Source organism: Pyrus communis, chromosome 2, assembly GCF_963583255.1.
Source record: "Pyrus communis chromosome 2, drPyrComm1.1, whole genome shotgun sequence".
Lineage (NCBI taxonomy): Eukaryota > Viridiplantae > Streptophyta > Magnoliopsida > Rosales > Rosaceae > Pyrus > Pyrus communis.
The window spans coordinates 31,808,457-31,869,404 of NC_084804.1; the positions used below are offsets into that span (position 1 = coordinate 31,808,457).

The 60,948-nt window shown below is 37.3% G+C and overlaps 5 protein-coding genes and 1 pseudogene across 5 annotated transcripts; all 6 read right to left on the bottom strand.

Moving 5' to 3' along the window:
- Nucleotides 1–1,146: 1,146 nt before the first annotated feature.
- Nucleotides 1,147–5,034, bottom strand: LOC137726991 (protein DETOXIFICATION 54). Its single transcript, XM_068465944.1, has 4 exons — nucleotides 4,852–5,034; nucleotides 4,607–4,669; nucleotides 3,646–4,521; nucleotides 1,147–2,017 (listed from the first exon to the last, which is right to left on the bottom strand). The coding sequence occupies exons 2-4, from the start codon at nucleotides 4,658–4,660 to the stop codon at nucleotides 1,430–1,432; spliced, it is 1,518 nt and encodes a 505-aa protein (XP_068322045.1). The 5' UTR covers nucleotides 4,661–4,669; nucleotides 4,852–5,034; the 3' UTR covers nucleotides 1,147–1,429.
- An 8,024-nt stretch (nucleotides 5,035–13,058) lies between these two features.
- Nucleotides 13,059–18,176, bottom strand: LOC137725556 (G-type lectin S-receptor-like serine/threonine-protein kinase At1g34300). The gene is made up of 2 exons (XM_068464281.1): nucleotides 14,217–18,176; nucleotides 13,059–13,652 (listed from the first exon to the last, which is right to left on the bottom strand). Exon 1 carries the CDS (start codon nucleotides 17,971–17,973, stop codon nucleotides 15,436–15,438), a length of 2,538 nt encoding a protein of 845 aa, XP_068320382.1. The 5' UTR covers nucleotides 17,974–18,176; the 3' UTR covers nucleotides 13,059–13,652; nucleotides 14,217–15,435.
- An 18,844-nt stretch (nucleotides 18,177–37,020) lies between these two features.
- LOC137727018 (G-type lectin S-receptor-like serine/threonine-protein kinase At1g34300) lies at nucleotides 37,021–40,589 on the bottom strand. The gene has a single exon (XM_068465969.1). The coding sequence runs from the start codon at nucleotides 40,385–40,387 to the stop codon at nucleotides 37,859–37,861; it is 2,529 nt and encodes an 842-aa protein (XP_068322070.1). The 5' UTR covers nucleotides 40,388–40,589; the 3' UTR covers nucleotides 37,021–37,858.
- Nucleotides 40,590–43,244: 2,655 nt separating this feature from the next.
- Nucleotides 43,245–46,191, bottom strand: LOC137727020 (GDSL esterase/lipase At1g29670-like). Its single transcript, XM_068465970.1, has 5 exons — nucleotides 45,775–46,191; nucleotides 44,830–45,066; nucleotides 44,221–44,467; nucleotides 43,521–43,571; nucleotides 43,245–43,432 (listed from the first exon to the last, which is right to left on the bottom strand). The coding sequence occupies exons 1-5, from the start codon at nucleotides 46,189–46,191 to the stop codon at nucleotides 43,245–43,247; spliced, it is 1,140 nt and encodes a 379-aa protein (XP_068322071.1).
- Nucleotides 46,192–49,388: 3,197 nt separating this feature from the next.
- Nucleotides 49,389–50,631, bottom strand: LOC137725056 (receptor-like protein kinase 7). Its single transcript, XM_068463662.1, has 3 exons — nucleotides 50,573–50,631; nucleotides 49,853–50,183; nucleotides 49,389–49,676 (listed from the first exon to the last, which is right to left on the bottom strand). Exons 1-3 carry the CDS (start codon nucleotides 50,629–50,631, stop codon nucleotides 49,389–49,391), a joined length of 678 nt encoding a protein of 225 aa, XP_068319763.1.
- LOC137727019 (MDIS1-interacting receptor like kinase 1-like) lies at nucleotides 50,514–53,067 on the bottom strand (annotated as a pseudogene).
- Nucleotides 53,068–60,948: the final 7,881 nt, after the last annotated feature.

Sequence of the window (60,948 nt, forward strand, 5' to 3'; positions counted from 1 at the left end):
GTTTTTTTTCTTTTCTTTCTGTGCAAATCATATTTTAGAGAGACATGTGACAGTTCTCTTTCCGCTTTCCAACCGTGTCTTTGATTTGGAAGTCCAAGGTACTTGAGGTATGAATTCTAGCTCAGTATATATGTCATGGTAGGGGTCGAAAATGCAGATTGTTTCTCGTCACCGCCTTAAGTTGTGGTTGAGGCCTGTTAGACAAGTCCAACTGAGTTGGGCAAACTCCAGCTTCACAGCTTATCGTGTGTCCCTTTCTTCCGAGAAGCAACAAGTCTTTTGGTGCACTGGATAACTCGGAGTTTGTAACCCCAAAAAATGCACAATAGTCGGACCTAATTTTTGACAGACAACGGAACTTTCCTGATTTGTAGTCAATGTTACCCAAGTGCTTGTTGTCAATAGTATTTTTCATTGAAGTGAAATGCAGTTAATAAACAGTATTTGATTTGCTCTTTCTTTTCTTCTTAGTTGGTCCACTGAATAACGAAATTGTATTTCGGAATAAAACCGGAGTTCCCGCATGTTAACGTGTTTTCAGGTGCGTTTACCGATCACTCTTCCAGCGTGCGAAGTACAGCAAGCTATAAGGACTTTGCAGGTTGTTTTTTACAGGTCTCAAATTCTCCTTCCCTTCATAAATCCTCTGCTGTTGTTTCCATGCTTCAAGGCCATTTAAGAAGCCGATGACTTGGGGCAAAAAAATCATTTCGTTATGAAAATGCGACTCATCTACTGTTACCGAAAAAAAAGAAGAAAATACGGCTCGTCTACTGGAGGTAGAAGGAACCGAACTTAGAACTTAGAATCACGGATGCAAGAGTAAATGCTCTTAATTATTTTACGTAACATAAAATGTTAATGCTATTATTTCTTGACCATCTGGGCGAGAAGTCCTTTGCACACCTCATCTACTTATAAATTCATATATTAATTAAACTCTCTAGTACTACGGTCCAGTGGCAATGTCTTTATTTTTGGCTAGGGCTTTTCAAAATCCGCCCATTGTATGCAATAACGCACAACTAAGTAGGATTGGTGTGGAATTGGTTGGGAAAGAAAGAAAAAATAAGAAGCCCTGTTTTCGTGTCTATAATCGTATGTGAGATCTTGTTTTAACCGCCGGACTTAAGAATTTCTCCTCTTCCAAATAAGCATAACACAAAAAATATGTTTAAAACTAGAGTCTTTATTGTGCGGCATTAGATTGTCAAAACCAAAAATACGCCTTCTTAAAGTGGGACGAAAATGCAGGGCATACTGAATATTCCTCTTGACAATCTAATGCAGCACACTTGGCTGGACCCTGGCCAGCGATCCTGTCCCTTTCCTATCGGGACAAAAGCACGCCCCTCAAAACTATACAACCCACCAAACCAACTTGTCCAAACAAAAACTATAAAAGTCAACACAAATCCCACATAAAAAGTCAAATAAATTCATCTATACTATTACTGTTACCATCTCCACCGTTGATCAGCAACCCTTTGCTTTCTTCTTCATCTTTCTCATGCCCTTGCCTTTTATCTCTGCACTCACCCATTTCTAACCCCGTCAGCATCCTGGCGTTCAAAGACTCAGCCTCCCAATCCGTCCTCGCCACCACAACATACAGAATGGACACAGCGCATCCCACCTGAGCAGATAAGAGCCCGAACCAAAGCCCTGGAAACCCTACCTTGAGCCAGAAGGCAAGCCCGACCGCCACAGGGGTGCCCACAAAGTAGAACGACCCTAAATTGATGCGGGCACCCACGGCGGGGCGTGCCGTGCCGCGTAGGATGCCACAGCCAGTAGTTTGGGGGCAGTTGCCTAACTCGCAAATTCCCATGATTGGCATGACTGATGCAACCAAGGCTTTGACGAGCTCGTCCTTGGTGAAGAGGCCTGCCCACCTCTCTCTCAGAATCACCGTCCACGTCACGTTGATGATGCCGATCACAAATGCACATCCCAATGCCACCATCGCTGCTAGCTTCGCTTTGTATGGCTTCCCACACCCAAGCTCATTCCCAACCTGCGAAAAAGATACATGTACACATCTCAAACATCCATACAAGTAGCGAAACGCTCACATATAAGTGACTGTCAACCGTTGACAGAAGTAGAACCCGTTTATCAACGGATGACAGTCACCGACTCGCCCATGCCCTAGCACGGCTCATATAAGAATCTCATTGTGAATATAACTACTGTGGCTTGCCATACCCAAGCTCATTCCCAACGTGCAAAACATACATGCACATCACATTCAAACACGTATAAAATAAGAAGCGAAAACACTACTGACAATCGTCCATGCGCACATAAGCGATTGTTCAACTATTAACGAAATTACAAAGGCTCGTATATGGATGTCATTGTGAATATAAGATTGTGGTGACTACTATACCACTAATAAAATCTACATTTTACAGATATTTGATGGGACCCAGGAACTCAGATATTGTAATGGGATAGTGTGAAGAGTATACATCTAAAGGGATAAATGGGGTTGCTGGTGGCGATGGCTGGTTTCACTTTCTTTTGTTGGTCGAATGGAATCGTCACAGAAAGTGGAGGGAATCTTTAACAAAAGTAAGGCAATCGAATTGGGCAGTAGAACACAAGTACTTGCGCATCTTGTACAAATTTTGTCCTATCACCTTGCATGTGTGACCTATCTGGTTCCATATAAGTGATGCAATCCCCCTCACAGATAATGAAAGCACATCTTTCCATAAATAATTTCCACTTCAAATAGTTGGAATATCTCTACTCGACTGTTAGGAAATATCTTATACTCTAAAACTCTTAAAAGGGGTAAATTTTGATCATTGTATCTTTGACTAAGAGTCGAATAACTAAAATTTTAAAATATATAATATTCAGAAGCACCGACAGCGCGAAAGAACTTATTCTGCAAACAGAGGATTCTACTTGTCTTAGCATTTGGCAATGTTGCAAATATTATAATAAAAGCATTGAATTGGATGGTGCTTTAAGGGGGACCAGTGACCCTGTTGACCCTTAAAAAAAAAAAGACTACAACAAGGTACTAGATATACACGTTCACACAAATCTTCATCGCATATAAATTTCAACCAACTGTAGAGACCATAACTAATTTCATGTATGAACTAGAATAATTGTTGTCTTATATTTTTATGTAAAGGAAGGGAAGGAGATTCGAACTTGTGTTTGTCGAGAGAAATGGAGGGTTTTGGACATATTTCGACGTTGGGGAGGGTAATTTCGTTGGATTTAAAGCTAGCTCGTTCGATGAGTAGAGAAATTTGATTGGATTGAACACTCTAATGCTAGAGTCGTTATCGGGAGTGCCAATAACAACTCACTTAGTTTACTTCGATCTATGATTAATTTTGTCCCTTTTGTTGCTTCTCGTACCAAGTTGCCTAAAAAGCAAGGAAAGAACAGTATAGACACGTGTGCAACAGAAATGGTAAACAAACTAACCTGCAAGAAAAACAATAAACTATCGAGCGCATATGTGAGTTAGACCAATCAATTGATTACCTAGTGCCCACCACATTGCATTGGAGTTTAATTTTCCGTCCGTAAACTAGGGCAGTTTAAAATATCGCTACGTCCAAAGTAAAGAGACAAAAATTGATAAAGGGAATAAAAAGGAAGTTGCGAACTTACCCTGGCAGAAACACAACCACAAAGGGCCAAAGGGACAGTGTACATCATGCTAGTGGTCTGAATAAGAATCCCGGTGGCGGCCACCGCGAGTGTAGGATTCGGCAGATATCCAGCCATGACAGTCACAATCTCATACCACCACCACTCCAAACATATCGCCAAGCAGCTCGGCACCGCCAGCTTCAACAGCGGCCCAATACCACTGCACAAATCCCCAATCCCAAACGTCCATCTCATCTCCCCCTTCTTCCAACCCCACCACACGTACCCCGCCATCAGCACCGCCATGTTCAGGTTCGTCAGCACCGATGCCACGGCCACCCCCGGCACTCCCAGCCCCATCACCACCACCAAAACCACGTTCAACGGCACGTGAAACGCCACGGCTATCAGAGAGCAATACATCATGGGCTTGGTCACTTTCTGAGACCTCAGAAAAACCCTCAAAGGCTGCAAGACCGTGTTTGTCAACAAGTCCGGGAGAGAATACAAACAGTAGGTGGCGGCCATTGCAGTGATGGCCTTGTCCTGTCCCATGAAAACCATGATGGACTGGAGATTAATCCAGAGGAGGCTGATGGGGATTACGGCCAGGAGTAGGATTAAAACCATGCGCTGGAGGGAGAGGGAGAGAAGGTCATAGTTCTTGTTGCCGAATGCTTGGCTGCAAACAGGTTCGAGGCCGGATGCTAGTCCCATCAGGACAGAGTAACCGGTGATGTTGGTGAAGCCGATGGACAGTGCACCACCGGCTAGCTCTAGGCTTCCAAGCCTGCCCAGGAATAGAACTGAAACGGCGGCTCGGACAAACACCAAACAGTTCATGGCCGTTATGGGAAACGCCATCCCCCATAGCTCTCTCAGCTCTTCCCACACCTGTAAAAAATAAACAAAAGTACATGTTTGAAGACAGAGAGACAAGTAATGGAAATTTGACGATATGGGTTGGTTAAATTAGTACCTGAGAAGCAGAAGGGAACTTGTGGGAGCAAATATCCGGGTCCTTTTCTGCCATTTGTGTTTACTGCGCAAGAAAATGGTGTTTTTATTCTTTCGGAAAGAAGCGTTTAATCAAACAGTTGTTAAACTTAAACCAAATGGAACCCAATAGAGATTTGGAGTTGTACCCCTTACTAGGCGGATCAATTGGAGAAATAAACAGAAAAGAAAGCCAAAGATTGAAGAGAAATCAAGGGAAAAACTCACTTTTTTGTTAGCTTTTATAACCAGTGATTGCAGAGGGCAGAAAAAGGATGTCAGGAGTGATGGAGGAGAAAAGGTAAATGCTTAAAATGCAGAGAGAGAGGGAGAGAGAGAGTTGGGAACGGGGTTTGCTTTTTTGGGTTGATATGAAAGTTGAGGAGGCAGAAGAAGACGCAGGGCTATTGGGGGCTATAGAGTGAGAGTAGACTGTCTGGGCGTGGGTGGGGGTTTTAATTTAAAGGCGTACAAGGGAGGAGAGAGAGACCGTATAAAGTATCGTTTTTCTTTTGTTTAGAGGGAGTGAGTGGGAGAGACAGAGGCGGATGGTGAGATTATCTTAAATATTTTTATTTAAACTTAAATATAAATAATATTTGATAAAAATTGATCACATGATATACGATAAATAGACACAATTTACGAATTTTTAAGATCCTCACCAAAAAAGTCCGGAGAAGATCCTGTTGGTGTAAAAAAGATGGACATGCAGAAGAATTATGAATTGTTCGTCATTCGAATTTGTAGGGTGTTATTTATAGACTTACAAACCATGAGTATTTAGCACTCATTTATATTCATTACCTTAAATAAATGTACGTTATAAAACAAATTTATGGTATTAACTTATGAATTTACAATATTTCAGCTTGAATGTCACATTATGTCAATAAATTCAGTGGAACAAAGGAAAAAGAATATGTTAATGCAAAGTACTTTTAGGCCTAGTGCAGGTCGTGAAAGAAGCCATGAAAAGCCTAAAGAAGTTCAAGACACACAATGTCCAAGGAGCTTAGAAAAGAATGCTCCCAAATGCTATAGCCGACTACCTACAAGCTAAGCCCAACTAGGATATTGAAAGAGCTTTCCGACCGCCAAGCACATGTGGTCTGCTGACAGTTTTATGGCACAAGTCTTCCGGAACAGATCTACTTAGATGTTAATTAGGCCACATAGAAAAGACCTAGGATTGGATGTAAATGTGGTCGGAGCAATGCTCGGAGTAGTAGGGTTAGATAACCAAGGTCGATTTGGACGCTCAGTCCGCATCACTCTTATAGAAAGCGTCATTTTCGATTAAACACATGTCACCTCACCGACCAAGTGTTCATAATCTTGGGCTTTTTGGCCATCGTTCGCAGAATCTGAAGTGGTTGCAAAGTCCTAAATGTTAGTGGTAGGAAGTGCACCCTCGGGTATGTCGTGAACCTAGTCAGTCTAGAGGGGCAATCTGTCTTGATTCAATTATTAAAGAACTCAACAATTGTGATCCTCGCCAGCATCAATCCACGCTGATGACAGTAGCAACTAAAGATTAAGAGAAAAAATTTTAAAATAGTGATTAAGTTGCACTCTATCATGACCAAGAAAAGTACCAATGTGTATGACAAACTTAAGAGAAGCCAATGGAGAATCCTAAAGATCTTTTGTATGTTCTTGGTTACTGAAGAAGAAGGTAGAAAGAATTTGGCAGATCTTCACTTTAAAAAAAAAAAAGAAGAGACAGTCTCGAGCAACGGATCATAGCCATTGGAAAAGAGGCACCAAAATAACAAGATTGTGACATGTGGCATCTTGGTCGATTTAGTTTTCGAAATAGAAGAGACGTGAAAAGCCATTGTTGTGTGCGAGGCCATGCTTGCCTACAATGCATTTAATATGGAGGCTCATCAATCACTCTGCCAATCTGCCACTAACATTGGCCTCGGGCACCCAATTGTCTCATGGCCATTGTTTAGAAAGGGGACTGATAAGACAAGGCCGAGCAACTAACAATGATGAGCCAGGAACACTCGAGACGCTTACTCTGGCTGAGCACCACTTGAAGTGCTGACCGACCATTGCAACTCCATGCCCAAGAAGAAACCCTTGGCCAATGAGTTGGGGGTGCTTGTTAATGCAGGGCGGTTTTAAGCCCATATAGTGGTACAGGTCGGGAAAGAAGCCATGAAAAGCGCCAAGAAGTTCAAGAAGCTCAAGGTCCAAGGGATTTAGAAAAGAATACTCATTGTGCTATTTAGCCAATCGCCTACAAGCTGAGCCCGACTATTTTATGAAAAAGCTTTTCGACTGTCAGGAGCATATGAGATGGCTAACATATTTATGGCACAAGTCTCTAGGAATATGTCTACCCAGATGTTAAATTAGGCCATATGGTAGCCCCCACTCAAGGGCAGAGACCCAGTATCAGACCTAAAAATGGTCGGAGTGGCACTCGGAGACGTAAGGTTGGATAACCAAGACTAAGTGGGACACTCGGCCCGCTTTACTCTAACTGAACGTGCCATTTTGACTGAATACATGTCACCTCACCGCCGAATGTTTGGTTGATAGGTGGAAATGTGTCAAAATGCTAGTCTACATAGGTTGCGCATTAAATGCCAAGTTGGGAACCCCCAAGGCTGGTGGGTTCATTGAGGGCCTATATAAAGGGTTGGGAACCTCCTGTATTAAGGTCAGACAACTAAAAAGAGAGAGAGTTCATATAATAGCCGAACACTATTTTTAGTCTTGAAATCAATATAATCCGAGTAACATAGTGGATATAACTCAATTTTGAAGGGTAGACCACTTAAACATTTGAGTCCATTTCATTTTAGTTCATATCCCAACCCCACCAAGAGTTTGGTATTTTTTTGTTAACTTGCAAATTATGAGCGTTAACAGAGTAGAAATCTATCATTTATGTGAAACTTAAAACAAGGAAATCATGCGTCAGTGCCTTATTAAATTTTTGACCAAAAAATCTAGTGAGATAAAAATTTAGATGAAAGATAAAAGAGTACAATGGGAAGATATTACGAACGATGTGCTACCTCTGATACGAGGTTGGCATATTGTTGCATGATTGCTAATGCTCCCCCTAATGCTAGGTTGACACATTTCAATGTTATAAACCATCTTCCTGAAGAGATTTTTCAATATGACCGGAACACGGGATGATACACCACGTGTTATTATACAAATGGTGAGATGTGTGTGTTAAAAAATTAATAACTTAAAAAATAAAATTTCTCACCACTTATATAAAAACACACGGCGTACCACTCATGTTCCGGTCACAATAAAAAATTCATGGATGTGGTAGTTGCGTTGGAAGTGTTTTAGTGAAGCTCATGTGTGTTAATTATATCTCTACAAATTAATAAAACATTCATTGTCAACCAAAATCTTATGAAATTTTCAGTTTAACCCTCTAATTAAAACAGAACATGAATAAGAAATATGGGGCAGAAATGTAATTTCACAAAACCAAAATTTTCCTTTTTTTTTTCAAAAGCCTCACCTACATGTAATCCTAACATATCTCTAATTAAAAAAAAAAAAAAATTCTCACTCCCACATTCTCTATCACTCTTTTCCTCTCTCTTTCTATTTCAAAAACAAAAATAAAAAATGTTCTCATACACTTTGTGTATGCCCATATGCTAGTACATATTAAGTGTGGCATCTAGATTACGTCGATCTGAAAGATTACCAGCATCATAGCCAATAATTTGAAAATTTTGATTCTTTTGAATAAAATTAGCTCGTGTAAATTGTTTCATGAAAATAACATAATGCATACATAATACCGTTCAAATGTCTTCAAGTTGGTTGGTGCATAGATATATCTTGCTAATAAGGCCGCTAAGAAAGCTCATATTAAATAATTACATCAAGTGATAAAACAAATATAGTAACCACATCAAGTGATGAAAATGATCTTTCACACTAAGTATTCACTTAATCCATATATGAAAAGACATCACCAACAATCAGTTTCTTTCTACCCCAGTTTTCTTTTGTATTCATATAATTCAAATAGATGTATTTATAAGCTTTCTCTTGTACTCATCAACTGTCACATTTTTTTGTTGTATGAAATTTCAGAAAGCAGTAGAAGCAAGGCTATTGGCGGCTATAGAGTATATATATGGACTGCCTGGGTGTAGCCCGTGTGGGTGTGAGTGGTATTTTAATTTCAAGGTAGATGAGCAGAAGAGAAAGAAAGACAAGGTGTTAACATGGATATTTGTTTGACCCGGCCTCATTTTTGTCATGTCATCATTTTTAGGGAAGACTCTTTGAAGGGGAACTAGATCACCATTGGACGGAAGACTCTTTGACCCACGCTTCATCACCCTTAAATGGTAGACCTTTTGGTGCATGTAACACAAACATACATAGTGGTTCACCCATAAACAAGCCACGTCCATTGTAGTATGTGTACACTGTGTGTGTGTATATATAGTGGATCACCCTTCACCAAGGAATATATATTTGTGTTACCACAAGGAAAGAAACTTTTTTTCTTTTTCTTTTGAGGGAGTTAAGTGTGGGGATGAAGGCAAAGAGAGAAGGAATTTTTAAGCTTTTCGTTATAATTATTGTTGCAACAAAAAAAAAAAAAAGACTTTTAGTAAAAGGAAAATACAACAATCTCCAAAATTGAAGATGAAAGAGAGGCGCGAGGGAGGGGAAACATTTGGAACGACCATGTTGGTTTTGGCTCAACCATTGAGTAATTTTCCTTTTTTGGTCTTATTTACTCCTTTATTTTTTATGGTTTAAAGTTTGGCTTTTTACATTATTTACTATTACGGTTTAATAATATTCTTCTCAATCTAAATGGCAAGTTCGATACCAAATTATTATAAAAGACCCACTCGAAGCTTTCTGCCCCCTTAGTAAAAAAAATGCGATGTGGGACCATGATTTTTTCAGGGCCAAAATTACACGAATCGGAATACGAATATCTCAAAGATTTGGTCATGAGCTCAACATCTCTTATCAATTGAGCTGCACAAGTGGACCAGTGATGCCACCGTTATCTTGTGTTCTCGAATGATACGCAAAGTTAACCAACTTCGCTGAGATTGACTATTCTTATTCCGCAAGATATGGAAACCTGATCCGATTGGAGATAGATAAGTTTCTTATATTCTTGGAGATTCCTACAATCTAAGGATTGACGTGGACTGCAAGTAATCACACTCATAAAATGATGCAATACCTACTCCTAATATCCTTTTGGATTCTCCTGGTTTCATACGGATTATGTATCCTAAAATAATTCTCTCTCGACTAGTATAAATATACTCTTCTAGTGTCAATCTCTGGTAACACAATTATTACATACTCTATTCTCTTTCCTACTGTTTGAGTCACATAAATTACTTGCTAACTTGACCGTCAAAGAGCTTTTGGATGGTACCTCACTAGTGCCAAGGTTATCTTACGATTGTTTGCTCTTTTACATGTAATCGAGTTTGTGCATCTTCTTCACATACAATAGTGCGCGAATTTGGTACCAACATCATAGATCTAGGAAGTCCACAATCGCAGGCCCCTTTCTCCGACTTGGGGTCGGTGACATCTCTTCATGCCTCCATCCTAACTTGTTTACTTGTTTAGTGTGAAATGCTAAGGATGGTAAGTTCTTAAACAAGGACTTCCTATACTATATTAAGAGCAGAGTTAGTGGACATAGGACATGTCCCCCTTCTGGCGTTCCCCTAGCATGTAATCGCATATATTATCAAAATAAAAGAATTGAATCTTATGTATAGTTTTATAGAGTGGCAGTAAGAGTGACTTATTTGTCAACTTTTCTTTTTTCCCTCAGTCCCTTTGTCCTCCTTCAACTTCCACATCCCTTATGTTTCTTCACTCCCTTCCCGCCCCTAACCTTCCACGCCTCGTCTTCCCTCCCATCTCATTCTTTTTCTACGAAATCTCCAACAATCCTATGTAGTGTGGTTGAATTTGGTCATTAGTATTCTTAACGAGAATGTACCAATTTTGTTGCTCTTAAACGTAAATGGATGGGGGTGATTATTGGTTGTTCCTGACAATGGTTTGGTGTGCATATATGAAGCGATAACTTTCTTTGGCGAGTTACGATAATGTAGTCCTTGCTAAAGCTATAACTCACACCAACTGGCGAAATTTTTTTGCATCACTGGTGCTATCAAATCTTATGCAGGTCTCAGGCTAGCGATCATAAAAAATAATTTAATATAAAAAATAATTTAAATATAAAATATATTAAAACAAAATAAAAAGGGGCTCACCCCCTCTTCTCCCACCCGAGCAAAGGGTGTCCATCTTCATCTACTCATTCCTTATGGGCTTATAAGTTATCTTATAAACAAATTCCACATATCACACATCATCAATTTAATAGATGTTAGATTTTCAAACAGACAAACAGTATCAATTAACAGATTCAAAATCTCATAATGTAATGTGAGAAAATCGAAACCTTTTTCTGAAAACCAACTCAAACCTAGAGAGTGCAAAATGCAGTTAGCCTTTTAAGTTTAGATGATTTTAACATAAGTTGTAAAGAGTTTGTAACTCAATTGATTTAAAATATTTACCTGTACATCTTGAGTATGATTCCCTCACCTTCTAATATCTATTGTATAAAAAAAAATATTACACCCCAAAACAACCAAACCCCTAGAACAATATTGCCAACACCTAAAGTAAAGTCGTCATCAAACTCATTGCACTTAACCATTAAACATTATGGAACACGGGACAGATTTAAGGATAACATGATTTCCGGTGATCTAAATACACATAATATCAAATAAACCTCTCACTTGTGAAATGAACTTTTACTTCTAGACTGTAATACTAACTTATTGTATCTTATTGTATTTGAGATATTATGTCATGTTGAATTTTAGATTTTTTGTTTACATTCTTCAAATTTTCAAATTTGTGATCGATTGTAAAAAAAAATCAAAAAGAAAAGACACAAAGGTACACTCCACAAGGATGAGCATGCGTGCACTCTGTGATACTTTATTTATGAAGGCAGCAAGTGACATATCCACTATTGCGCTCTAATGTTTATTTCTATTATATATGACAATATCGTACACGATTGGAATTTCAAAATTGACCAAATAATAATAGTAATTATTTAATAATTAATAATAATAGTATTTTAAAATTGAAAAGTTTGTAAGCATTAGTCATAGGGTAATGTTTGGGGGACTAACATTGTAAACTAAATAATATGTAAGTTAACGATTAGATTGTTATTTAAATGTTGATTTACGTGCTTATTTTTTTATTAGTGACACATCATTTATTTTGCAACTTTAATTTATAAATTTCGTCCATCTAAAATAACTCTTCGTCATAATATGATACGCATTTACGAGAGAGAGAGAGAGAGTTAAGAGTTTAGCGAAAAAGATGATGAGCAATGTTAGCTAGTTAGGTAGGGAAAGGAACTTATACTAAAACAACCCAAAAGCGCATCGTTAATAAAGCAAATTAGAAAGATTGTTTAAGTGAGTAGGGCATCAAAAGAACCAAGAGAGACAACCTTTATCCCCTTTGTCCAGATCAAATCCAACTTAAAAGAAGCACAAAATCTTGTTATACACAAATTATTTTTAGTATTTTTCATCCAACCAAGATGAGAACATCGTTATCGAGATAAAATCAAATTATTCTAAGTGAGAATACTTATATTTTTCTTTTTTCATTCCATTTCTCAATCAAACTATATTATAATCTAATTTAAATTAGATGGAGAAGAATTTGGACTTTGGTTTTTGGTTGATTTGACTTTGAAATTGCCTTTTAGTCTCACTTTGTCATTGAAATTGAATTTGTCTCATTTTACTCTTAAAACTGCCAAAGTCGAGCCATTTTGCCTCATTTCCATCCTTTTGTTGTCTCATAAAGGTTAAATGAGAGGGCATCTAGAGAGAGCCATTATGGTTGGCGATGAATGACTCTATTTTGACAGTTTTAGAAGACAAATCAACAAATTAACCTTTGTACATACATGCATAGGGGGATAAGGAGTGGAGGAGAAGAAACATAGTGCTCTAGTTAGCTTGGCTAGACGTACGTATATTTGTTTTTCACTCTGTTGGTCCTTGTATAACTATGTTCAAAATAATGCATCTCTTTTATTTGTGTTTTTTATGTTGCGACTATTTTTTCTTTTTTTCATATTTAAGAACTTTGACGTATAGCCTACTGGTGCAGCGGGTACGATCTCCTTTTGAAAAGGAAATTATTCCAAAGTTGTAGTGGAGCAATTAGATTAAATTTAAGCAAGGTTTATTAGTGGTTTGGTACTGGAAGCTTTGCATTTTAGTAGTAAACAATAGGGTCCCTAATTAATATTTTATTACTGTAATTACAATTGACGGCTTCAGATTTTTGTTCATAAAGTGAGTCTGATATTTTCGGATGCACAAATAAATACTCGTAATCATTTGAAATGAATCACACGTCGCAACGGAGCACTTTCACTCGTCTAATTCTTAAGATTTTAAAACGAAATGACTAATCAGCTAGTGGAAAACACACAGACGCGGACAAAGACCTTGAAACAACAAAAATAACTTGACTTTTAAGAAGAGAAGCTTCCCCCTTCTCTCAAAAGTTCTCGTGCTCCACTGCTCCTTTCCTTGCTGCCTGTTTGAGAGTCGACGGTAGACTTTCTCTAAGGCTTTAGACTTTCGTATAGATTATTAGGCATACAGAATATGCATTCCGATCTCACATGTAAGATTCACCAGGCATTTGCATCTGCAGGAGCAGCAAAAGCGGAAAACTCCGTGGTAGCCTCAGAACGCAAGGCACCTGTATTCGGAGTAACACTTGAGCTGCAGCATCAGAATAGAGTGAGACCGTAGCTTAAAGTCAACATTTGGATCATGTCACTGAAAGACCGAACTTTAGCCTTGACTCTTGAAGCACAGAAAATGAAATACTGATGCGGAAAAGAGTGCCGTTAATGCCATGTCGTCTGTTCAGTGCATTCTTCTGAAATATCAGATTCTCTGCAGAGGCATAAACAACATCAGTGGAGTAGCAAAACATACATGCTATGATGACTTTAATAACATCAACATCCATCAACAATCAAAGAGTGAGTGAAATCCTTTTACAAACATAAGCAATGTTGTACAAAGCATACTCCATTCAGAAAGGCATACCGTACTCACAAACAAGTCACCGTCAAGACTTAGTAGCTATCAACAACGACGACATGCTTGCATTTGCACAGTTCAGACAATATTTTGCTCGCTTTCTAATGTAGGAGAAAATAATCAATCAATCAATGGAAGGCATTCTGTACATCAAAACTATAACTTAATCATATGTATGTGTGAACACTTAAGGCATGGAGACTATCTCGATTATGGCCTACAAAACTCTTGGTAAGAGGCACTCGACCATTCTTACATCAATAATTATTTTACACGCCATGACTCATATGCTGCAAAGAGGGAGACGAAGATCATGCTTATTACAGTATAGAAATGACTGATGCACTGTCTATATAATATTTACATAGCACTGCTTAGCACTGCAAATAGAGAAATTAAACTCTGGTTACTAACCTTGAAATAAACTCTGTTCGCCTTAACGAGACCCACCCCCTCTCCTCTTATCTCTGAAACTGGAGAGTGGAGATCAACTGCCCCTAGCTTGCTAAAATTAGAACTGAGGCTACAGAATCACTTAAACCAAACTCTGGTGATTAGTCTTTAACATATGCTCAATCTTAACTGATGTTAAAAGCCTATATCACCAATACCCACTTGCAAATGTTTATGAGATTGTACGAAGTAAAAGGAGCACAAAATTTGGTCTAAACCGTCATACGTCATAGTAGATGTAGTTTAGACTGCCTCTTTGGTGGACTTTAAATAAATTATCAAACTAATATAAGGTTTTGCACGAAATCATAGCAGAATATAACGCCTTGTAAAACCAAAAGGCCACTTATTTTTCAAAAAAAATTCAAAAGAATGATTCATTTAAGGAGCCTTACCTTCACATAATTTTTCCTCATCCACCTGCATGCTTCCCTCATAGCAAAGCAGCTACATCATGTCACGCACGGTTAGAGATACAGGCTTCTTTTACAAAAGAAAAGCACCAAGTAATCAGCCAGAGTGTTTCACATCAATCTCCTGAAAAGTACAAAATCGATGGATAAAATACTATGAAAGGAAGAAATATGCACATGATGGAACCTTCATGAAAACGAAATCATAACCACCAAGTACCAAGCTTGATTGGGTACAAGGACAACCTAGAAGAACCAATTATATACACATATTATTCAAACACAAGTACAAAGGAAACTAAAGGTTTATTCCGCTCCAGAAATCATAAATAAGAGCTCATATAAGTAAAAGGTTAACTAGGAGATATGCGAATTCAATACGACTGATGAATCCAGAAATACTGACCCTTGTGAAAAGAAAATTTTAATTCAAATAACACCTCACTCCTATGAAAATAAGAATACCGAACTGCTTACCTAATCTGTAAGCGTATTACATTAGCAAAGAAAATAATGCACTAATCAAACCGGAACCTTCAGTACATCAATTATATAACAACTAAACTATGAATCTTCAATGAACTTGATATATTAAACAATTGACCCGAGTCTAATAGCAAGCTCTACTTAAAAGCATCATATAATATCAATATAAACAATTTTTATTGATTTAATTAATGTAAGACTATGACTTCCTAGTTTCACTGTATTGGATTGGATAAATAGAACTAGAATACAAGAAGAAAAGATATGTGTGGAAATGAGATTCAATTTGGGTCTGACTGTATAAGGGATGCAGTTGCCTTCTCCGTATTCCTCCCTGATGTTAGAGGCGATACACCTGAACTTTGGAATGATGAAAATGAGGAAGGAGCTGGGGCTGATTCTGCGGCAGTAGATAAAGGGTTGACATTACTGCTCACAGTCATGCTGGTTCCCCCGGCAGACCCTTCGATGACAGCCCTTGGGTCTGGGGGGTTTTCAATATCCGTAATTCCTTCCAGCATCTGCACAACTTTTCCCATCATCGGCCTGTGAGATGGTTGTTCCTGTATGCACCAGAAGGTTACCTGAATTGCTCTCTTCACTTGATCCATATCAACATCTTGGTCGACTAGCCTTCTATCGACAATTCCCTTGATGTTACCCTTCTCAAATTCCTCAAAAGCCCATAAGGAGAACTTCTTCCTATTTGTTGCCTCAGAAACTTCAAAATTCCTTCTCCCACTCACTATCTCTAGCAAAACCATACCGTAACTGTAAACATCAGATTTGGAAGTTATTGGAAGATTTGCTAGCCATTCTGGTGCCAAATACCCTCTAGTACCCCTAACACTTGTCAAGGTTCGATACCTATGGTCCTTTGGATTAACGAGCTTTGCGAGGCCAAAATCTGACACCTTGGCATTGTAATTCTCATCTAACAGAATGTTCTCTGGTTTTATATCACAATGCACAATGCAGTCTCGGCATTCCTCATGAAGGTATGTGATCCCCCTTGCAGTGCCGAGGGCAACGTGGAACCGAGACTCCCAATTCAACAACTTTCCTGATTGCTCTTCTGTTGCAAAAAGGAAACTATCAAGGGACCCATTTTTCATGAACTCATATACCAGAAGCCTATGGCGCCCCTCGGAGCAAAAACCAATCAGCCTAACCAGATTCAAATGGTGTGTGCTACTAATTGTTGCAACCTCCATCCTGAACTGTTTCTCCCCTTGCTCAATCCCCTCAAGTTGCTTAACTGCAACAACAGTTCTATTAGCAAGAATGCCTTTATAAACAGCCCCAAATCCTCCTGCCCCAAGCTTCTCCTTGAATCCCTTGGTTGAGCGTTGGAGCTCCTTATACGAGAACTGAACCGGTGCACCAGAAGCATACTCAAGAAGCGCATATTGAGCAGACAATCCACCAAAGCTGCGATTGTTTCTGCAAAACCACCACCACAAACCACCTTCAAATGCCATCAAACCAAAGACGGTGGCAAAAACTACAACAACCACTATCCATCTACGCAACTTCCAATTCTTTTTGTTGCCAGCAGTCCCCAGTGATGATGATGGATTTGGAATCACTGGTCCACATACCTTGATATATGAACTACTGGACATAGCTGGACTGTGATACCCACTCAGAAAACCTGGTGTCTTGATGTAACATAGCCCTGTGCCATCAGACAAAGACGTCAAAGCATCACAAGCACTACTTCCAAGACAATTCAACCTGCAAGTCAATATTCCCGCAGAGAAAAAGAATATCGGCGACTCTGTCTCAGGAGGGTAGGACAAGAACCGAGTATGTTCCAAGTCCAACATAATCACACTCTGAGGACAATCCTGAATCTCCATCTTCCTCTTACACCCTTTCCTGCTATCCTTGGGATCAACAAGCTCAAAATTAAGAGACATACATCCGCATACCGGATCAGTATCGTTATAACTACAAACTCCCATGTCCCCACAATACCCGAAAACCTCACACTGATCAGTAACAGCTGCCCATCTCTCTGTTACAGTCCCGCTACCTCTAGTAGAGCTATAAATCCTCAGATTCCCATCACTGCCCAACTTCAAAAACCGCAAAATATCACCCGCTTCGGCATAATCACTACTATAAGCAACAATAGCATCAGTGGACAATTGTGGATCAGAAATTGACAGAATACCAATTGACCGCAATCCTAGAGTAGGCGAACTCAAATTCGTATTAACAGAAGAATTCAATCCCTGATTCCAATACACAGTATTATCATTCCACAAAAGTGTAAGGTTCCCCTTTTTTACAAGCTTAAACGAGTACAACCCAGACCGCAAAACCTTACTCACAGTGAAGTTCTGCCCGGGGACGATCGAATCGGTGGGGTTGTCGAAGCTGGACCAGACCGTAACGGTGCCGTTTCGGAGTACCAAGTTGCCCAAATCGTCAATCTCAGCCGAAGAGACGTCGCGGCTGGTGGTGTTGGAGTCCCAGAGAGTGGCGCCGGAGCCGTTGACGAGGCGAAGGGTGCCGGATGGGAGGAACTGGAGGGTTCCACCGGAGTCAACTGCTTTGCCTGCACCGGCGGACCAGACGGGTACGCCACCGGAGTAGGAGATGGCGGCGATGTAAGAAGGGGGTGAAGTGGGGGGGTCGGAGGGGATGAAGCCGAGGGAGAAGGTGTCGTTTGGGGAGGACCAGGTGGTGGTTGGGTTGGCGGCGGAGAGAGAGGAGCCTGGTGAGATTGTGGTGGCGGCGGAAACGGCGGCGGAGAGGAGAGAGGCGATCAAGAGAAGATGTGAAAGACTGATGCGGGTTTGGAGCACCATTTTTGGGTAAGTCTTGGCTTTTGGGCATCAGTTCATTGGTGGGTGGGCAGAGGAGAAAGTTGGGGGTGTTTTTAAGGAGGAGGAGGAGGAGGAAGGAGGGAGGAGGGAGTGAGTTTCTTTTGAACAAAGGAGGCTTCATTAATGAAAGGGAGACTTTCAAATTTGTTAGGCAGAGTGTTCCTTTCCCTCGTCCGGGGGGAAGACGGAGTTGAGGATGGAAAGAAAGACTCTGACTAACAAATTTGGGGGAAGTACGGTGTTTTGACTCATGCGAGCTTAGAAGTAATAAGGACCGGTTCTTCTTTACTTTAGAAATAAGAGGTTTTATATTTGAATCTTGTGGATGGCAAATTTGATATCAAATTAGGTTGCTCATTATGTGGTTTAGCCGAACTCTTCCTTCTGTTAGTGTAAAAATATCAATGTACTTAAAAAACTAATATAAAAATATGAGGAAAACTCAAATTAGGTATTTAGGTTTTCAAATATTTTTATTGAGCAAAATGATTCAGTTTTGTTAATATGATCTCTCATCAATCCGTAAAGCATTGATTTATTTATCAATAATACTTTGCTAATCAAAGATGAGTAGGGATTTCTACTCAAAATTTCTCAAAATTGTTCGTTGTCAATTTATAAAATTTCTTGTTTATAATCAGAATCGTTCATATTATAAATCACCCTATAAAGATCGCATTTGCTAAAAATCAATTAAAACTAAGGTCGTTTAGTCATCAAACAGTTTAAAAACAAATGAATGAAATTGGTAAAAGTATTACGAACCGTATATGTATTTTGCTACAATAGATTGATTAAACGACCTTAGTTTTAATTTATTTTTTGCAGAGATGATCTTTACAATGTGATGCATAGTATGACCAGTTATGATCATAAGCACAAAGCTCTGTGATTAAAATACTAAGAGTTTTGAGTAGGAATTTCTACTCATCTTTGAGTAGCCAAATATTGTTCTTTATTTATTGGAAGTTCATTATTTTTCTCGAAGATTAACGTAAAACAAATGGGAATGATCGACCATATTACGTATGATATTTGCCATTGGCAACTATGTCAACCAACGGTTGCTAAAGCCTCTTCATGATTGGTTACCGAACTTTGCTTCCAAATTCATTGATATCAAGTGGAATCACATCTTTAACTAGACTGATTTTGTGGCTGATGCGTTAACTCGTCAGAGTAGTCATATTTGGGAGTATTGTATCTCAAACTCTACTTTTTCTGCGCCTATCCTTGCTTATAGTGGAAACAGGTGTATTTGTGGTTTTTTTCTTTGATGAATTTTTCTACATCAAAAAAGATAAAAATATCGGAAATCACTAGTACTATTTTGTGATTTTTTAAATGCACCTCCAACTTTAATTATGAGTTTTTATCACTAATAGTCAAAATTTAACACCAAATTTCATAAATGTCACTTTTTATAAATTCTTTCAAAAATAATAGAAAATACACTTAAATAGACTTAAATACCTTCAATATTAAAACCAAATAAACATAAGGATAACAACAGTTCTTATAAGTCGTGGAACATACCCTTTTGAGACTAGCATCTAATATCTTCCTTAACACAAATTCTTATGCAAAATTATATTATCAAAACCTGTAATATCTCCATTTTATCGTTGTTTTGTAATTTCAGAACAATGTGTCTTTACACTACTGATTAAACACAAAAAGGAGTCCTTCAACCGTTCAACCTTGAACATGAAGATGTAATTAAAGTATCTACATAAGCTACTATATACTTAATTAACAATGAGAAGGATGAATCTCTTCACATTGCAAAGCTCATCTCCTCTATTAGCAATCCAGGATAAGGATCTGAGCCATGAACGGTCTAAATTTTATTTTTTATTTAATAGATAAAGCATTAAGTATAGTTGGCCTCAAGAATGAATGGAAAAAGAAGCATGTTGTATTAATGGATATCCTCAATTCATTTTATCAAATTTTATTTGTTTGAGCTATTAATTATTGCACAAACCCAATTAAATTTCAACACAAACTTGAATTTTGTTTTAATTTTAATAGTTGGAGTTAGTAATATATATTATTGATTTAACTTTGTACAATAATTCTTCCCTGCTACAGCGGTTGAGTTGCTTTCTACAACTCCCTCCATAATTTTATTGACCTCCCAAGTTCAATGATAAACTAATCAGAAACTGATCTGCACAAGTTTGATACTACCAACTCTCCTCGCAGCTTCACACTTTGAACAAAGATGTACAAGAGACCTATTCAAGTGTTTTGGCTTTTATATGTAAATGGATTTTGAATTTTGAGGATATTTAGGTCTATTTACGTGAGTTTTCTGATGTATTTGAAAGTTTATATTAAAAAATGACATTTATGAAATTGAGTATTAAATTTTGACCATTAATAATAAATTAACATTTCTTCAAAATTTATATTCTGTATTTTAAACTTTTTATATTTATAAAAAATAAAACATTGGGAAGGGTGGCTGATGAGATTTTTTAATCAGTAATAACAATTTGCAAAATAAATACCAAATCATTATTAAATAATTTAAATTCCTCAGCTTTTGGTTGCTGTGTTTTCCCGCCATTAATTCTTTTTTATTTAGAGAAACTACTTTCTCAACAATTGAAGATGTGGGTTTGACTCTTTGAGAAGAAAGTTCCAGCGTTTAATATGCGTTGACGGCGTTAAGGCATTTCAAAGTCCAAGGGGGAACCCGTGACCTGACAAGACTCCAACTTCTGACAGACGCCGGATCTCTGTTTTCTCGGACTTGTTTCGTTTTTTTTTTTTTTTGGGGTCCAGTTGACCAACAAATCCCCTTCAAAGTTAACCTGTTCAATTTCTGCGCGTATCATTTCGGTTTGAATAAATAATAGATTATTTTTCTAAAAATTCAATTCAATCTGAAATTATTGAACTTCAACGATTTGAACTGTCTATTTTGTAAGTCATGATTCATAGATCATTCTTGCAAAAATTCAATTTAATCCGAAATCATATGCCTATTTAGTTATCAAGATAAACTTTCATTATTTCTTGTATAATAAAGTATTCGTTAATTTCTTTGAACCCAATTAGATGTCTTAAATATTTCTGATTTGGCGGATCGTTAAAATTCGATGTAATGTGAACCCCACAACTAATCTTTATTTTTATATAAAAATAGAAATCTCTTCCCTTAAAGATTTCCCTAACTAATGTTCTATATATATATATTTTAAATAAACGTGATGCTCATCTATGACTTCTTCTTACTTTACTTGCAACTTACAAATTTATTAAGAAACTTATGTGGAGGAGAAAATAATCTTAAAAATTATGGAGCTGACACGTGGATTATTCTCCAAGAAAGACAAGATTGCCTGACACGCCCCGATCTTGATATTCCTCAAACACTAAGATAGGCACGTTCTGAGTGACACCCGAGGGTGACGAAAGTCATTTATTGAATGCAAATCCTGAGAACAAGAAATAAATAGGACTTAAAAATTTAAATATAATGAATATGCATTTAAGGAACGTGTTCAGAACATACAACTAACTAGAACACTATAAGAAATTAATATAAAATTGAATGAATAAGAGGATGGGTCCTACACCGAGAGGGCTCGAAGATGCCAATGTGGAAGTGCCTTGACGTTGAGATTATACACCTCGATTCTAAATCCTAAGGGGGCGCAAAACAAACATGAGTGGACCAAGTTGATATATATAATACTAAAACAGTTATCAAGATACTAACCCCCAAAATTTTATGAAAACTAATGGCATAATAAGTGATAGGTTTTCCAAAAACCCTAGCATGCCATAAAACATCTCATAAAACATATCTCGTATATACACTACTACAAAAGGGTCTTATAGTGTCAGTAGGTGGTGTCGGTTTAATATAATATAGTGTCGAACTAGACAATTGCGACACTTATTGAACATGACGTCGGATTTACTGTCACTTATAAGTGTCATAAACATTTAATGTCGCTTTTAAACCGACGTAAACATTTAATGTCGCTTAAAACCGACATACATTTTAATAATTTTTAAATACTAGTGTCGCTTTAAATAAAACAGTGTCGCTTTAAATAATACAGTGTCGCTTTTAAGCGACATTAAATAATACAATGTCACTTTAAATAAAACAGTGTCGCTTTTAACAATATTAAATATAACATGAACTTATAATATTTAGTAATATAAGAATTTATTATGTTAAATTAATAATTAGAATTTATCTAAATCAGAGTTAAAATAACCGTTAAATTGTGATTTTTTGTTTATAACCGTCGAAAAGTTTTGTCTCGTTACTTGATCTCTGAATGTTTGTTTTTTTCCATTTTTGGTGTATGCGATCTCGAAGCTTGTATAAACAAGTTTGATGGTTAGATCGTTGAAATTAGTTTCATAGAATGCGTATCCCATCAAAACGATAGATTTATTGACACTTAGAATTTATTTATACTTTTATTAAATATAACATAAGATTTGGTGGTATCCATTAGTGTAAATATTTTAAATTGAAGATCGAATTCATTCATTGTATTCATATAGGGTCAAGGAGTGTAGCAGTAAAAAATCATCTAAATCGGAGTTAAAACAACCGTTAAATTGTGATTTTTTGTTTATAACCGTCGAAAAGTTTTGTCTCGTTACTTGATCTCTGAATGTTTGTTTTTTTCCATTTTTGGTGTATGCGATCTCGAAGCTTGTATAAACAAGTTTGATGGTTGGATTGTCACAACCCGTCCCGGAATTTTAATTCCGAGGACGTGAAGTTATGAAAATGCCCTTAAACGGGACTAAGGGGCGTAAAATATGTTGTAACTTGATGATTTGGGGATTGGGTAGGATCCCACCTCCCTCAAATCTCTCCCCCATTTCTGCATCTTGTCTCTCTCTCTCTCCTCCCTCACAAACCTCTCATTCTCTCTGTCAGTTCTCTCTCTCTCCTTCGAACTCACACGGACCACCCACAAACCACCCTAAAACTATACCAACGAAGGATCTAAGACCACCATCGTACTCCTGAAGACCACACGAACACGATGGTACCAATTTCAGGTGAGTTTCACTTCGGAAAACATGGATTTCAATTTCACTGTGCGTGTGCACTATTCATGCACACGTAAAACTTGATGTTTTCTGGGATTTTGAAGTTTGTAGGAAGCTTGGTGAGGTCCTAAGGAAGCTCGGAGTGCTTCGTTTGAAGGATTTGGACGTCGGGATCACGAACTGTAAGTTCGGCCGAATTTTCGTATTTTTGGAAAAGTTTGATTCCGTTGTTTTTAGGCCCTAAAACTAGTCCAACGTGGTAGATTATGTTTAGGGCTTCATTTTGGTATAGATTACGTGAAAAATGGACGTAAGAACAAGGAGAATGACAAGTTCAAAGTTTGGCCGGAGCTTTCGGGGATTTTTCCGGCGAATCCACGACGAGTTAGGGGTCAAGGCAGGTATGGATCTGTTCGTCTCGTCAATACCTTCATTTTGATATATAGTACGTCGAAAATGGTTAAGAAATGAAGAAGTTATGACACTTTGAAGTTTACCCAGAAATTCCGGCAAAACACCCACCGCCGGCGAAACCAGTCCGGCGACGCGAGGAAGAAGACGCGCGCGTGGGCAGCGCGTGAACAGGGCGCGTGAAAGCTCCAAATTGAGTTCTGAAAATTGTCACGCGTTCGTGACGTCGTGTAGATCACCGTGGTATATTCATACACCCAAATTGAGCAACGTATGAGAAAGTTATGGACGAATGTTTGGTGTATGTGCGTTAAATAACGTCAATTTGGTTACTTTTTGTATAGGTGAAAATTATACAGAGAAAGAATGTAACCAAGCTAGGGGAGGTTCAGGGACCTATGAGACGTCGATGTGATCAGTGAGTGGGCAGTTATTTTTCAGTATATATATATATACGTATGCTTGACGTATTTTAAAAGAAATACGAATTAAATATCCTGTCATATATGCATCATATTTTAATATGTGCATTACCATAATTATGCATACTGTTGCATGGTGCTGAGGAGGCCTAGGTAAGCTACATTTGAAATACTATCATCACATGCATTAGTAGCGGCATACATTTATATATGTGTATTTGGTGCTGTGGACGCACAGGTAAGTGCCAGGTAAGTGGTATTCATGTTTGTATGCAGTAATAGTTTGAGATGCTTAGAGAGCTCATAATCTGCACCCCCGGTGTTAGTGCTCCCGCCTAGAGAGGGGCAGAGTCCTTCACGTGTATGTTCACCAGCACCACACGCTCGCCTTGGATCCAAGTTAAGTGCAAGCCTTGTCGTGCAGACCACATTAGGTGGTTCCGACTCGTAGGTGACCCGCGATTATTCGCACAGTCTTCACGTGATCGTAGCACTAGAGCGTATATATTACACCCAGTCCTGTCGTACAGACCACGTTAGGTGGTTCCAACTTGTGTGCAGATTCAGATGTTGAGTTGAGATTGGAGCTCTATATGCAGCGGTACATGTCACGTTAGGTGACTCCCGGCTGCCAGATTATATGTTATTGATGTGAATTATGCTTGAGCATTTACATTTATTATGAGATTCTAATGTGGCATATTCTCAAGCATGAATGGCATATTCTCAAGCATGAATGGCATATTTTGGAGCATGTTTGGCATATTTGTACATACGTATATATGTTTATTTTTTGGGAAATTATACTTGTTTTACGGCGAGGGGTTACAAAGTTTTGAGAAGTGTAATCATTTGGAAAAGAATTGTTTTGCTGACCCACTCAACCTTGTTTTGCGCCCCTCCAGGTTCAAGAATTGCAAAGGTGTGGTGACTACGAGGAAATTCAACGGTGTTCTGACAGAATGGACCAAATGAGGACTCACCTTCGGGTGTTTCATCTTAGAAGTTGTATTTTTATTTTAAAGCTTCCGAACTGTGCAAATGGTTACGTCACTCTCACGTGACGGCCAGCATGCCCTCCTTCGGGACGGGGTGTGTCATGGATCGTTGAAATTAGTTTCATAGAATGCGTATCCCATCAAAACGATAGATTTATTGACACTTAGAATTTATTTATACTTTTATTAAATATAACATAAGATTTGGTGGTATCCATTAGTGTAAATATTTTAAATTGAAGATCGAATTCATTCATTGTATTCATATAGGGTCAAGGAGTGTAGCTGTAAATAATCATCTAAATCGGAGTTAAAATAACCGTTAAATTGTGATTTTTCGTTTATAACCGTCGAAAGGTTTTGTCTCATTACTTGATCTCTGAATGTTTGTTTTTTGCCATTTTTGGCGTATGCAATCTCGAAGCATGTATAAACAAGTTTGATGGTTGGATCGTTGAAATTAGTTTCGTAGAATGCGTATCCCATCAAAACGATAGATTCACTAACACTTAGAATTTATTTATACTTTCATTAAGTATAACATAAGATTTTGTGGTATCCACTAGTGTAAATATTTTAAATTGAAGATCGATTTCATTCATTGTATTCATATAGGGTCAAGGAGTGTAGCTGTAAAAAATCATCAAAATCGGAGTTCAAATCACCGTTAAATCGTGATTTTTCGTTGATAACCGTCGAAAAATTTTGTTCCATTACTTGATTTCTGAATGTTTGTTATTTGTCATTTTTGGCGTATGCGATCTTGAAGCATATATAAACAAGTTTGATGGTTGGATCGTTGAAATTAGATTCGTAGAATGCGTATCCCTATCAAAACGATAGATTCGCTAACACTTAGAATTTATTCATACTTTTATTAAGTATAACATAAGATTTGTGGTATCCACTAGTGTAAATATATTAAATTGAAGATCGAATTCATTCATTATATTCATATAGGGTCAAGGAGTGTAGCTGTAAAAAATCATCTAAATTGGAGTTACAATAACCGTTAAATTGTGATTTTTCGTTTATAACCGTCGAAAAGTTTTGTCTCGTTACTTGATCTCTGAATGTTTGTTATTTGTCATTTTTGGCGTATGCGATCTTGAAGCATGTATAAACAAATTTGATGGTTGGATCGTTGAAATTAGTTTCGTAGAATGCGTATCCCATCAAAACGATAGATTCACTAACACTTAGAATTTATTTATACTTTTATTAAATATAACATAATATTTGTGGTATCCACTAGTGTAAATGTTTTAAATTGAAGATCAAATTCATTCATTGTATTCGTATAGGGTCAATGAGTGTAGCTATAAAAAAATAATCAAAATTGGAGTTAAAATCACCGTTAAATCGTGATTTTTTGTTTATAACCATTGAAAAGTTGTCCCGTTATTTAATATTTGAATGTTTGTTTTTTGCGCTTTTTTGAAGTATGCGATCTCGAAACATATATAAACAAGTTTGACGGTTGGATCGTTGAAATTAGTTTCGAAGGATGCGTATCCCATCAAAACGATAGATTCACTAACACTTAGAGTTTATTTATACTTCCATTAAGTATAACATAAGATTTTGTGGTATCCACTATTGTAAATATTTTAAATTGAAGATTGAATTCATTCATTGTATTCATATAGGATCAAGGAGTGTAGTTATAAAAAAATAATCAAAATCGGAGTTAAAATAACTGTTAAATCATGGTTTTTTGTTTTGTAACCATCGAAAAGTTTTGTCCCGTTACTTGATTATGTATTTTAATATCAATTAGACTATGTTTCAATTCATGTGTGATGATATTTTATCATAAAATTATATTATTGTTTTTTATTATGTATTAAATATTATTTATTAAAATATTATATGACATAACTTGAAATATTTAGGCGGGAATGAAAATTTGAAATGTTTTAGGCGGGAATGAATGTTTGAAATGTTTGAAATGTTTTAGGCGGGAATGAATGTTTGAAATGTTTGAAATGTTTATGTGTCAGACCTTGCGTCGGTTTTAACCGACACAACCTCTACTTATTTCGACGCAAGCTTTGAAATATTTTAGTGTGTCAGACCTTGCGTCGGTTTTAACCGACGTAACCTTTTCTTAATTCGACGTAACCTTTTCTTATTTTGACGCCAGTTGCACTATCAAGTCTATCACACTCACGTCGCTTTTAACCGACGCAATATGTTATTATTCCGACGCCACTTGCTTTTCAGTCAAGTGTGTCAGATGTGGTGTCGGTTTTAGCCGACGCAAAGTCCAAATATTTCAACCATATTTATACCCCTTTCTTCCCCATTACTTCCATGCTTTCGTTTCCCTCTCTCGGTTACTCCTTTGGTTTTGCCCCGTCTTCTTCTCCCATTTCAGCCTTACTCCTTCTCCTTTCCACTAACTTTTGCTATGGATCAACAAAGTGAAGATAAACGTTCTGAGGAACTTCATTTCGAGGAGGAAAAGTTCAAAGGTGGTTCATTTGTGAATTATTATTAATTTTTTGTTTTGTGTTTAAACTAGTATTAGGCTTAAACTAAAAATTTACTTTTGTTTCTTGGTTCTTAATTGTTTTTTTGTGTTAATAAGGAACATCTCCACGGAGGCGCGGACCCTCGGTTCCCAAATGGACAAAACAACTTTGCTCGTTTGATTCGTCTGGAAAATGTGTTAGTGATAACTCTAGTGCTTTTTCAAGATATGTAGCAGGGGAGGTTAGAGAGTATAGAAATCTCCCGTTGACGACTGATTGCGTAAGATCAAGGAAGAAGAAAATGAAGTTTTCTGGAATAGAATAAAGGAATAAGATTAATCGGCTGTTGAAAGCAATGAACCATACAACTGGTTCAAAATCTTTTGCAAGAGTGTGGCAAGAATTTTGTATGAGTTGTACATTTTTAAGATATTTGTATATTCTGTATGAGTTTTTGTATATTATGTGGAATATTGGATATAAAATATTTGTATATTTTGGCACTATTTTTATTGTTAATAATTTTTGTTAAGGTTTGTTTTGGCCTTTACATGAAATTTATTAATTTGGTTATATAATTTTTTTTAGTACCAATTAATTGAAAACGATGCAGATTCTCGTATTTTTTATTATTATTAACAAAGATGGTGTTGTACTAGTTTGAATATTTTATTTATTTAATTGTTATCTGACGTCGGTTTAGGTATATTTTATTTATTTAATTTTATCACAATGTCGGTTAAAACCGACAGTAGGTGATAGGAGCATATTCATGCGACTTAAATGGCTTGTTCTCGTGCATTTACGTTATGTTTCTCTCGTTATTTTAGTCCTTTATGCTTCTTTTGTGTGTTTTCAGGTTCTAAGGGCCTAGGGAGCAAGAAAGTGCATTTTGAGGCCATTTGAAGCATTTTTGGGCATGGATTGGATAGCTTATCCATGGAGCCAAGAGGATGGACGAATTTGAAGGCCTTGTTTTCACTTTGGACATAAAACAAAGGGCCTAGCCCATTCTCTCTTATTCTCTCCCTTATAGCCATGCAAAGAACCATCCATTCCATAAAAAACAATCCATCAATTCACATGCAAAACCACCATTCACACATACATGCATCCTAAAATTCTTGCCGTGCATTTCATACCCTTTCTAGCCATTTCATTTCATCATTACACCACCATTCACACCCCTTTAATCCACATGCAGCCACATATTCATTCACTTAATCATTAAGCCACACATTCACACACACACACCCAAAACACATTCATGCCGTGCCTTCCCTTCAAACTCCCTTTGCATTTCCCTTTTCATTTCAGCTGCACCTTTGTCCTAACACTAGAGCACTAATCATTCACTTTTCATTATATAATTCATGCTCCAACATGCATATGTTCCCCCCTAGCTGTCTATCCCATGGATTAATCATCCAAGCCATATTCTATCCTTGAACACATGCAATCACATGCATTTCCAACACAAAAACACCTTCAATGCCGTGCCTTTCCCTTTCATTTCCACCACTCATTCTTCATCATTTCAGCCACCTACATGCATTAATTATTAAACTCTTCATCATTGCATCCAGAAAATGAGCAAGTAAGCTTCCCAAACACATGCATACACACACCATTTCCAGCACACACATGCAAATCCAACATCAAAAACTGTCATTGTCGTGGGATCCTTGTGCTTTCCAGCTTTCCTAGCTATTTTCCACCACATTCCAACACATGCATGCTTAAACAAACAGCCATATGTTCCCTCCACTACTCCTATAAATACCCTTGCATTCATTCATTCAAAACACATCTCATTTCATACACAACACACCACAAACACTTCCATTCCTTCTCTTTGCCGTGAGTTCCCTTGTAATCCAAGCACCATTTTTCCATTTCCCTATTAATCCAAACACCACTCCCCAAACTATTCACACCATCAAACTATCCTTAGACCTTGTGCTACAACAACGAGGAAGAGAAGAGTGCCTAAACGTTCATACAATTCAAGTTTGAGTTGTTGGAATGTTTAGGTGTTTCTTTGATTTCAATGTTTAAATTCAATTCTCTTTGTTTGTACGTATGAGGAATGGAAGAGAAGAGTGCCTAAACGTTCATACAATTCAAGTTTGAGTTGTTGGAATGTTTAGGTATTTCTTTAATTTCAAAGTTATAATAAACTAAACCCCCTTTAGCTAGGGGGTGATTCGAAATATATGTTTATGCTTGCATTTTGATTTGATTAATTCTAATTGCGTTTCATAAGTTGTGGTTCAATTTGTTTAACCGTTTGATTGATAACTTATTTATGAATGTTTATTAAGAATGCGCGCTTACTTTTCATGCATCAATATGACGCTAGAATATAAGTGAGTTTCACCTAATAGTTACGAACTTATATTCACAAGTAGTGGAGGTTGCTTATAAACAATCGCGTTAAATGAATTCTTGGCATAAGTTTCATGCGTATTCCATAGTAACGAATGCCTCGTCAACACTTAAAGTTTTCATGATGCTTAATGATCTTTGATTGTATCTTTATTGTGCTTTTCACGTAAAGGACTTTTGGAGAATGTTGTGAATTGCGTTGCGCTAACCCATCCAATTCATTAACTTAAGGAAAACTTGACGGTTAATTTAAGCGGACCTAATTGACCCGGGGCGTTGAGAATTAATAATTTGTTGAAATGCAATTGGAAATCGTTTTATTATGCAAATATAACATATGTGGAGATGAACCCCGTAGCTAACTTTCCATCCATTCAATTCCATCCATTTATTCTTTCTTTTCTTGTTTCTGTTTTCATGTTTAATTTAACTTGTTATTCAATTATGTTAAACATGTGAAACTAATTTCTTTTTAGTTAGAGGTGAATTTGAAGCCATGGACATATGTTGGTTATGATTTGATTTACTCCAGTTATGAATTCATGAACTTTAGATGTGGGTTACTTTTCTGTTTTGATTAAGAACTTGTTTATGTATGTGGGTTGAGGGTCGACACTTAATTTGCATGCCTATGACTTGATGCTAGGATATAAGGGAATTTCACCTAATCGTTATGAACTTATATTCATGAGTAGTAAAAATCGCTAGTCACGATTGTGTTTAGTAAACCCTAGGCTGGATTAACATGCGTATTCCATAGTTATGAATGCCTAGTCGATGTTTATGATTTCCGTTGAACTTAATGATCTTTGTTGAATGTCTCTATCAAGCGTATTCCATGTGAGAGACTTTGATTAGGAATAATTTGGTTGTAATGCGTATCCCATTCAATCCAATGAATCTAGGGAAATCTGAAGGTTAATTTAAGCGTACCTAATTAACTTGGAGCATTGTCATTCATTGTTTGTTGAAGTCATAACTGGGAGTCAAATTATATGCTTATGTTCATGTGTGGATAAGGAACCCTCTAACTAGTTTTTCATCATTCTATTTTATCAATTTCGTTTTTATAATCTGTTTTAATTAGAATCTGTGCATTTAGTTTAAATTCATCCAAAACCAATCCCCCATTTATTTTAAAGTGTTAGATTAGTTAGAAATACATTTAGCTTGTGCTTATAAGTGTTTTGATTCATTTTGTTTCCCAAATTCGTCCAAAGTACTCAAGGTGCTCAAAACTGCCCAGAAAGTGTTTTTTTAGTTTCGAGTGCTTTGGGTACTGTTTGAGTCTTTTGGTTTGTTTTAATGTTTTAAAGTTTAGTTTTGCATCCTTTGAGTCTAGTATAGTGTTTCATATTGTTATTTTACGTTTTTGAGTCAAATCCAAGTGGTTAACAATCCCTCCTAATCCCCGGTCCAGAACGATCCCTACTTATACATATACTACAATTTGACGAAAAGAGGGTTTAATTTGTGTGCGTTTAATTCTCGCATCAGTAGGGTGGATATATTATAATTAAATTACTAATGAGCGTCGCTTTAAACCGACGTAATGTTCAAGTATACGTCACTTTAAATCGACGTTAATGTCAGTGTCGCTTTTAACCGACGCTGCGTAGTGTCGGATTAAGCGAAAAAACCGACACTGAAGGCCTTTCGTGACGCTAGCATTAGTGTCGCTATTCTAATCCGACATTGCATTGTTTTATGTCGGATTTTTGCCAAATTGCCGACAGAAATTGTGTTTTTTGTCGATTTTTGCTTCGCCAGTGATAGCCTATATTGTAGTAGTGATAGTGTGCTAACTAGTGATATCAATATCAATATCAGTATCATACGGCTGAAGCCACCAACCTACACCTGGCATGAAGCCAATATAAGTATCATCGCCTTCAGGCACCAACTTACAACCGCACGAAGCCAATATAAGTATCATCGCTCTCAAACACCAACCTACACCCAGCACGAAGCCAATATAATAGTAACATCGCCCTCAGGCACTAACCTACAACCGGCACGAAGCCAATATAATAGTAACATCTAGATAACACAAAAACCTTGAATATAGACTTTCCAAACATAAGTATATATATTTCAAAAGTATCTTCATAGTATAAAGTCATCCATCATCTATACTATAAAGAAGTGTGTGAAAACATGTTCTAAATAGCATATCGTCATCCATCAGATACCCTATAAGAACATGGGTTTTATAGCGTCTTCACAGATACTTTACTGCCGAAGAGCCACGCAAACTAGCGAAGATGGAAATGTCCCAAATAATTGCCCCTAAGCACATAAAGAGTCTAATTAATAAAACTCTATTATGACAATTGAGTTTGGAAACACAGACATCGGAAACGGATTCAGGACGTCGAATTAGCCTTGGAGGGGTTTTGGACGAAACCCAAAAAAAATCAACCCGAAAAGTCAATGTTGACCGTTGACCGGTCAAAGTCAAAGTCAACGCTGGCCGTTGACCGGGTCGGTCAAAGGGTCAAACCGGGTCACAGGCGTAAAGGGTTTGGGTCCAAAGGTTCCAAAGGGTTGGGCTTTAAGCCCAGCCCATTGTAAAAGGGTTTTGGGGTTTAAAATAAAAATGGATTTGGGTTGGGCTTCACAAGGTTTGGGCCTCTAGACATTTGGGCTCCGAATTTGGGTCAAATGGGCTGGGTAACCCGGCCCAAATGCCTGGGTTGAGGGTGGATTTCAAGCCACCCTTATGATTGCATAGTCCTAAAACATTTTAATGGTAAGCTAATTGATGAACAACATCAAGCCTCCAACTGTGCAGATTAGGGGACAACCTGTGAACCAAAATTCTAGAGGGTAAAATAATTGGTGTGGTGGGGAAATGATGACTATCCGGTGTTTTTAGTGGCATGTAAAACTAGTTTTTTCATCAGAGCGATACATTCATGATTTTTGTAATTCCATAAAGTTTAAAAACAACATAAATCGCCCATAGTAAACATGTGCTTCATCAACTGTAACAAATAAGTTTTAGAAAATTAGGCATATACTAAATACCAAAGTAAGCTCTAGTAAGCTTAGGATTCATGTTTGAATCAATAGATCATAAAAAAAAAAAAATCTTCATAATGCCTAAATTTAAGTCTTATAACAAGTCTTCATAATGCCTAACAAATGGGGTCATTATGAAGACTTGAAATCATAAAGGGGGTCAAACACTTGTTAGTTTTTTTTTTTTTTAATTTTTTAATGTTTACGTGGGTTAGATTGACACGTGGTGTCCAATCATGGTTCACGTGGGCACCACGTCTTTAATTAATGGAGGTTTTGACGTTAAACTTAACGGATGTATGAAAGTGTCCTAGAATTATAACTTTATGTACCAGACTGGGAGATGTATGAAATATTGGAAACCAAGAAACTTTAGAGTAGTAATCTAAGATTAACGCTTAATACTTTTACTCTTTCCTTCTATATTGTTACCGCTTTGTCTCACTTCTCCATCCCTTTATCTTTTTTTCCTTTGGTAGTCATCCATGGATTGTTCTTCTATGTCACTATACTAGATAAAAAATCACATTCCAAACAAGTACCAACCTATTGAAAATGTCACATCCATTATGCCAAGTTAAAAATTTGTTAAATGAACTAGATTACTTTGTCTCCAAAATCAATAGAAAGTCATGAAAGTATAGCCTTCCCAAACCAAGGTTTTAAAACACGCTAGGTGCTAGTCGGGCGGTGGGCTAGCGCCTAAGCGCCTAGGCAGCCTAGGTGGATTTAGGTAAATTTCTTGTATATCTTGTAAATAAGTGCATATTGACACTTACAAAAAATTATACTTGTATAAAATCCATGGATAAGATAATAAAAGAATGATAAAATGCAAAAAGAGTATCCAACAAGTCCAAAATTTAAAAACACATTAAGCATATATGCCATTTAACCATAGTGAGGAGTATTGTAGGATGATGTCACATCCCGGACCAGGGCAGATCACTTCCCGGGCCCGCTCCACCACCATAGCACGATATTGTCCGCTTTGGGCCCTGACCACGCCCTCACAGTTTTGTTTTTGGGAACTCACACGAGAACTTCCCTATGGGTCACCCATCCTGGGAGTGCTCTCGTGCGCTACTCGTTTAACTTCGGAGTTCCAATGGAACCCGAAGCCAGTGAGCTCCTAAAAGGCCTCGTGCTAGGTAGGGATGAGAATATACATATAAGAATCACTCCCCTGGGCAATGTGGGATGTCACAATCCACCCCCCTTAGGGGCCCGACGTCCTCGTCAGCACACACGCGACCAGGGTTAGGCTCTGATACCAAATTGTCACATCCCGGCCCGGGACAGATCACTTCCCCGGCCCGCTCCACCACTGTAGCACGATATTGTCCGCTTTGGGCTTACCATTCCCTCACGGTTTTGTTTTTGGGAACTCACGAGCAACTTCCCAGTGGGTCACCCATCATGGGATTGCTCTAGCCCCTTCTCGCTTAACTTCGGAGTTCCTACGGAACCCGAAGCCAATGAGCTCCCAAAAGGCCTCGTGCTAGGTAGGGATGAGAATATACATATAAGGATCACTCCCCTGGGCGATGTGAGATGTCACAGATGACACATGTACAACAAGTTCACAATTTAAAACAACATAAAATGGAAAATAAGAGGAAAATAAGGAAATTTAGTAATGTAAGATACTTATCTTTAGCATTCCGGAATTTAAGTTGATACACAACACACCTATTCTATAAAATTAACAAAATTTCAAGCTATAATTAGAACTTAGACTTTAAACAAATTTCACAAAAAAACAAAAAAAAAAAACCACCCAGCCGCCTAGCACCGCCTAGCCCACCTAGGGCCGCCTAGAGCCACCCCGATTTTTCCAGCCGTTTTGCACAAAATTGCTTCGGTTCCAAGGCGCCATCTAGGGCGTTTTTTAGAACACTGTCCCAAACTAACGGTCACCACCACCCCCATCATGCCATCACCTCCAAATCAATGCAAAACCACAAACTCCACCATACAACTCAAGCCTCCAACATCGGGAAGAAAGTCATGGAGGTTGCTAAAAATGGTATGGACATCCATGATGTAGCCACTACTATCTTCACCGTCACAAAGAAGTGTTGGAAAATATTAGTATTTTATGTTTATTTGATTATTTGGGTTTGCTTGTTAGTTTAGTAGGGCCTAGGCCATCTGAATTAGGGTTTCTAAGATTTGCTTTCTATAATTAGTCACGATGTAGCCTCTTGGAGTTTTGTAGCCATTTCGGTATTTTTGTTTGTTTAATAAAATTCTTATTATTTTGTAATCTTATTCATTGCGCACTCTGATATTGAACTTGGTATCAGACCAGGTTTGATCCTTTGGGATTTAATCTGCTGTTGATTGGTGTCAATTTGTTGTTATCAGTTTTGTTTGTCAGTTTACTAGGTATCAGTTTCGTCCGTCGTCTTCCGCTGTTTGTTTTTTTTCTGTTGTAGATTCATCTTAAAAATTGTCGTTGTTCATTGTGGTAAAAATGTGTTTGCTTGTTCTTCGTGCATAGCATCCGTGGTCGAAGCTGTTCTTGTCGCCACCACCGCACTGCAATCTGCCCAGACAACCTAACCCGTCCGCTCCTTGAACCATGAACCCGCACCACCTGTGACCCACCCGCACTAGCATCTGCACGAACTATCTGCTGCAATCCCTTCTGCACCAGAGACAAAATCCCATCAAATCCACCTCACTGCATCACTCCCGTCCCTTGCGATCTAACCTGCATCAGCACCTTGATTTGAATTTGCACCCGCTGTCTTGAACCTGAACCCGTATCTGCATTGCACTCGGGGTCACCTCTGCAGTAAGCACTTGCTCTTGTTTTTCGCAAGTTAAAGAGGAGAATGGAAAAAGTAACAAAGGAAAAGAAAATTGAAAGAGAAAAAAAAAAAAAAAAAGAAGAAGAAAAGTTTTGCTTGCAGTGGAGAAGATCCCAGCAAAATGAAAAAAAGGACAAAGAATAGGAAAAGTGAGTTTGTTGCCGAGGCAAGAGTTTTGTTGGACTAACGACCACTTGGGTTACGTTGTAAACATGGCAAATTGGATTTTTGGCTTGTTTGCTCAAGTTGTTTGGAAGCTCACAATTGGCATTGACATGAAATCTTGCATTGGTACTGGCATTGGAATCTTGCACTAGCACTAGCATTAGAATCTTGCATTGGCACTGACATTGGAATCTTACATTGGCATTTGCATTTGGAATCTTGCACACCGATGAAATTTCGTATTGGAATTGGCATCGGAAATTAGCATAATGGAGCTTGCATCCATATCTGCTTGTTGGCAAATTCATGTCGTGTACCGCCATGAGTATGAGGGGGATATTGGAAAATATTAGTATTTTATGTTTATTTGATTATTTGGGTTTGCTTGTTAGTTTAGTATGGTATAGCCCATTCGAATTAGGGTTTCTAGGTTTTGCTATTTATAAATATAGCTTATAGTTTAGTAGAGTATGAATAATTAATAAGTCACGATGTAGCCTTTTGGAGTTTTGTAGCCGTTTCGGTATTCTTGTTTGTTTAATAAAATTCTTATTATTTTGTAATCTTGTTCGTCGCACACTCTAATATTCAAGTTGAAGAATTGAAAATTTTACAAGCTGAGAATCAGCGAATGAAGAGATCGCATGAGAAAAAACATGCTCCTTGAAATCCTATTTGAATTTTTAACCCTATTCTTTGTTAGGAGATTGTCCTCCTAATATAATTTCAGATCATTGATTTTTTTTTTTTTTTTTTTCATATTAAATAATCTATGTTTGAAATTTTAGATATTGAGGCAACTAGTAAAAAAAAGTTAAACTTATGTTGTCATCTAATATATGGTTAAGATGGGTAATATGACAGACACATTTGTGAGAAGTTTCAAAGTAAAATTTCAATTATTTAAGATATAATATGAGGATATATAATCAAAGTTGGGCAAGTTGTTTGACATTAATGGGATAAACATGAAATTCAAGAGTGGAAGCATAAGCCTTGGTTGCTATTTGAACATTCAACGCTTCCGTTGGATGCAACCCATCAAAGAAAACAATTGTCGTCCTGTTTCTGTTCTCACATGTTTCTCCACCTCTCTCGCACAATACTCCTTTTCCACCTGCATTTGTTAATTTGTTATTGCACCAGAGATTATATATATATATCGACAGAGAAGCCTAGAAGAAGGGAATGAAATGAACCTTGAATTTGAGATATCACTTTGCAACAGGGGTTGCTCGTGTCTTCAAAGCCTGTTGTAATAAAGGCACCAAAAAACATTAAGTCATAACATTTCGTTGTCTTTGTTATAAGGCGTTCGACAATGGTTTAGGTGAGTTTGAGTCCTATATATAAGAATTAGACATCTTGAGTTTGATTCGTATGACGTTATTGTTATGTGATCAGGTAAATGTGAGTCTATCTATTAATATTCACCCACATTTGTCTGAGTTTGGTTACTTTTTGGACGGTTTGATGACCATTTTGTTGTCAGTTTTTTAATATATTAACTCAAGAATTGGAATCACTCTCATATAACTTAATTTTTCAGTCATTTTTAAGATCGAGTTTCTAATTTCATCTCTCTCGAGGATGATAGTTTCTAATTCCAAAAAAATTCAAAAGAATGATTCATTTAAGGAGCCTTACCTTCACACAATTTTTCCTTAACCGCCTGCATGCTTCCCTCGTAGCAAAGCAGCTACATCATGTCACGCATGGTTAGAGATACGGGCTTCTTTTACAAAAGAAAAGCACCAAGTAAGAAGTAAAAAATCAACCAAGACATAGTACTTGGGCAAACAAACGATGGATACAATGCTATGAAAATAAGAATACCGAACTGCTTATCCAATCTGTAAGCGTATCACATTAGCAACAATTATATGACAATTAAATTATAAAATCTCTGCAACGAACTTGATATATTAAACAATTGACCCGAGTCTAATAGCAAGCTCTACTTTAAAGCATCATATAATATCATTTATAAACAATTTTTACACGATAACATCTCAAAAATATTGTCTTAATTAATGTAAGACTATGACTTCCTAGTTTCACTGTATTGAATTGGATAAATATAACTAGAATACAAGAAGAAAAGATATGTGTGGAAATGATATTCAGTTTGGGTCTGACTGTATAAGGGATGCAGTTGCCTTCTCCGTATTCCTCCCTGATGTTAGAGGCGATACTCCCGAAATTTGGAATGATGAAAATGAGGAGGGAGTTGGGGCTGAGTCTGCGGTAGTGGATAAAGGGCTGATATTACTGCTCACATTCATGCTGGTTCCACTCGCAGACCCTTCGATGACAGCCCTTGGGTCTGGGGGGTATTCAATATCTGTAATTCCTTCCAGCATCTGCACAACCTTTCCCATCATCGGCCTGTGAGATGGTTGTTCATGTATGCACCAGAAGGTTACCTGAATTGCTCTCTTCACTTGATCCATATCAACATCTTGGTCGACTAACCTTCTATCGACAATTCCCCTGATGTTACCCTTCTCAAATTCCTCAAAAGCCCATAAGGAGAACTTCTTCCTATTTGTTGCCTCAGAAACTTCAAAATTCCTTCTCCCACTCACTATCTCTAGCAAAACCATACCGTAACTGTAAACATCAGATTTGGAAGTTATTGGAAGATTTGCTAGCCATTCAGGTGCCAAATACCCTCTAGTACCTCTAACACTTGTCAAGGTTCGATACCTATGGTCCTTTGGATTAACGAGCTTTGCGAGGCCAAAATCTGACACTTTGGCATTGTAATTCTCATCTAACAGAATGTTCTCCGGTTTTATATCACAATGCACAATGCAGTCTCGGCACTCCTCGTGAAGGTATGTGATCCCCCTTGCAGTGCCAAGGGCAACGTTGAACCGAGACTCCCAGTTCAACAACTTTCCTGATTGCTCTTCTGTTGCAAAAAGGAAACTATCAAGGGACCCATTTTTCATGAACTCATATACCAGAAGCCTATGGCGCCCCTCGGAGCAAAAACCAATCAGCCTCACCAGATTCAAATGGTGGGTGCTACTAATTGTTGCAACCTCCATCCTGAACTGTTTCTCCCCTTGCTCAATCCCCTCAAGTTGCTTAACTGCAACAACAGTTCTATTAGCAAGAATGCCTTTATAAACAGCCCCAAATCCTCCTGCCCCAAGCTTCTCCTTGAATCCCTTGGTTGAGCGTTGGAGATCCTTATACGAGAACTGAACCGGTGCACCAGAAGCATACTCAAGAAGCGCATATTGAGCAGACAATCCACCAAAGCTGCGACTGTTTCTGCAAAACCACCACCACAAACCACCTTCAAATGCCATCAAACCAATGAGGGTGGCAATAACTACAACAACCACTATCCAAGCACGCAACTTCCGATCTTTTTTGTTGCCAGCAGTCCCCAGTGATGATGATGGATTTGGAATCACTGGTCCACATACCTTGATATATGAACTACTGGACATAGCTGGACTGTGATACCCACTCAGAAAACCTGGTGTCTTGGAGTAACAAAGCCCTGTGCCATCAGACAAAGAAGTCGAAGCATCACAAGCACTACTTCCAAGACAATTCAACCTGCAAGCCGATATTCCCGCAAAGAAAATCTGCGACTCTGTCTCAGGAGGGTACGTCAAGAACCGAGTGTGTTCCAAGTCCAACATAGTCACACTCTGAGGACAATCCTTAATCTCCATCTTCCTCTTACATCCTTTCCTGCTATCCTTGGGATCAACAAGCTCAAAATTAAGAGACATACATCCGCATACCGGATCAGTATCGTTATAACTACAAACTCCCATGTCCCCACAATACCCGAAAACCTCACACTGATCAGTAACAGCTGCCCATCTCTCTGTTACAGTCCCACTACCTCTAGAAGAGCTATAAATCCTCAGATTCCCATCACTCCCCAACTTCAAAAACCGCAAAATATCACCCGCTTCGGCATAATCACTACTATAAGCAACAATAGCATCAGTGGACAATTGTGGATCAGAAATTGACAGAATACCAATTGACCGCAATCCTAGAGTAGGCGAACTCAAACTCGTATTAACAGTAGAATTCAATCCCTGATTCCAATACACAATACTATCATTCCACAAAAGTGTAAGGTTCCCGTTTTTCACAAGCTTAAACGAGTACAACCCAGATCGCAAAACCTTACTCACAGTGAAGTTCTGCCAGGGGACGATCGAATCAGTGGGGTTGTCGAAGCTGGACCAGACCGTAACAGTGCCGTTTCGGAGAACCAAGTTGCCTGAATCGTCAATCTCAGCCGAAGAGACGCCGCGGCTGGTGGTGTTGGAGTCCCAGAGAGTGGCGCCGGAGCCGTTGACGAGGCGAAGGGTGCCAGATTGGAGGAACTGGAGGGTTCCACCGGAGTCAACTACTTTTCCTGCACCAGCGGACCAGACGGGGACGCCGCCGGAGTAGGAGATGGCGGCGATGTAAGAAGGCGGTGAAGTGGGGGGGTCGGAGGAGATGAAGCCGAGGGAGAAGGTGTCGGATGGGGAGGACCAGGTGGTATTTGGGTTGGCGGCGGAGAGAGATGAGCCTGGTGAGATTGTGGTGGAGGCGGAAGCGGCGGCGGAGAGGAGAAAGGCGATCAAGAGGTGTGAAAGACTGATGTGCGTTTGGAGCGCCATTTTTAGGTGAGCCTTGGATTTTGGGTATCAGTTCATTGGTGGGTGGGCAGAGGAGAAAGTTCAGTGTATTTAAGGAGGAGGGAGGAGGAAGAAGGAGGAGGGAGGAGCGAATCAGGTGAGGGATGGAAAGGAAGACTCTGACTAACAAATTTGAGGGGAGGACGGCGTTTGACTCGTGCCAGCCTAGATCTGCTGCACCCGGTTTTTCTTCTGAACGCACAGCTAAATATAAACGCCGTTAACATATGTAAAAATATGAGGAAAACTCAAGTTAGAGTTTCAAATATTTTTATTGACCAAAAAGATTTAGTTTTGTTAGTATTATCTCTCATCAATCTATAAAGTATTGATTTATTTATTGGAAGTTCATTATTTTTCTCAAGATTAATCTAAATCAAATGGGAATAACCAACCAACAACACTACACTACGTAAAATAATATTACCGAATTTTGCTTTCAAGTTCATCAATATTAAGTGGAACTATATCTCTAGAGATGTTAACTTTGTAGCTAATGCGTTAGCTCGTCAGTGCTTCACTGTTTCTGCTAGTCATATTTAAGAGTAGGGTATCCTACCTCTTACTGAAAATTTTTGCATAAAAAAATAAATTATCGAAAATCACTAGTACTCTTTTGTGATTTTTTAAATGCAACTCCAACTTTAACCCTAACACTTTAAAATACCTACTGTGCATTTTAAATATTTTATATTTATAAAAAGAAAGATAGTGTAAAGGCCGGGCGATGAGATTAGTAATAACAATATTCAAAATAAATACCAAATCATTATTAAATTCGTGGCTTTTGGTTGTTGTGTTTTCCAGCCATTAATTCTTTTTTATTTAGGGAAGGTACTTTTTCAAGAATTGAACACGTGGGTTTGAGAAGAAAAGTCCAGCCTTTGATGTGCGTTAACGGCGTTAAGGTTTAGTCAAACAACGTGAGGGAAGGAACCGGAAACCTGACAAGATTTCAACATCTGACAACCGCCGGATCTCTTTTTATCGGACTTGTCTCATTTTATTTTTGTCGTTTTTCTTTTTGTTTTGGGGCCCAGTTGACCAACGAATCCTCTGCCTCAAAGTTAAACTGTTCAATTTCAGGCTGCGCGCATCATTTGGGGTTTTGAGAAAAGGACATCATACTAACTAATGTTCAATTTTTCTTTTATTAATGTAACGCTCATCTTTGACTTCTTCTTACTTTAATTACAATTTACAAACTTAATAAAAAAAAACTCGACCACATATTTCATGCTTATGCTCTTACACGTATTGTAGTTTTCACATTATTGCACATTTGTTGAGTTTTGGTTGAAATGAGTGGTTACGTTTTTGCCTTATAATTAGAGTTTTGATTGGACCACATCCGAATACTATATACGGTTTTTAAATTTTAATTTATTTTTTCCTAAACTTGTTTAATTTTTTAACACTTTAGGTATCAGATTGGGACGGAAAAAAAAAGTTATGAAATTTTGAAAACCAAGAAACTTCAGATGATAATATGAGATTAACCCTTAATACTTTTACTCGGTCCTTCTATGTCGTTACCGCTTTGTGTCTCTCCTCCATCCCTTTTCCTCTTTTTCTTTGGTGGTCATCCGTGGATTGTTCTTCTATGTCATACAAACTCACATTCCAAACAAGTATCAACCTATTGAAGACGTCACATCCATTAAGTTCAGCTAAAAATTTGTTACATGAACTAGGTTACTTTGTCTCAATAGAAAGTCATGGAAGTATAGCCTCTACCAACTAATGGTCACCACCACTCTCATCATGCCATCACCTCCAAACCCAACACAAAACCACAAACTCCACCCTACAACTCAAGCTGCCAACATCGAGAAGAAGGTCATGGAGGTTGCCAAAAAATGGTTTGGACAACCATGTTGTAGCCACTACCATCTTCACGGCCACAAAGAAGAACTGAAAATTTTACAAGCCGAGAATTGGTGAATGAGGAAATCACATGAGAAGAAACAAGGTCCTTGAAACCTTATCTTTATTTTTAACCATGTTCTTTGTTTGGAGATTGCCCTCCTAATATTGAGTGTTTTTTTTCTTTTTTCTTTTTCTCTTTTTTTTTTTCCATATTATATAATCTATGTTTCAAATTTTAGATACAGAGGCAACTAGTAAAAAACAGTTAACTTATGTTATCATCTAATATATGGTCTAAGACAGGGCCATCTCTGAGATTTTGAATGCTCTGTGGAAAATTTGAAAGAAGGCCCCTCCTTAAGATAGTTTTTTTTTATTTTTTTTTTTGTTTTTTTTTATTTAAGAAAAAAAACAATGCAGTGATATTAGAAAACAGTCACTTAAATCAAAATAAGTTTTATCACTCACTGAATGCAAGTTTACAAATGTTATTAATTATAAGTAAAAAGAGTTACAAACATAACCTTCACTAAACAATCAAAAGCAATTCATTCTTAAACAACCAAACATGAAAAACATAAAACTTCAAAACTCTAACTTCGAAGTTTCACTTGAACATATAATATTATTATATATATCGTTTTTTAGGTGTTATTACTAGCACACAAAATATCTCATTTTATTCCAAATTTTTATATTTAGAAAGGAAAAAAAAAAACTCTTATAAGCAGTGCACAAAGAGATTTTAAAGTACTAACAAAATCATTTTTTTTTTCATATAGAACATTATTACATAATATTAGATGACAAATTTTGGGGACCCCATCAAATTTGGGGCCCTGTGTGACCGCACATTTCGCTCCCCCTCAACACCCCCTTTGGTCTAAGATGGGTAATATGACAAACACATTTGTGACAAGTTTCAAGTTGAAATTTCAATTATTTAAGATAATAATACGAGGATATATAATCAAAGTTGGGCAAGTTGTTTGACATTAATGGGATAAACATGAAATTCAAGAGTGGAAGCATAAGCCTTTGTTGCTATTTGAACATTCAACGCTTCCGTTGGATGCAACCCATCAAAGAAAACAATTGTCGTCCTGTTTCTGTTCTCACATGTTTCTCCACCTCTTTCGCATAATACTCCATTTCCACCTGCATTTGTTAATTTGTTATTTCACCAGAGATTCTATATCGATAGAGAAGCCTAGAAGAAGATCATCAAAAGATGAATGAAAAAAACCTTCAATTTGAGATTTCACTTTGCAACAGGGGTTGCTCGTGTCTTCAAAGCCTGTTATAATAAAGGCACCAAAAAAATTAAGACATAACATTTTGTTGTTTATGTTATAAGATGTTCAACAATGGTTTAGGTGAGTACGAGTCCTATATATAAGAATTAGACATCTTGAGTTTGATTCATGTGACATTATTGTTATGTGATTTGGTAAATATGAGTTCTATCTATTAATTGTAGGACCATTTATTTTTTCTTTCCTATTTTATGATTGGTTAATTTTTGGACCGTTTGATGACCATTTTGTTTTCAGTTTTTATTTTTTGTTTTCACTTTTTTGAAAGTTGAAAACGGAAATTTTATTTGGTAACTACTTTCAGGTTTCTAAAAAATAAAAATAAAAACTGATAACTACTCTCTATTGAGTTTTCACTTTTTGGTTTTTTTGAAAATTGAAATTACAAGATTTCAGTTTTAGTGAAAACTAAAAACGAAATGATTATTGAACGACCCCGAATATCTGTCTCATAGATAGTTGATCATTTATTGTATAGAAGAAGTGTAATATATTGACTCAAGAATTAGAATCATTCTCATATAACTTAATTTTCCTGTCATTTTTAGGATCGATTTTCTAACTTCATATCTCTCGAGGATGATAGTTGTTGATTAATCAAAACCAAAATTAAATTCAGGATTGAATTACCTGTGGACGTAGGATTCTGGATGATGTTAGTCATAATGTTATATGTATTGACCAAAGCAAAACTGAAGTCAGGCATATCACTTTTGAGAGCATCCAGCAGTGTCCTCAGTTGAGTGTTGTACAGATGAGCTGCTTGGTTCAGAGCTTGAGGACGGCCAATATAATTTGGCCTGTTAACAACAGGACTGTACCCTAGTGGATTTATCGACATTACCACAAATTTTCGACCTCCCAAAATGTACAATTTCTGCAAAACTAAATCGCTTTCATGATTAAAATTGTGTAAACATTACTTGCTCAAACAAAACAGTCACACTATAAGGGATGATGTTTGAACACACGAAACTAACGCACTTGATGACACATACTCTATTATATGTGAGATCTACATATAATGATAGGACTCACTTTTATTAGAAGGTGTGTCAACTAGTGTGTTCCCTTTATTTGTCCAAATGATACTTACTATGGTCTAATGATATTCTTCTTCACTTGCAAGTGAAAAGTCATAGGTTTAAATCTTGTAAATCGCAAGTTCAATACCAATTAATTTCCACCCCTTAAAAAAAATTACGTGTCCAAATGGCTTTATTGATACGGTAAATGCACCTTGAGTTTTTGAGCTAGAGATGCTATGAGAGTTGCTGTGAAGGTTTGGAGATCAATTTGGAAGTAGGATCTCTTGAGGAAATAATTGAACATGTAATCATTCCCACCAACTCCCACAACAAACAAGTATCTTGGAAGAGATTGAGAGCTATTGCACGCCAGCTGAGCTTCTAACTCTGGTAATGTCACCTCCTGAAAGTCCCGGATTTGCTGACTCAAACTTATAACAATATTTCCCTGAAATATTAACTAGCTAGCTTAATGATTGATTATCTTAAATTCTTAATTTAAATTACTAACTATGCATGGTAAATATAACTTTAAATTAAATTTACTCGAATCGGAAATTTCTCGACTTTATATATAGGAAAATTATTTACTATATATATGAAATATAGAATCATTAATTTTGTCATACAGATCAAGCAAGCAGATGCAACTATATATAGGTGACTTGTGAAACACGTGAGTACTACAATTTGTGTATGGTTGTCGATCACATGTTACATATGAATTTAAATCTTTTACTTACATGAATACGTCTCAGGTGGGTTGGCTAGTGTAGCTAATATATGTTCCAATCTAAGTACAAGATGTGTCTTTCCTTAATCTTGTTTCGTCAAATTTAGTGTGTACGATTATACGAATTGACTAACATTTCACAAATCTCTATTGTAGTAAGAAGGAAAAAGTGAATAGAATCAAGACTAATTCAAGGTTTTTATAATGTAATCGTACAATTAATAGACAAATTCTTAGCGTAGAAGTTTACTCCCCTTGAATGATGACCTAAACGAATTAATACACCCTTAAATATGTATATTGTTTATCAAAAACCTTGGATCAATATGTGGGTAAATATTTATATGAGCTGTTTATCGAATTTCTTGTGTTCGACTATATAAAAATAACTAAAAATATTAGTATAGGTTCAGACGTACGTACCCCAACAAAGCCGGTATCATCTAAGATACCCGAAGAGCCAGAGGCATGGTTGACACCATGAACAATGTTAGACCCCTTGGTTGAACGGTCCTTAAATGGTGGGATGAAGGAAGGAAGCATCAGTTGTTCACCAAGAAGGTCAATCACATTTTTACCATTTGTGAATCTCCCAGAAGGTAATCCACTTGGGAAATCTATTCCATAGGGCAAGTAATCGGCCTTCGCCGTGCTTTCGAAGAAGTTATTGTTGCCATTGTCAACCAAAGAGCTTCCAAACACAAAAATGCCTTCGATCGTCACTGCAGCCCCATGATCTTCTGTGAAATCACAAGCGGAACCGATTGGAGATACACAGGCAAACAATGAGAACAAAACCACAAGTGGTTTGTATGGTTTTTCTAGATAGTGGTATTGCATGGTAAGTGGTTTCTGCTATTATTTTTGTTACAAGGAGACAAAGGAAAGGTTTAAATTTGGCTTATTTCCAGGACCAAACTCTTCGTTTTTTCCCAAAGTATGAGTAGAAGAACCTGGTGAACGGGTATTTGTTGACCGTAAAGTCTGTCTTAATTAATATTCACCCACATTTGTTTGAGTTTGGTTGTGCAATAATTTCTTCCAAAAAATGGATTTATGTATATTCACCCACATTTGTTTATGTTTTTGTTTTGATACAAGTAATATTAAAAAGTCGGGGGAATCAAACATAGAATCTCGAATTTCAGAATAAAAGTTCTTAATCAACTGAATTACAAATTATATGCATGTGGCTTAAACTTATGCGCAACACATTCTCAAAAAATAAAATAAAAACGACTATGTGCAAAACCTTATGTATATATAGCTCATTTGAATCTCTTTCTCGTTAATTAAGGGTCTTTTTCATTTATCTTTTTTATTTTATTTTATCAATTCTTGTTCAATTCAGTAATGGACCAAATGGTTTCAGTAACAAAAGATAAAAGAAACAAAAAGTCTTGGTGCTGCAATCTCACTTTTTGTGCTTTTCTAATTTGGTACAATAGTTTAGCCCCCACCCACCCTATCCTGATGAAGGTCAATGCAATTGATTACCGTTCCACATTAACACACCAATGCGACATGCAAGTGGATTGTCTGCCCTTCCATTTTCATATTTTCTTCATGCCCTCCTATGATGTGTGGTTACGGTTAAGCCACGTCAATATTTTATATTCCTATTACTTTTTGTTTTATTATTTTTATAAAAAATTAATGTAAAATGTTGACGTGGCTTAACCATGACCACACATCACATGAGGGCATGGGGAGAGTATGGAAATGGGAGGGCAGACAATCCACCTCCAAAGTTAATATAGCTAATTGTACGAACGTAATTAGTAGATTAAGCCTAATTGTTGGTATCGAAATTCGGACAGAGTTTTGATTGTGTTCAACACGTATTTGTCCTGAGTGTTACTTTCAGTCTCAGTACGACAAGATGGGTCAAGGGAAAGAAAGAATAGACGTGCCACTGTTGAAGGCTGCCAATAGAGAGTATTGTGTATAATGTTATGTTGTGTTTGCATGTAGATCTAACTTCTGAACCAATTGAATGTGCACCAAATAGGACGCTAATTCGATTAAGTTCTATCTTATGTCTTGAATGAAGACCTCAAATCCAATGCGAAATAAATGTATGCCTAAGTAATAACTAAAAATGAAAGTAAAACCAGGAAATTGGATGTAATCATTTCATGATGGAATAAAGATTAAAAACGTTTTATAGAAGTGATTTTGGGTTGATGTAAAGAAAGTTAATAAAACGTTAAGAGAATCCACCGAGGTTACTGTATCGGATTGAACTAAAATTGAAACAATGCCTCAAAGAGGTGATTAGGGTGGTTGGAATTACATGTGAATCGAGTTATACCACGGGGTGGCAGAGCTGTAAAATTTTTTCAAATATCAGGGATCGTAGGCAGTGTATATTTCGAAGGAAGACTTTGAGATTGCAACTAAAGAACTAGAGGTTTTGCTAAAGAGCAATTTAGGTTATGCTGAAAAGCAGTTGGGTTGATTGAAGAATCACTTCAGGTTTGCATAATCGTAGAGATTGAATTTGACAAAGGTCCAGAGCTTGAGCCTTTGGCTCTATTTATAGGCAATGGGGGAAAGAGCAGCCTCAATCTTCTTATTGAGCTGGAGTAAGACTAGATCGGTCATTTGCCGCTAACAATGATTGTAATTCCTGGATGGTGGTCTTTAGCTTTGTCTTGTGGCATTTCCCATCATTATTGCAGTGACATTAGCTCGTCGAATGATGTGTTCATCGATATTTAAAGAGATGAGATATTTCTAGGTCTGGTCGTCTGCATGGAAGATGAGCTTTGATGAGGGTCGAGTCGGAATCGTCGAATGGCTTTGGAGTTATGTGAGTTAGTCGCTTGAGCCCTAGGATAGGATCTTGGTTGGGCCTTGAAGTTAGTGGGCCGTGTTGCGTGGCTTTGAGTGAATAAAAATATATTGCCCCCCTAATAGACCTTATTTTTATTTATGGCCCAAACACAAACAATGTTTGGTTTTTTGACAAACGATAGCGTATTAGTGGGTTAAATTGTTAGGAGAGGGGGAGACTGGTGCGGATTGAACCTGCACCAAAGTGCATAAGCATGATTGATTTATGTGTTTGGTATAACTAACCAAACTTTTGTAGGTTGCTTTGGTACATTGATGCGAAAAGGTAAGCAAACTTACATTGTTATAGGTAAACTGATACAATCATACAGAAAAGTGGGGGATTGGGTAAATATATGGAGGCTAGATGGTAAATTTTTTAGCACAATAAATTCTCATTCACTGAATCTCATAGGGTCAACAGCTCTAATGATCCATCAATGGTGAATATCAAGGAATTAGCTTAACAAGGAAATAAAAGTGAAACAAATAAACAATGCATGGCTGATGTTGATGAACATGATGAGTTGTGTTGACTATTCATTTGATGATAGAATAAGCAAATAAAGCCAGAAAGATTGTTTCTCTTGCTGTGTCTTTTCCCTTATCCAAAGCCCTTGTTATATAGTGGCTAGAAGGAGAGAAGAAAAACTAATATGGCCAAAGAACCGACATTCTGTTTAAAAGACAGTTTTCAGTTTTTAGGTAGCATGCGTTTGTGATACAATTTTTATATATTTCAAACATAATCTTTCATATAATTTTTGATTCCACAATTACGCGAGGACATAAATTTATAGTATAGAATAAAAGTTGTTTTTTTGGTGCAGTTGGCCAATCGATCTCACTGAGAAAATTTGAGAGAGCCACCAACTGATGTTAAACTAAAGAAAATTGTTATTAAGCGTCGTTATCCTTTCACCTTCTCTAGAAAGCAGAACTCTCTATACATTGGAGCAGGTAGAACAATTAAGAGGTCATGCTATAGCAAGGATGATGATTGCTCCAAAGGTAATCACAGTTGCTACAACTGCAAGAACAGTTGTCAAAACTGCATATGATTTTTTCTTCTCCGATTTGGGCAGTGCTTTTTGTTGTTCTGTTAGTCACACCCTCGATCCCACTTGTGTCGACCATGACCCAAGAAGCGAACTCCAGAATTTCTCCAGAGAGCTCATTGTTAGAAAGTAACAACTGTGTCAAGGTTCCCATGTAGTCAAAAATTCAGATATCTTACCTGAGAATTTGTTATTTGAGAGATCCAGAATTTCTAATCCACTGAGACTCGAAAGAGTTTCGAGAATAGGTCCTTGAAAAAGATTGCTGCTGAGATTCAAAGCAATCTGTAAAATCGTTGGCATTCTTGGAATGTCACCACTTAAGTGATTTTCTCCAAGTTGGAGTTCCACCAGAGAATCCATGGAGGCAATACTGGCGGGAATGGAACCACTGAGCTTGTTGCCTTGCAAGTTCATGTTAATAAGACTCTGCATGTTTGAAACTGAAGTAGGTATTGAACCATTGAGAGAATTCCTGCTGATATTCAGAATGGACAACTTGGGCAGTAGAGTAATTTGAATTGGAATTCCACCACTCAAATTGTTAAATTTTCCATCTCCAAGTAAGTCAACTTTTGATGTGTTGCATTTGCTGTAGAAGGTACTTTCCCATCAAGCAAATTGCTTCCCAGTCTCAACTTGACCAAGCTCGGAGATTGAATTTCCGGTATCTGTCCCGCCAATCTATTATTCGACAAATCCAGAGTATGCAGATTCAACGAGGACAAGAGGTCCGATGGAATCAACCCACTCAAGCTATTATAACTGAGGTCCAAGTTTTTCAGATGCTTTGCAATGCCATCAGGTATTGAACCATTCAAATTGTTAGAATTTGCTGCAAATCTCCAGAGGCTGGTGATATTGGAAATGCTTTGTGGGATTCTGCCGGATAATCTATTAGCCGAAAGAATCAAAACCTCCAACTTGGCGAGCTCTCTGATTCCATCAGGAACACTCCCGGAGTGATGAATGTTCGTTTGATGATAGAATAAAACAGACTATATTGGGTGAATGATATTATGATTTATTTTATTTAAGTCCCAGAGTGATGAATGTTCGTTTGATGATAGAATGTTCTATCTTTTTATTCGATTAATATTTTCCAGGGCATACAGAGAATGGTGTAACTGTCCATTGAGATCGTTTACAAGTGTCAAATGTCGAGTTATATTGTCCTGTATTCTAAGAGATACATGTTCACTTGTATATTGCTCTAACGACAATGGAGTTTAATCATATATTTACTTGGTAGCAATAGGTTTGATGGAAGTCTTGCTTGTTAAATATATATATGGACTAAAAGTTGTTCTTTTGGTGCAGATTGCCTGTCGATCTCACTGAGAAAATTTGAGAGAGCCACCAACTTGTCCCATAATTTCCTCATGGTTGTGGAAATCATGGGGCACGATCATTGCTCAACTGGTGTTAAACTCAAGAAAATTGTTATTAAGCGTTGTTATCCCTTCACTTTCTCTAGAATGCAGGAGAAGTCTATATATATTGGAGCTGATAGAACAATTAGGAGATCATGCTAAGGAGCAGCTTAAAGAAGTGCCTTCAAACGTTGAGTCTATATATATAAAGAAAATGCAAATGCATACGTCGAAGAATCTTCACATCATAATCTAACTAAAAGAAATCAATAATTTCTTTTTTTGACCAATTTGTATCCAAATAGTGGTATTGCAAGGATGGTGATCGATACAACAACAAAAACAGTAGCCCTAATCGCAAAAAGAATTGTCTCAGTACATGACATTTCTTTCTTCTCCGTTCGGGTTGGAGTGTTTATTGTTGTTCTGTTAATCAAACCCTTGTTCCCACGTGCGTCGACCATGACCCAAGAAGGGAACTCCGGAATTTCTCCAGAGAGCTCATTGTTAGAAAGTGACAACTGCGTCAAGGCTCCTAATGTAGTCAAAAAATCAGGTATCTTACCTGAGAAATTGTTATTTGAGAGATCCAGAATTTCTAGTCCACTGAGCCTCGAAAGAGTTTCCGGAATAGGTCCTTGAAAAAGATTGCTGCTGAGATTCAAAGCAATCTGTAAATTCGCCGGCATTCTTGGAATGTCACCACTTAATTGATTTTCTCCAAGTTGGAGTTCCATCAGAGAATTCATGGAGGCAATACCGACGGGAATGGAACCGCTGAGCTTGTTGCCTTGTAAATTCATGTTAATAAGACTCTGCATGTTTGAAACTGAAGGTGGTATCGAGCCGTTGAGAGAATTCCAGCTGATATTTAGAATGGACAAGTTGGGCAGTTGAGTAATTTGAATTGGAATTCCACCACTCAAATTGTTAAATTGAAGTTTCAAGACTTCAAGACTGCTAAGCTTACCCAAATCCGCTGGTAAAGCCCCAGACAGGTGATTGTGAGCCAAATTCAGCAGCGCCAAATTCCGGCAATCACCCAATTCAGGAGAAATCAATCCAGTCAAGTTATTGTTTTCCAGCTCCAAGTATGTTAGTTTTTTCAGTGTTGCAATCGTCGCGGTAGGTATTACACCATCGAGCGAGTTGCTTCCCAGTCTCAACGTGACCAAGCTCGGAGATACAACTGGCGGTATCTGTCCCTCCAATCTATTATTCGACAAATCCAGCTTCTGCAGATTCGATGATGACAAGAGGTCCGATGGAATCGACCCACTCAAGCTATTATAACTGAGGTCCAAGTTTTTCAGATGCTTTGCAATGCCACCAGGAATTGAACCACTGAAATTGTTAGAATTTGCTGCAAATCTCCACAGGCTGGTGATACTGGAAATGCTTCGTGGGATTCTGCCGAATAATCTATTAGCCGAAAGAATCAATACCTCCAACTTGGCGAGTTCTCCGATTCCATCAGAAACAATCCCGGAAAGCCGATTTTCGCTAAGATCAATCAGAGTCAAATTCTGATATCCCACAATTTAAACAGGGATGGGACCATCAAACATATTCACATAAAGCTCAAGCTCCTCCAAAACCTTGGACTTTCCGAGACGCGTTGGAACAGACCCAGTGAAACGGTTGAAGGTAAGGTTCAAGCTTCTGAGATTGACCAACCCGTCCAACTTGGAGTCAATGTTTCCACTCAAGTTATTTCGAGCAAAGTCCAAAGTCTCCAACCCCGAAAACCCAACAAAATCGGGCAGACGACCCACCAAATTGTTCACACTAAAATTGAGCAGCTTTAACCCACCTAGCTTTCCACAATCTGAGAAAAACCCAGACGAAATTGTGGTTAGACGGTTGTCGGACACATCTAGAATCTGCAGTGACTCAATCCGGCAGACGAGGGGCAGAAAGTCCGAGGAAGATAGAGAATGCCCGGACAGAGAAATCTGGATGACGGCTGAATTAGTCGGGGGATTGCACCGAACTCCCTTCCACAAACATTGGTTTGGTTCTTTGTTGACGTCCCATGGAACAACTCTAGTGGTAGTGTTGAGGTTGTTGGAGAGATGGATCATGGCGGTTTTCTGGTTTGAGGAGAGTTGAGAGAAGACCATGGGAAGAGGATGGTAGCAGAACAAGGACAAGAAAAAATGGAAGTTGAAATACAGGACAAAGAAGGTTGTTTGGCGGCCATACCTGTTCATTTTTGGGATACAAAGGCTATTATGTTACGATGTATGATATGCACTGAATCAAGAATTCTATGGCAGGGATCCGAGGAAAAGATTGATTTCTAGGACTGATTTTCTTCTTTATGAATATGCATGTATGCATGCATGTCAGGGACTAATATTGTTAGAGGGGAGAAGACAGTACAAAAGAAAAATATAAGGGATTTTATATAATGAAAAGTGTGGGAAGAAATTAAATTGTCAGGATTTTGCAAATGGCACTGTATCAGTAACGGAAAGCAATCATGTTTATACATCATGGTGTGGATTCGATTTCCATTGATTATTCTCTCTTAACAACCATCTAACCCATCAATGTAAGCTAGCGCGCCCCTTTCTTTCTCCAAGTCAAGTTTGTTATTGCTACTAAAAATTAAAAAAATATATTGTGGGGGTTTTTTCGTCTATGGAAAATTTGTGGAAAGGAGAAGAAATGTCAAGCGTGAATGAGGAGAGATTCTTAGGGCCGGCATCCAGACCACTAGGAGTGGGCACTTGGAGCCGAAAATCGAAACCAAAACACGAATCGAATCAGACCGCACCAAACGGTTTGGTTTTGGGGTTTTGAAACGGTTGTTGTTTCTAAATCGAACCGCGGCAAAGAAAACAGTTTGGTTTCAGTTTTGGGTTTTCAAAACCGCACCGAAACTGAAACCGCACCATATATTGAATGTTATGTTTTAATTAGTTCAACTACACTCGTCATCCAAATTTGCACCATTATTCGAGTCCATACATGATACATCAGTCTGTCTCTTTCTTTCTCAAAACTCATCTTCATCTCTCTCTCAAAACTCATCTTCATCTCTTCCACAGTCGACATCAGTGCCCTCGATGCTTGCATATTTGCGACCTGGCTGCTTGCATCTTTGCGACATCACTACTTGCATCCCCAGATCCCCTTCATCCGCAACCCTGAACTCTGCAAGTCAAAAGCTCTGCAAAACAGACTTGGCAAATCAATCACTTGCTCTTCTTTCCAGCTAATATGGTAAGAACTTAGAACTTGTATTAGTTAGTTTAGTTAATAATTTGTAATTAAATTAATTTCAGAGTTAGGGTTCGTTTGAATCAAAGATTCAAAAGGGGTACTGGGTTAGGGTTTATAATTAATTTTAGGGATAGGGTTTGTGAATCAAAAGTGGAACTAGATTAGGAACCACCCAAGTACCAATTTAAGTTCTAAATTATTAATTTCATTAGGAACCACCCTCCACTGTTTTCACTTGCTTCTCTTTGGATTTTGTTTTCTTTATTTACTCACATCCTCATACCAGTTCGTAATTTACTATATTGCCTTGGTTTGGTTCAAAATTGTCTTGTTTGGACTCCAAACTTTGGAGTTTGCCAAGTATCGTAATTAAAATTTAGTATATTTTAAATATGCAAGTATTTAAAACACATGATAGAATCTATATAAGTGCATGACCCGTCAATAATTGAAGGAAATAGATGTACTAGGAGCTTAACAATGCTTATCTTGATATATAACTTAAACAAATTGTGCATTATGAAAGATGTATACATATACACTTTTTTTAATGCTTGTGTGTTGTAAATTGGTGCTAATGTTGCATATGGTTAGACAAAAATCTATCTCTGACTTCCTTTGCATATGGTCAGGGAAGCTTAATTTGGTTTTTTTTTTGGTTAGAAAGGCTCATTTTTTAATTTGTTTTCTTTTGCAATATCTGAGCATTTGATCCATTTATGTTGTTTTGCTGCATTTTTTTTACAGTTTTGCTGCTGTTTTTTGCTGCATTGTTGTTGCAGCATGTTCATTAATTAATATATGAAGAAAATAAGACCATCTTATGCGTAAATAAGTGTATATTTTAAATTGTACATTTTTTTCTCAAAAATCGAACTGAAACCGTTTGAAACCGCACCAAAACGAACCAAACGATTTGGTTTCATTTCGGTTTTGGCTTCAAAACCGCACCGAACCTCACCGCAAAAAAAATTCAATTTCAATTGCGATTTTATTCAAAACCGTACCGAACCGCATCGCGTCCACTCCTATGTACCACCTCATAAATCCAGCCTACATAGAAAAAACAACTCATGGCCCACCACTCTTTAATTTGAGACCCACCTCTACCCCACATTTAGACTTTAACCCCCCTCTCACATCAACCCATGGTCACCATCTCCGGGTGCCGGACGGAAGAAGTTTCCGTGAATCAGGGGTTGCGTTGACAGGTGGATCACGTCAGTTGACTTACTACATAAGGACTTGAGCTGAACTGAGACTGGTCTGAGTAATGTTGTCCTCTCATTCCCCATCCCTCGCTGGGCGTGGACCGTGGAAGTGTGGATTGTGGAAAGCTTGACTAAAAGTAGGAGGACCAGCTTTTGAGGAAATGATACGGAAATTCGACTAACCCTAGCAAAACATATGCTGCTTTGAAAAAAATGTAAAAATACGTTAAAGGTAGGACTAAATAATTAGAAGTTGTGACATGAATTTTTTTTTTTTAATTTTTTTTTTAATTTTTTTTTTTTAACATACGATATTATTTATATTAAGAAGATGAGAAATGGGCTAAACCTCATATTGGGTTAACCATAATAATGTGGTTCAAATTTGTATTTGGTGGAAACCGAATTTAAGACCTCTACTTACAAGTGAAGATGAATACTATTAGACCGTATTACTAAATAACAAATTTACGTCTATCTTACACGTAGCGTGAGCTCCGTCCTCTGGCTTTGTATTGGCAGTATTATGTGTTAATAGTATTGAAAATATTTTGTGACTTTACAAGGAAAGAGTACGATGTCTCCTCCTCAATCCAAGAATAAAATTTAAAACCTTCCACCTCGGAGGTTTTTAAGTTTTCTTAGGTCGAACTTGATCTCTTGGAGCCCTACTAAGTGGCGTATTGTATCACCCTCAAGTGCAAAATATGAGTACTGTACCTTTTTTTGGGTCAAACTGAGTATCGTATCTTGGCCCATGCTTGTGCTGAAATTTTACGTCTATCTTATTTGTAATGTGAGCTCCGTCATCTTGCTTTGTATTGACACTATTATGCACAGTGACGAAACCAATATGGGATCATTAGTTGTTTTTTACCCCAACAATATAGGTTCGTTTCTATATTGTATTTGACTTTTATAAACAACTAAGGCAAATTAAATTACAACTTCTTCCTCCTACTTCTTCTATTTTCTTCTATCATATTTGTCTTTCTTTTCTCTCTTCTTGTATGAAATGCTTTAATTGTAAATCATTAGCAGTCTTTAACATTACTTTATAGTATCTTGCATCTACCATCGGCAAGCCTCTACAAATAATAGTAATTGCCGACATATGTTGGCATATGTTGACAGGAATTGACAATTGCCTATTAGGTCCTCGACGTAATTGCCCAAATTTTTTTTTTTTTTTGTTGATATTATGACCCCATTATTTAAAAATCTTGGCTACGTGTTGTGAGAACCTTCGTACCACATATATGGCTACTAATTTGGTATTTTTTGTTCGCACCAAACACAATGAATTAAACTTTTTACGTGAACCGTGAGCGTGTAAACTTTTTACGTGAACCGTGAGCGCGTAAAGATGGACCCTCTCACCAAAGAGCTTCATAAACTTTGTTTTCATCTTTTACTGGCCAAACTTGTCCTTCGGATGTCATTAAGTTATAGATTTTCTTGCATTTTCAGGAGCTGTGAACCGTGAGCACGAAAAGATTATTTGTTCCACAAGTATTATACTTATATGTAAATTAGATTTTCTTATTTTTGAAAGAGTTCTAATCCTTGAGTCACAATGCTCGTGATGTATATATAAAAAGTTTACTTTATGAACGAATTCAACCAATTCAATATTTCTACATTAACCTTTTCAATATGATAGTGTTAGATAAAAATAAATAAATAAATATGTACTGTCGATTTAGTATGGCCAGATTTTAGTTTTCTAAGGGCAAATGTTCATCCCAAATCTTACGTAATACAAGTGAGAGAGAGAACCAACTTGATACTTAGGGGTTTGGTACGAAAGAGAAAAAAAATAAGGTGTTAACATGGATATTTGTGTGACCCGGTCCTACGTTTGTCATGTCATCATTTTGAGGGAAGACTCTTTGATCAGAAACTGGATCACTGTTGGATGAAAGACTCGTTGACTCACACTTCACCACCCTTAGATGACAAACTCTTTAGCGCATGTATTGTAACATATATATATATATATATATATATATTAACATAAATATATATAGTGGTTCACCCATAAACGGGACTATGTCCATTGTAGTCTATAATATAGTGGTCAACCCATCACAAGGGAATATATATTTGCATTAACACAAGGGAAGGAACATTTTTTTTTCTTTTGAGGGAGTGACTGTGGGAGGCGGAGGCAAAGAGAGAAGGCATCTTTTGGTAGGAAAAATAATGAAAAGGACTTAAAAACTTTGAGTTTTAACGATAAGGACAAAATAAAGGGTAAAGTAAATAGTACCATGATTGACTTTTTAAATAAAGGGTAAAGTGAATAGTACCATGATTGACTTTTTAGTGTAAAAATATGATTATTCGTTAAAATGAACAGTACCAGAAGTTTTTCGTTAAAGTTTTCTCCTTTAGCTTTCAATTATAATTATTGTTGTAGAGAAAAAGAAAAGAAAAAAAAAACTTTCAATAAAGAATATACTACAATCTCCAAAACTGAAGATGAGAGTGGGGTCGGAGGAAGGGGAACTTTTGGAATGACCAGGGTCGGTTTGGCTCAATCCTGTTATGATTTTCCTCCTTTGGTCTTACTTACTCCCCCTCTACTTCTTATGGTTTAAAGTTTGGCCTTTGGTCTTACTTACTCCCCCTTTACTTCTTATGGTTTAAAGTTTGGCTTTTTATGTTATATAGTATTTAAGGTTTAGTAGTAATCCTCTTGATTTGAATGATGAACTTGATATTAAATTATTATAGAAGATCCACTCAAAGTCTTCTGCCTTCTTCGCAAATATTAAAAAAGAAAAAAAAAAAAAAAAACCCTAGATTTAGGAGTTCCACAACTGCAATCCCTTCTTCCGACTTGGTGTCGACAACAGCCCTTCATGCCTCTTTCTAGCCTTTCTCCCTCGTCCCCTATGTCCTCCTCCCACTTCTTCATCCCTTATGTTTCTTCACTCCCCTCTTGCCCTTTTTTCCGCCCCCACCTTTCATGCTTCGTCTTCCCTCTCATCTCCTATTTCTTCCGAATGATTGGATTGGAATGGATAACCCTCTAAATTCGATATATCTGAAGATAAAGAAGAATGATTTTTCATTTCCAAGGGATTAGATGAGGGTATTAGATATGAAGAGTGTTGGAGAACAATTTAGAAACAATAAAATAACAGAAATATAGAACCGAAATACTTATACTTTATTATTTAAAAATACTTGCAATACAGAATGCAATAACACAATAATTACAAAAAATTAAAATGATACTAACTTGAATGAATTGAAGGTAGAGGCTAGCACAAATGCTATGTCCTTCGAACAGTATTTCCATCCCACTCGTGTGCTTGTGGTTCTACAACGTCTGCTCGACCAGGATACAACTACCTAATTCTACAACCCGCACTTGATTATAGAACTCTAGCGAATTGCTTTGTGTGTTTACTCTCTGGAAATTTTGTACGGAAGATAAGGAGGAAGAAAAGATGATTCTCACTTGGATACTGTGATTGCAAATATATAGGTTGTTTCACACCCTTTCAAATACCTGTTCAGTGTATTTGAAAGTACACAACTCTTTCTAATAGCTGTGTCTTTTAATCAAAACGTACAACTCTTTCTAATAGATGTGTCTTTTAATCAAAACGTTTTTTTAATTAATAAATTAATTAAAAAACTTAATCCGAAAATTAAAATTAATGAATCTGATTAATTTTAAATTCCAAGGCCCCAAGGCCCTTGTCTTGATTAATTAATATTAATTGTATTTAGGCTATATTATATTCAAGCCTAATCCACACAACCATAAGGCCCAAGCCTTCAATCCATTTCCAAATAGTCCAAGTTCTAATTACTAAGAATAAGGAATAAGCCTATATAAAGGCTAGTAAAAAAATACTGTTGACCAATGTGGGGCAAGAGGGTCTCAAACTCCTATAATACCCCACATTTGAGACGACTCTTTGGTCCTAGAACTACTAAGATACGAGAGTAAACAATAGATGTGACATACATCAGGAGAGGTGTCTTTTGGACTTGAACCTACCTTAGTATATACTTATCGGATTTACTAGATGATGCAGTGAATATAAAATCTTGAACTGTTTATCTCCGCAGTAAACCAAGACAATAAGCAAAACATATGCCACATTTACACATCACAAATTCATACGTTTGTGTTCTTTTTGGTCCTGAACAAATCCTGGATTCATGAGAGTTTTAGAGAATGTAGCCATGTAATTCTCATAAATGCGACCCCACATTTACTCTCATATAGGTGATATTGATTAAGAATAGGCTGCTACTATTCCACTTGATTTACAAGTATCAATATCATTAAACTAATGTATCCTACATCATCAGCAGTCACCACACTTCTTGCATCATAGGAATGGGTATGTAAGTGTGTTTCTTTTTTAATCTAGCCAAACCAGTTTGCCTATTGAACCTAGACCATGGGATCTCCAATCAACTAGGTTAGGTTTCCGTTTGGCAGTTTCATTTTACTCTATTGGCTTTAAACCCATTCCCCTCGATGTATGCTTAACTTGCTCTCTAGACAAACGTTTAGTAAGCGGATCCACAATATTATCTTTTGACTTAACATAGTCAATAGAAATTACACCACTAGAGAGCCATTGCTTTATTGTATTATGCCTTCGTCTAATTTGTCTAGACTTCCCATTGTATACACTATTTTTAGCTCGATATTGTGCAGCTAAACTATCACAGTGTATACATATTGCCGTTACAGGTTTAGGCCATATGGGAACATCCTCCAAAAAATCTCTTAGCCACTCAGCTTCTCCTCCAGCCATATCGAGAGCTATAAATTCCGATTCCATAGTTGATCGGGCTATGCATGTTTGTTAGAAGATTTCCAAGATATTACTGCTCCTCCCAAAGTAAATACATATCCACTTGTGGATTTTGTATCATTACTATCCGATATCCAATTCGCATCAGTAAATCCTTCAAGCACAGGAGGATACCTTGTATAATGCAATCCATAATTCATTGTATGCTTTAAGTATCTCAATACTCGAATTAAAGCTTCCCAATGATCATGCCCAGGATTGCATGTATATCTACTCAGTCTACTCACTGAGTATGCTATATCAGGCCTTGTACAGTTCATAATGTACATAAGACTTCCAATAACTTGTGAGTATTCACGTTGAGATATAGCATCACCTTTATTTTCCTTAAGTTTGCTATTCGCATCAAAAGGAGTAATTGCATCTTTACTTTCCAAATGACCATATTTTCTAAGTGTAGCTTCTATATAATGGGACTGTGTAAGAATATATCCTTCTTGGTTTCTTTTTATTTTTACACCAAGAATCACATCAGCTAATCCAAGATCTTTCATATCGAAACTTGATTGCAATATCTTCTTGTTCTAATTTATTATCTCTTTGTTAGTTCCCATTATAAGCATATCATCTACATATAAACACAACATAGCGCAAGCATTATTTTGAGTTTTTGTGTAGACACACTTATCACACTCGTTTATCTTAAAACCGTGTGTTATCATAATATGGTCAAATTTTTCATGTCATTGCTTTGGAGCTTGTTTAAGCCCATATAGTGATTTCACAAGTTTACAAACTTTGTGTTCTTGACCTTTAACCACAAGCCCCTCAGGTTGTTCCATATATATTTCCTCATCTAAGTCTCCATTTAAGAATGCAGTCTTTACATCCATTTGATGTATTTCCATGTTATGGAGTGCAGCTATAGCAATCAACAGTCTTATTGATGTAATTCTCGTTACAGGCGAGTATGTATCAAAGAAATCCAAACCATGTTTTTGACGGTATCCTTTAGCTACCAAACGAGCCTTATATTTGTCAATTGTACCATCATGTTTTACTTTCTTCTTAAATATCCATTTGTACCCAATTG

What these genes read in the sequence shown, in the direction of transcription:
- LOC137726991 (XM_068465944.1), bottom strand. Translation starts at nt 4,660, where the DNA reads ATGGCAGAAAAGGACCCGGATATTTGCTCCCACAAGTTCCCTTCTGCT. An exon ending in AGTTCCCTTCTGCTTCTCAG is followed by an intron (nt 4,522 to 4,606) that starts GTACTAATTTAA and finishes TATTTTTTACAG; the next exon opens with GTGTGGGAAGAGCTGAGAGA. An exon ending in GTGGTTGTGTTTCTGCCAGG is followed by an intron (nt 2,018 to 3,645) that starts GTAAGTTCGCAA and finishes TCTTTTTCGCAG; the next exon opens with GTTGGGAATGAGCTTGGGTG.
- LOC137725556 (XM_068464281.1), bottom strand. Translation starts at nt 17,973, where the DNA reads ATGGTGCTCCAAACCCGCATCAGTCTTTCACATCTTCTCTTGATCGCC.
- LOC137727018 (XM_068465969.1), bottom strand. Translation starts at nt 40,387, where the DNA reads ATGGCGCTCCAAACGCACATCAGTCTTTCACACCTCTTGATCGCCTTT.
- LOC137727020 (XM_068465970.1), bottom strand. Translation starts at nt 46,191, where the DNA reads ATGCAATACCACTATCTAGAAAAACCATACAAACCACTTGTGGTTTTG. An exon ending in CTCTAGCTCAAAAACTCAAG is followed by an intron (nt 44,468 to 44,829) that starts GTGCATTTACCG and finishes TTAGTTTTGCAG; the next exon opens with AAATTGTACATTTTGGGAGG. An exon ending in AGTGAAATCTCAAATTGAAG is followed by an intron (nt 43,433 to 43,520) that starts GTTTTTTTCATT and finishes TAACAAATGCAG; the next exon opens with GTGGAAATGGAGTATTATGC.
- LOC137725056 (XM_068463662.1), bottom strand. Translation starts at nt 50,631, where the DNA reads ATGAGGAAATTATGGGACAAGTTGGTGGCTCTCTCAAATTTTCTCAGT. An exon ending in TTTCTCAGTGAGATCGACAG is followed by an intron (nt 50,184 to 50,572) that starts GCAATCTGCACC and finishes TGATGGAATCAG; the next exon opens with AGAGCTCGCCAAGTTGGAGG. An exon ending in GCAATTTGCTTGATGGGAAA is followed by an intron (nt 49,677 to 49,852) that starts GTACCTTCTACA and finishes TCAAACATGCAG; the next exon opens with AGTCTTATTAACATGAACTT.